The sequence below is a fragment of the Zingiber officinale genome, chromosome 2A (genome assembly GCF_018446385.1).
Source record: "Zingiber officinale cultivar Zhangliang chromosome 2A, Zo_v1.1, whole genome shotgun sequence".
Taxonomy (NCBI): domain Eukaryota; kingdom Viridiplantae; phylum Streptophyta; class Magnoliopsida; order Zingiberales; family Zingiberaceae; genus Zingiber; species Zingiber officinale.
In genome coordinates, this window is record NC_055988.1 from 20,467,083 (window position 1) to 20,539,171 (window position 72,089).

At 38.4% G+C, this 72,089-nt stretch overlaps 3 protein-coding genes across 3 annotated transcripts; all 3 read left to right on the plus strand.

The window, feature by feature from the left end:
- Window positions 1-28,684: 28,684 nt before the first annotated feature.
- On the plus strand, window positions 28,685-42,478 carry LOC122040912. The gene is made up of 4 exons (XM_042600403.1): window positions 28,685-28,891; window positions 30,978-31,239; window positions 41,589-41,646; window positions 41,739-42,478. The coding sequence occupies exons 1-4, from the start codon at window positions 28,764-28,766 to the stop codon at window positions 42,335-42,337; spliced, it is 1,047 nt and encodes a 348-aa protein (XP_042456337.1). The 5' UTR covers window positions 28,685-28,763; the 3' UTR covers window positions 42,338-42,478.
- A 6,303-nt stretch (window positions 42,479-48,781) lies between these two features.
- LOC122040913 (probable carboxylesterase 17) lies at window positions 48,782-50,307 on the plus strand. Its single transcript, XM_042600404.1, has one exon. It carries the CDS (start codon window positions 48,836-48,838, stop codon window positions 49,925-49,927), a length of 1,092 nt encoding a protein of 363 aa, XP_042456338.1. The 5' UTR covers window positions 48,782-48,835; the 3' UTR covers window positions 49,928-50,307.
- A 2,199-nt stretch (window positions 50,308-52,506) lies between these two features.
- Window positions 52,507-54,681, plus strand: LOC122043574 (zinc finger MYM-type protein 1-like). Its single transcript, XM_042604192.1, has 3 exons — window positions 52,507-53,240; window positions 53,376-53,683; window positions 53,750-54,681. The coding sequence occupies exons 1-3, from the start codon at window positions 52,507-52,509 to the stop codon at window positions 54,679-54,681; spliced, it is 1,974 nt and encodes a 657-aa protein (XP_042460126.1).
- Window positions 54,682-72,089: the final 17,408 nt, after the last annotated feature.

Sequence of the window (72,089 nt, forward strand, 5' to 3'; positions counted from 1 at the left end):
GGAGATCCAAGTCAAAACCTAAAAGAACAAATAGATTAAGTTTTGGATCAAACGTGTTAAGTTCCGCAGACGATCCAAAATTTAATTTAAAAGAACACATGGTAGCTAGGAAAAGGTTCAGACCTTTGTCCAAAATTTTTGTACAGTGGAACCTCTAGGTTTTCCGAGTAGCAACCAACAATTACTACCACAATACTGAAGAAGTAGCTTGTCTTTCTCAATCTATTACAGGAATAAGCAATTGGATTTTGTCTAGGATCTTTGTGAGCTTTGAACAGATTGAACAGTTGGCCTGAAATATAAACAAAAAATTACAGTCAATAGTTTGAACCAAAAAATTACTTCTACTAGGTATTTTCTATAAATGAACCAAAACTCATTACTCAGAAATGAAATGCTTGCAGAAAGAAAGAAAGAAAGCTTGCAGAAATGCAACATTTCTTCAAACTACAAAAAGGAAGCTTGCAGAAATGAAACGCTTTATTCTCTACAAACGCTTTCTTGCAAAAAGCACTGTTGTTGCAGAAATGCAACGTTTCTTCAAACTGCAGAAATAAAGCTTACAGAAAGAAAAACAACATTTCTTCAAACTATGCAGTTTCTAATATGTAGAGAAAGCTTGCAATTTCTCCATTCTAAAATGCATACAGTATTTGCAGAAAGAAAGCTAAAATGAAACGTTTAGAATATGAGCAATTTCTCATCAATTACTGAATCCAGACACTCCTTAGTGTACTGATCTCGACTGTCCTGTATCCACCTACAAAAGTAGCAATAATATATTTCAAGTCCATACATGAGCATTATTGATGGCTCTCAAAAGAAACAAAACAATCATTGGAGACGAATGAATGAATACTCACATTAACCAATATTATACAAGGTTAACAAATCAACATACCAATGACCTTACAGGAATTGTCATGTTCTAGAAACAGCTCAAAAGCCACATTCAAAACAGAAATGCCAAAAAGGTGAACAACCCATATAAGAAACTTCAGAACATAAATGGAGGTACTCAGAGAATTCCCACTGGTATTGATCAACATTAGAGTTGTGAAGGTTACAACATTGCTATGGCGACTTCATAGCAAACAATAAAAAGTTGCATAAAGAACCAAACACCAAATTTTACCATCAAACATTAGTAAAAGTTTTAGACATTTCAAATCAAAATAAACGAGTTCAAAATGTAAAACTTTGTTAAAGAATCAACTATAATATGATAAACTGTGGTTTGTAGTACTTAGTATAACATTCATTTCTCAGTTTTTATCTTATGTTGCATCTGTGTTTTTTTATTTCATATTTACATGAAGTATATATCTTGTAATACAAGCAAATATCCTGAAGTTCAATAATACAGATCTATAGTAAGCTTCTACGCCTACAACCAATGAAGTTCTATAAGAACTTCTTATGAGACATCAGTTGAGGTTTGTGTTGTTTACATTACTTTCTAATTTATTTGTATGGAGTCATTAGAAAAGACAAAATGAAGGGTAGAAACTCAATATAGCCCGAAATTCATATTTATGGTACGTATGCAAACAAACATATATAGAGCAGACTTTTTATTTCCCAAATTGTGTGCACAAATGATTTCATTTGTAACAATCAAACCATCAATTAGTCCACTTACTAGATTCTCCATAATTTAACAGAATGAAGTGTTTACATTTTTAATACTATCATGATAGAGTATAGACATATATATCGTAGCTAAGAACATATGCATTATATCCCTTCATGTATACCATATTATTATCGTTGACGTGACAATATGATTCATCTAAACTCTCCAGGTTATTGAAATAACAGAAGAATTGAGCAAGTGGACTATCATATGGCTACAACTGATATAAAAAATTTAGCAAACAATTGTCAAAATTAGAAGCTCAAGGAGCACATCTCAGTATTTCTCCATTCTAAAATGCATTCAATTTCTTGAAGCAATATCTAGTGTTCTAGTATAATTTAATATTTTATTTACTGGCAATTACATCTCATGGGAACACATCTCTTTTAAAAAAGCAATTGAACATTATACTAATACTAGAAATAAAGATATATACTAAATTAACACCTTTAGCAATTTTGAGCTGGAAGATGAATCTGAGGTATGTAACCCCTATGGTAAGATCTCTTCCTGCAACACATATCTCTCTTCTAGGTAAGATATGTGGGTGGCTTCCAGGATAGGCTCTCTGAGGTCAGAGATCTTATAGCAACAATACACTAGATTGATGTTGTTGCCCGGGGCAACAGCCATAACAAGGAGCACAATGCTCTGTTGATCGAATTTTTCAGCTCAATTTAAAATGACAACTGTTCTGGCAGCTTCAAAGCTTCATGAGACTAACCTCTTGTCCCCACCGCCAACACTGTGAGAGATCTGAAGAAAAAGGAACAAAATGGCAGTTTCATGAAACTACCGACATACTAGACTGGGAAAGAAACTGCCGACTTTTGTGAAAGGTAAAAAGGAAAAACTACAACTTCCTCAAGTATTTCTCCACAATCATCGTTTCGAAAAGCTCAAACTCAACTCAATGCTCAATGAATAGGGAATTAGGAATCGTAGAAAAATGTAATTTTGCAGATTTAAACACGCAAAACACACCTTTTCTTTCAGATGTCGGCATTATGAACCAAAAAACCTAACTAAGCATTGAAAGTTCCAAACCGCATAAATCTTGAAACCCTAGAAGATCAACACCTGCGCTGAAAAGCCAAATCGCCAAGGAAAACCTAAAGCAACTCGTCGAGGAAAGCATTGGCGCAGACTACAAACGAGAAGGAACACTCCGTCTCATATTCACATCACCAGAGCATGAAAATTCCAGACGCCATCAAATAAGCCGACAATAAAGGCGAGAGAAGTCGAGGGAAGGAGGAACAAAAAGAGGAGAATTTGTCACCTCACATGGAGGACAGGAAGAAGGCAAACAGGCGAGGCGATCGGGAAGAGCTCAAGCGAAGCTCCTCGCTATCGCCGCCAAGACAAGAGGAACGGAGGCAGGAGACGCCACTTCTTTTCCGGTGCAAAGCCTTTTGTACTAGGACAAGGAATCATTGGGGTTACAGTAGCATACCAGAAGGCAACGGAATCTGCTGTGGTTACACTGCCTCAACGTCAGGGGCGAAGGAGGTGAAGAGATGGGTTGATCTATCGTGGTCGATTGCCTCAGCACCAGGATCTGCCGCTTGACGAAGGTGTGGTCTTGACAGAGAGGAGTTCGGAGGAGTGGTTCGCGGAGAGGGATTCGCTGGAGAGGAGTTGGATGGAGAAGGCCGCGTGAGATGAGGAGTTGGGAGAAGGGTTCGGGATCAAAAACGATCGAAAGATAGGAGTTGGAAGAAGGGTTCGGGTTTTCTACTCCTTACTTAGATCCAACGGTTTGTATTAATCAAGATTTAGATTAGAACTTAACAATAGACAACACTTTTTAAAAAACGTTGTCGTAGACATTAAAAAAAGTCTAATAGACAATGATTTTTACGAAGCGTTGTCTTTGACCCATAAAAATCACTAATAGACAACGGTTTTTAGAAAAGTGTTGTCTATTAATAAGAAAATAATGAAATAGACAACACTTTTCACTAAAAACGTTGTTAAAAAAAATAGACAACGTTTTTTATAAAAAGTGTTGTCATTTAAGTGTTGTAGAATCCCAATTTTCTTGTAGTGTAGAAAAGGAAAATCCAGCTTTGAAGGCAAAGCTTGATAAGTTAGAAAAATTCCTTAAGAGATTCAATGTTGGATCTAAGGGATTATGTATGGTGTTGGGTAGTCAAAGACCCAACAATGATAGATCGGGTTTGAGATACCGATCTAGTTCCTCCAAGGCCAAGGAAAAATCATATGCTAGGGCGGCAAATAATAAGGGCAAGGGAGAGTTATCCAAGGTCAACAAGAAGAAATTTGCTAGGGTTGTTATAATTATGGCAAGGATGAAGTATCCAAGGTCAAGAAGATAAGGAAATCTTCTAAGGGACATCATTGTGGTTTAACCACAATAGATGAGTCACCTAGGGAGGTGACTAATGTTAAGAGCTCTAGCAGTAGCTCAAAGAGTCAATTTGGGATCCATGACCAATGGATCTCAAGTGGATATTACTTGGGATTCTAGATGGGTCATGGAATGTGCCAAAGGATTTTAGAGATGGACTTGAGTCTCAAACCTAGGGATTTGGCACAATTAGGTTGTGTTTCATGCTTAAAAATATGAATTAGCTTCATATTACATGATAATTGGTTTTGGATGTATAGATGTCATATAAACCAATGCAAGAGATGCATTGAGGTTTAATATGGCAAATACGTTAAGAGGAAGCCAAAACTAGGACTTTAGGTCAAGGTTCAATTGAACAATTTAGCTAGTTTTAGATTTTTGTGTCATTCTTGGGATTGGTGATAGATACATTTTTAAATGTATTTTTCCTAAGTAGACACTGGTGAAATAGACCTCTCCACAAAATTTGAAGATTTTTAGATGTATGTAGAATTTTTGGTGTATTTTTGAAGTTGAGTTCAAAATATTGAATTGAGCTGAAAAGGGTACCAGTCGACTGGTAACAGTATTTTTTGACCATAGTGTTGGGATGTATACCATAATTCTAGCTTTTGTATGAACATCTGTTTTGAAATATTTTGAAATGAGAATCACTTTGGTCAAATATTTACATGTTATATTTATATATATGTCAATGCAGTTGTCCATTTAATTTATATTGTAGATAACATGGTGTGTGGTGCCACACAGAAAATCATGTTATCGGTTCCTTCTAAATTATAAATAGTAGCTCAGGACCAAGATGAATTGGGGCAAACCATTGGAACGGTTGTAGTATAATTTGATATTAGTCTGTCTTAACTATAAAATTACACTAGTACACTATGTGTGTATTGAGCAGGACCGTCTGAGGTTATTTGATTTATACCGACTACATAAATGAACAGAACCTTTGTTATTATAGATGTGTGTCCTCTTAGTCTCTATATAATAATAAGCACGTATACTTAGTATTTATTTTTTAACTTATCAATGGGTGAGATTTATTCGTTAAATTAATAGGCCCGATGAGTTGGGAGATAATAATATTTATATGGTGTGTTGTTGATTATAGAAGAAATATGTGTCCTAATTATTTAGGCTAACGATGTCCCCTTGAGGAGCTCATAAGAATTATCATGCAAATTAAACCCTATAGGTGGACTTAGTCTGGCATGATAATAAAGTTGAGTGGTACTACTCTTGGAATCAGATGTTAATTAATTGAGTTGTCAGTAACTTATTTAATTAACGGGCATACGATATCATAAACACGGGGAGATTAACATGTTGGTGCAACATCCCTCAGGTCAAGGTTGACCTGGTTGACCAAGCTTGAGTCTTGGTTTGGGTTTCGATGTTTGACAATGCAAGGTTGATTGAAGAATAGTCAAGTAGGTCAAGGATGACCGGATACTTGACTGGGAAGTCCTAACGGGGATGTTAGGCAAAGTGAAAGACCTAGTGAGTGAAGCTAGGCAGGAGGAAAATCCTGGTGAGTGAAGCCAGGTGAAAATCCTGGTGAGTGAAGCCAGGTGAAAGACCTAGTGAGTGAAGTTAGGCAGGAGGAAAATCCTGGTGAGTGAAGCCAGGTGAAAGACCTAGTGAGTGAAGCTAGGCGATTGTGAAAGACCTAGTGAGTGAAACTAGGCAGGAAGAAAATCCTGGTGAGTGAAGCCAGGTGAAAGACCTAGTGAGTGAAGCTAGGCAATTGGGAAAGTCCTGGTGAGTGAAGCCAGGCAAGAGAAATCCAGATGGGTCAAGGATGACCAGACATTTGGTGAGAGTCCAAGTAGGTCAAAGGGATTGATCGGATACTTGGCACGAAGAGAAAAGTTCAAGTGGGTCAAAGGGATTGACCGGACACTTGGTGGGGAGTCCTGGCAGGTCAAGGGAGTGATCAGATGCTAGGCATGATATACCAATAGGTCAAGGTTGACCGAATGTTGGATTGAGAGGCTTGGGACTTGGTTTTGGGCAAAAACCAAGAGCTGGATCGATCAGTGGATCGATCCAAGAGCTGGATCGATCAGTGGATCAATCCAGGCCTTTCCCAGCGAACAGAGAGCCTCTGGATCGATCCGTGGATCGATCCAGAGGTCCCAATCGATCAGCCGATCGATTGGGACGCTGTTGGTTCGCACGATAAGCGCTGGATCGATCCAGGCGTTTTTTTTTCAGAGCACAGAGGCGCTCTGGATCGATCCGTGGATCGATCCAAAGCCTCCCCGATCGATTGGGAGTTTTCGAATCGATCGGGATCCGACCGTTGCGTCGTATTTGAGCTGCAGGCGTGCGATGGCTGCGGCATCTCTTTACCGATTCATTTTCAGATCTTCACCAGCTTCTCCACAGCTCTTCCCAAGCTCGAGATCGCCAGTTCTTGAAGGCTCTTGGAGGTTCTTCCAAGTCAAGAGGCGGATCAAAGCAAGAAGAAGAAACTAGGGTTAGGGTTTTTGCTCTCATTGTAAGCTTGTAAGCTTGTATTTCATTACCTTTCCCTTTTCTTCTTGTATTGAGTCTTGTAGGGCTTCTCCGCCCTTGGTAGTTACCATAAAGGAGAGTTTTATTAGTGGAGGGTGTGTGTGTAGGTGTGAATCCTTGAACTAGTCACCTCTTGTGAGGTGGATACCAAGTAAACCAACCTTGTTAGCATTGTGTAGTTTGTTTCTGTATTTTCCGCTGCGCATCTTTGAAGAAACAAGCAACGCCGAGCAACGAGCCAACGACGAGCTATTCACCCCCCCCTCTAGCTATTTTTCGGTCCTATCAAGTGGTATCAGAGCGAGGCCGCTCTTCACCGGAATCATCACCGGAAGGGTCAAGCATAACAAGAAGAGCTAGAGGGTGAAGAAGTTGAAGCAAATTCATCAAAAGTCAAAGATTTCAAGAAGCTCAACTTCAAGATGCAATTCCAAGATGGACTTGGATTTGACACAAGGGTGGCTCCTCCATACACTTCCACGAGCTTCGATTCTTGGAAATCAAGAATCGAAAATTTTCTTATGATGGAGATAGAGCAATGGTTTGCTCTTATGGAAGGCTTCAAGACTCCAACAAACTCAAAGGGCAAAGTTCTCAAGAGGAGCAAGTGGAGCCAAGAGCAAGTTCAAAGGTGCGAGGCCAATGACAAAGTGACCAAGCTTTTGGTCAATCTATTGCCAAGCACCATCCTTTGCAAAATTGGAAAATTTGAAGATGTAAAGGAATTGTGGAGTAAATTGGCCAAGCTTCGTGAAGAGATCCCCTCCACTGTACAAGAGCAAGAAGAATCCAGAGAGGGTGACTCTTTGGAGCAAGACAAAGAGGAGGACTCCGAGGTTGAGAGATGCTCAATCTCCGAAGAAGAAGTCCAAGAAAGAGCTTCATCTTCAAGGGAGTGCAATGAAGAGAACAAGGAGGGAGCATACTCCTTGTTCCATGTACAAGATGATGAAGCCTCCACCTCTAGGATTGAGGGGGAGTGTAGATCAATGAACCCGGAGCAAGAAGAGGCCTCCTCATCCGGGTCAAGTGAAGAAGAAGAAGAAGACGATGCCACCTCCACAAGTCAAGTCAAATCTATTGGAGGAGTATCATCTTCGGTTCAAGAGGAAGCTTCTACCTCCGGATCCAAAGGAGAAAGTGTCATCCCTACACAAAAAGGTATAAACATTTCAATTAATAATAAAAATCATATTATATGCTTTGAATGTAGGGAACATGGGCACTACAAGAGCAAGTGCCCCAAATTGACCAAGAAGAAGGGTCAAGTGACACAAAAGGGCAAGGACAAGCCCAAGGAGACCACCCCCGGGACAAAGAAGAGCAAGGAGCACATTGTGTGCTTCTTGTGTCAACAAAAAGGGCATTACCGAAGTCAATGCCCCAGGGGGAAGAAGATGATCAAGGCTCAAGGAGGCACTAGTCAAGGGGGAGCCTCCAAGGTAAAGAAGAAGGTAACATTTATTGAGCCTACCCTTTTACGTTATGGTAAAAAGCATGATAGTTCAAATTTTTATCATTTTAATGCAATTTACCATAAGAATAGAAAGCATGAGGGCATTAAGGAAAAGCATGTGTCCCTACATGCCAAGACTACCCAACCTAAGGTTAGGAAGGTAGATAGACATTTGGGCAAGAACACTAAGGAAAATAGATACAAGCCCAAGAATAAAAATGCTCATGGATCAAATGAAAAATCAAATACTAAGGACTTAGTGAGGGAAAATCAAGTCTTGAGGTCAAGACTTGATAAACTAGAAAAAAACCCTAAAAAGATTGGAAAATATCCTATTAGGGCAAAATGAGCATAACCTAGGTTTAGGGGTACAAAAGCCATCAAATGGCCATAGAGGTTTGAGATACAAACCCAAAGCAAAAAAGGATGTGCCTAGTTATCATAGGGTTCCATATAGTTATGGAACAAACCCTAAGTCTAGAGTCAAGTCAAGGATACAAGGGAAGATATCCCTAGAAGTATCTTTGCAACCAAAGTGACTAAGACTTCTAAGAAGTCTAAGAAAGTCACTAACAAGGTTACAAGGGAAGCAATCCCTAGAGTTGACCTAGAAAAAGTGACCAAGACTTCTAAGAAGTCAAACAAGGTCACTAGGAAGGTATCTAGGGAAGTTATCCCTAGTGAATACCTAGAGCATCCAAGGAGCACCAATAAGTTTTGGGTTCCTAGGAGCATTTTCTCTATCCCATAGATGGGTTAGAGAGTGTCAACTCTGAGAAGAAGGGTAGTTAACCCAACTTTGAAGAAATTGACACTCAAGGAGCATTTTCAAGGTTTTTGTTAACATTTGAAAATGAAATGGATTTATTGTTACTCTTGGAAAGAGTAAAATGTGCTATAAAGGAAGAAATTTGAGATGACTTTAAATGGCACAAGAAATCAAGTGTTAAGAAATACCAAATTGGGACTTTGGTATTGTCTTAGGAATTTAAGGCAAATCTAAGCCTTAATTTAAAGTGATTACTCTTATGGGAAAATGAAATATGCCAACATTTGAGGAATGTTTTAAATTTTTAATTGACATAATTAATTCAAGAGATTAAAGAAATGTCAAGTTGGGTTTTGGCATTTTCTTAAGGAAATTGGGCAATCTAGGGTTTATGCTTTAGGATTAGCTAAGGGTTAAGGATACTTAGATAGATAATCTAGGTATATTTTAATTATTCTAAATCTTGCCATGTTTGGTTGCCCATTATATGCCATGACATCATGTTTTATTTGTGCATTCATGACTTATTATGAAAAACTCAAAAATACCATGTCATGACATACATACATCATGTAGTTATAGGAAATTTTCTTCTGAAAATTATTTCTTTTTGATGTATGCCATAACATTATCATACATTATGTTATTTCCTTGTAATTAAGGACAAATGGCATTTAACAACACTTATTAACAAGTGACATCCTAGGTGGATGTCTAATATCTCTAAAATGCCTAGATAGATATGCATGATCCCTAAAATAGGGCAAAACCAAATTTTACATCTCACAAAGACCTATAAGATGACTTGTATGTGTTTTATGCAAAATAGATACAAGTGAGATGTTAGGAAGATGAACAAAACTCAACATGCTGAGTTGGTGCATTTCCTTAAGTTTTAAGTTCATCAAAACACATAGTTATGTGTTTTCCCATCATTGGGAAAGCTAATGTACAAGTCATGTGCATTAAGCCCAAGGAACATGGTGGGATATTGGTTTTGAAAATGTTGTTTTTAAAATGATTTTGGAAAACCTTGGTGAAGACTATCTTTTGATAGTAATCACCATTGAATAGTTAGACACAAACTTGAAGAAAACACTAAAATTTTTGCAAGTTCTCAAGTTTATGTCAATCTTTGAAAATATGATGTATTTTCATAGAAAACTATTTTTCCATGATAAAGTATGCCCTAAATAATGTCTACACGAAATTTCATGATTTTTGGATTTTTGTAGAATTTTCTAGGGATTTCTGAAGTTGGCTGAATTTGAAATTTAGCAACTATTAGAGCTCCAATCGATCCATGGATCGATTGGAGTGTCTGAATCGATCAGTGGATCGATTCTGTAAAATACCGAACTAGATAATAATTAAATAATAAGATTAATAGACAAATAATCTTATTGGAATTTTTAGGAATTTTTATGAATTTTCTAGGATTTAATCGGAACTCGTATGACGTATTTTGAGGGGATAAAAGTATAGGTTTTGGAAAAGGTCCGTTTGGAATACCCAATTATGACAGTTGATTGAGGAATAAACTTAGGTTTTAATTTATCTAAACCTAAGTTTATATTTTAAAAACCTAAATTTGTCGTGCCCTAGCAGCCTCACGCACGCGCCTCCTTCCTCTCTTCTCTCCCGAGCCACAGTCGAGTCTTCTTCCTTCGCTCTCCCTCGCGAGTTCCAGCACCAGCGGCCGGCAAGCTTCTCCTTCTCCTCGCGCAAGCGAGCCAAGTCCTTCGGCGATCTCCTCTCTTCCCGAGTCCTCAACCTCTCGCGGCCCCTCCTTCTCACGCGGCCGCCACAGCCGCGACCTTGCTTCCTCCAGCTAGCATCGAGACGTCGCACCAGCGCCGGTCACACCGAGCCCCAGCTGCCGACCTTTCCTCCTCACGCGATCCCTCCCCCTTGCACGAGCACCGCGGACCCCAGCCGCCAATCCTCATCTCTCCCGAGCCGTGCCCTAACGAATCTGATAGGTCGGTTTCCCCTAGTAGATATGAGATTTTGGTTTATCTTGTTTCTTGTAAATCGAAGCCGATGTTGACCTTGATTTGGGGCAGGAGGGTGTGCTTGATTTCCTCTTTTGATCTAGTTTTTTTTTCCTTTGCTGTGTTCTGGGTGTTGGAATGTATACTAAAAGGCTAGCTTTTGTATATATATTTATAAGAATCACATTGGTCAAGTGTCTACATTTGTATATACCAAATGTAGATGTTCAATTAATTTATATTGTAGATAACATGGTGTGTGGTGTCACACACAGAGAATCATGTTATCAGTACCTTATAAATTATAAACAGTAGCTCACGACCAAGATGGAAAGGAACAAACCATTGGAAGGTCGTAGTGTAATTAGATATTAGTTTATCTTAACTATATAATTACACTAGTACACTTATAGTGTATTGAGTAGGACCATTAGAGGTCGTTTCTTTTATACTGACTTTATAAAGAAACAAAGACCTCAGTTATTATGGAAGTGTGTGCTCTTAATCCTAATATAATAACAAGCACATATATTTGATATTTATTTCTTTAATTTATCAATGGGTGAGATTTAGTTCGATAAATCAATAAGCCCGATAAGTTGGGAAATGATATCACTTATAGTGTGTGTTGTTGATTATAGAAGGAAACTGTGTCCTAGTGATCTAGGTTGATAATGTCCCCAAGAGGAGCTCATAAAGATTGTCATGTTAAACACTGCAGGTGGACTTAGTCCGACATGACGATAAGGTTGAGTGGTACTACTCTTGGACTAAGATATTAATTAAATGAGTTGTCAGTAACTCACTTAATTAGTGGGCATTTGACATCTTAAACACAGGGAGACTAACACACTCATAATAAGAAGGAGCCCAAAATGTAATTTGGGATTGGTGCGGTAGTTCAATAATAGTTCTTTAGTGGAATGAATTATTATTGATGGAATTAAGTTGTGTGTTCAGGCGAACACGGGGCTTAATTTCATCGGAGACCAAAACCAATTCCTCCTCTGGTCCCTATCGTAGCCTCTTGTATATAGAGATTTATACCCACCACATACCCACCTTCTTACCCAACCAATAGGGGCTGCGCTAAGCTTGAAGCTCAAGCTTAGGGCCAAGCCTAAGGTTGGCCTTAAGGTGGCCAATAGCTTGGAGCCCAAGCTTAGGTGGTCAACCACATCATATTAAAAGGATTTTTATTAAAATTATTTCTTATGTGGATATCATAGTTTTAAAGAGAGTTTAAAAATTAAATCTTTCCTTTTAAAGCTTTCTAAAAGATTAAGAAAAGATTTGAAATCTTTCCTTATTTGTAGATTGAAAGGAGATTTTATTTTTAAGAAAAACTTTCCTTTTTAACCATGATAATAATTTAAAAGAGAAGTTTAAAAATTAAATATTCTCTTTTATTAGTTTCTACAAAAGATTAAGAAAAGATTTGATATCTTTCCTTATTTGTAGATTGAAAAGAGATTTTAATTTTTAGAGATAACTTTCCTTTTGAAAATTATCCACATGTTTAAAAGAAGAATTTTAATTTATAAAATTTCCTTTTTATTAACCAATCATGAAGAGATAAAAATTATTGGAGAAATTTTTATAAATTTCTAGAAACAAATTATGAAGTTTTAATTCTTGTGTGAATTAAATTTTCCTTGTTTTAGGGAATTAGAAGTGGCCGGCCATTATTATTAAAAGAAGAAAATTGTTTTTTAATTAAAATAATTTTTCTTTTTTATGACAAAAGAATTAAGGAATTTTTTATTAAAATTTCCTTATTTGTCAAGACCAAGGATTATAAAAGAGGGGGTAGAGGTGCCTTCACGGGTGAACAACTCTATTATTCTTCTCCTCTCTTTTCCTCCTTGGTGGCCGGCCCTAGCTTCTTCCTCTTCTCTTCTTCTTATGGCCGGCGGCAACCTCTCTTGGAGCTCTTGATGGTGGCCGGTTCTAGCTAGGAGAAGAAGGAGAGAAAGGTGGTTTTGTTTCTTGCATCCCTTGGAGCTTGGTGGTGGTGGCCGGACCTCTACTTCTCTTGGAGAATTGTGGTGGCCGAAACTTGCAAGGAAGAAGAAGGTGCTTGGTGGTTCTCATCTCGGAAGATCGTTGCCCACACAACGTCCGAGGTTAGAAGAGGAATACGGTAGAAGATCAAGAGGTTATTTTTGCTTACAAAGAAAGGTATAACTAGTAATTATTTTCCGCATCATACTAGTTTTTCTTTGTATAGTTATTTATGGAAATACCAAACACAAGAGGCATATGATTCTAGAGTTTTCGAAATAGTTTTCTTTTCGAGTTTGTGTTTTTCTTCTTTTTCGAATTTGTGATTCGATTGTTCTTTTTGGTTAACCTAGAGTTATTTAAGGAAATAAATATTAGCTTTCCTTAAAAGGCTTTGCCTAGGCGGTGGTGGTTGCTCCCATATCCAAGAAGGCCATGTGCCTCGCCATGCAGTCTTGGAAGCCAATTTTGGAAATTAATATTTATGGAATTAATAACTTAGGTAGATTTGAACCAATAGTGTTAAGTTCCGCTTGCGATTCAAATCTAAACCATTAAGAACAGATAAGTTAAATTTGGAATCAATGATGTTAAGTTCCGTCTGCGATTTCTAATTTAACTTTTAAAGAACACAATAGGTTATTTAAAGAAAGGTTCGACACTTGTACAAAAAAATTTTGTACAGTGGAACCGGTACGTTTTCCTAGGACTAACCAACACTGGGTATTTAGAGATGTAGGATATTTCTTCTAGATGATTTCTTCGTGTCTTGTATTGGATGTGTTCTTAGCTATTGCTACGGATCTTGTGTCTTCATGATGGATCAGATTGTATCTTCGACAAATTTGGAAGTTGAGGATGTGGATTCGATGTTGGGCTCAGTTTCTCTTACTAACAGAATTTCTAGAACAGAATTGGGGAAGTTTTGATTCTAATTTAGGAGTCGTGTATGCTTTCTTCATGTAGGATGAGTTTTTGGGCAGATTGAAAGGTTTTCTTATGTATGCTGGTAAGTGTTTCGGTGGGTGAGGTTTAGCAGGTGAACCATAAGTTTTGTTGTCTTTCTTTTCCAATAGTTTGTGTTTCAGTCGCTGGACTCTTTTGGATTTAATGAAAGACTTCGCTTGGTCTTATAGATGTCGGGTTGCGGTGTTCTTGTTTTCTTTTGGCACTAGATTTTCTGGGACAGATTCGGTAGGCAAAAGTTCGTTGATATTGATTTGTTTCTGAACGATGGTTTGATCCTATTTTATTTTTTTGCTAGATCTGGAGGTTGTGGTTAGGAATGTGATGTTAAGATCATTAATTTTTGACAGTGGGTGAATTGAGGTTCATAGATGGATTAGGGTTTTCCCCTAATTAAGTCAGGGTTGAGTTTAGCTAGATGTTATTTATGGAATTAGCTAAATTGTATATCACATTATTTGCAGGACTCTGATTTAGGGCAAGCAGCACAACGTGAATTTATTCTGATACGATCGACAAGCAAAGGCGGGTACTTCTTGCTTTGTTTTCTTTTAGTACTTTGACCTTAGTGCATGAATTATTTTGGGATAAGGACTGTTTACCTTGACTCCACTCTTACTTTTCTGCGCTTGATACTTCCATGCAATCTTTGAGAAATTCGTTCCATATCTATACAGTCTCTTGTTGTTGTCCATGATCAGTAGCAGATAATAGATACCATGTTTGTATGTTTTGACTGTTGCTTATTTATGTACGATATTGAGCATGCTGGCTTCATGTAGCATACCTGTTTCTGCTTATATATATATATATGATGACTGTTGCATTGTTCGCATCATGTCATTGCATGCATGCTGCATCCTCGGCCACTCGTGAGAGTGGTAGCTGGAGTTGATGCCGCTTGTCCTGTCGTGCCGCACTCGGCCACTCGTGTGAGTGGTAGCTGGAGTACGAGCAGTAGGGACCCCGTCGCAGATGTAGCTAGTTAGTTACTATGCAACTGTCCCCTCGGCCACTCGTGTGAGTGGTAGCTGGAGTGGTGTACAGTCTGTCACTGACCCGGCCTCTCGACCATACAGGGGTCATGGTGCAGAGAGGTGGGCGGGAGTGACCATCCGTGCATACGCTGTTGTTATTATATTTGTTTTGGCTGCTGCTGTTTATATATACTGTTATTGCTTACTTACTGCTGTCGTTTACATACGCTGTTATTGCTTGTATATACCTTGCTTGTTGTCTCTGTAGTTATGAGTAGTACTGTAGCAGATTAGTACCAGTTCTGTCTTACTATACCTAGCCTAGGATATGGTTTCAGGTATGAGTGCTTATTTTGGTCCTTTTGTAGTATCTGCTATTTCTTTTATGAGACTGTATACTCTTGGCTCGCTTTCTATCTGTATGTTATGTTCATGCACTATTCCTTTCCTTACCCGCTGAGTTCCAACACTCACCACCCCGTAAAATGGTTTTCTTTCGCCAGGTAACAGGTAGATGAGTCATAGATGCTTGGAGAGTCTCGGCTGCCGGTCCCACGTCACACTCGAGGATAGTTCTTTTTCTGGTTTTAGTTTCCAACGCTATTTATGTTTTGGTTTTGTGAACTTGGTATTGTATGCTTCGATATGGTTTATGGAGTCTAGTCTGGTGGTTGCAGACATTTTTGTTAGTGTCGTTGCTAGTTTTACGTTCGTATTATTTTGTGTCTTCCGCTGTGCATGTTTCCAGTCGTGTGGGTTGTTGTTAACTGTGTGGTTGTTTTTATTCATTTATGTCCAGCCAGGTTGGCTGTGTATATTAATTGCGTGGTTATATTATTTCTATTGTGTACATATTCCAGCCGAGTGTGGCTGATGTAATATTTTGTATGTAGTAATGCTTCAGATTGTCATTCGTACAGGGGAGATGTTGTCGAAATTTCTTCTGGCAGGGACTCCTTTGGGCGCGTGACAGATTCAGAAGGCAATTCTAGCGAGCAGAAGCTCGCTGGATCGATCAACCGATCGATCCAAGAAGACTGAATCGATCAGTGGATCGATTCAGAAGGGTTCAATCGATTGGAACCCAACTCCAATCGATCGAAGATGCTGATTTTGACTGGGAAAGCTTATTTTCAGCATATTGAACCTATTTTAGTCTAGGTAACCATTCCTAACCCCTCAAAATACATTTGTATACATAAAAAGGGTGTTTTCGTGTGGAAAACATGGATGGATTGGTTAAGGAAGGCTAAGTTGAAGTTTAGGTTGAGGTTTGTTTCAAATTTTGAATATTTGAACCTCAAAACTTCTAAAATTCGGTTTCCTAAAGCTTTAGGGATTCCAAGTCATTGTTGGTGCAATGACAGAAGTTACCACCATGTCTTTATGGGGAGGGACTCTTTAAAGACATAAAAATTATTTTTCATGAACCTTGGAAGGTGGTTAACCTTCCGTTAAGAACATGCTCAAGGTTGAGCCTTTGAACTTTAATGGGGAGTGGATATCCTCATTGTTCAAGTGGTTTCAAGTGGATAATGCTCAAGGATGGGCATTTGCCTACATTGGGGGAGAATATAGGGTTAAGGATAATGAAGGGTATGGGACCTTCATTATCGTGTTGATCACAACGAGTGAAGTTGTGAACAACGATGAGCAACTCTTCAAGGGGAGAGTTTTCAACAAGTGAATTTGTTGATGTGTGCCCAAAAATGGGGCATGGTTTGATGTGTGCCAATAGGGGGAGAATGAAAGGGAGTAAGTTAGGCTTTTATCACCTAGAGGGAGTTTGCCCTCTTAGGGGGAGAATGAAGGGCTTAACTTATGTATTCATTACCTAGTGGCATAAAGAAGGTTTAGGCTATGGGATTAGCCTAACTTACATGTGGTATTGTAAGTGATAGTGTTGGTATTGTCAAACATCAAAAAGGGGGAGATTGTTGGTGCAACATCCCTCAGGTCAAGGTTGACCTGGTTGACCAAGCTTGAGTCTTGGTTTGAGTTTCGATGTTTGACAATGCAAGGTTGATTGAAGAAGAGTCAAGTAGGTCAAGGATGACCGGATACTTGACTGAGAAGTCCTAACGGGGATGTTAGGCAAAGTGAAAGACCTAGTGAGTGAAGCTAGGCAGGAGGAAAATCCTGGTGAGTGAAGCCAGGTGAAAATCCTGGTGAGTGAAGCCATGTGAAAGACCTAGTGAGTGAAGCTAGGCGATTGTGAAAGACCTAGTGAGTGAAGCTAGGTAGAAAGAAAATCCTGGTGAGTGAAGCCAGGTGAAAGACCTAGTGAGTGAAGCTAGGCAATTGGGAAAGTCCTGGTGAGTGAAGCCAGGCAAGAGAAATCCAGATGGGTCAAGGTTGACCAGACATTTGGTGAGAGTCCAAGTAGGTCAAAGGGATTGACCGGATACTTGGCACGAAGAGAAAAGTCCAAGTGGGTCAAAGGGATTGACCGGACACTTGGTGGGGAGTCCTAGCAGGTCAAGGGAGTGATCAGATGCTAGGCATGATATACCAATAGGTCAAGGTTGACCGAATGTTGGATTGAGAGGCTTGGGACTTGGTTTTGGGCAAAAACCAAGAGCTGGATCGATCAGTGGATCAATCCAGGCCTTTCCCAGCGAACAGAGAGCCTCTGGATCGATCCGTGGATCGATCCAGAGGTCCCAATCGATCAGCCGATCGATTGGGACGCTGCTGGTTCGCACAATAAGCGCTGGATCGATCCGTGGATCGATCCAGGCGTTTTTTTTCAGAGCACAGAGGCGCTCTGGATCGATCCGTGGATCGATCCAAAGCCTCCCCGATCGATTGGGAGTTTTCGAATCGATCGGGATCCGACCGTTGCGTCGTATTTGAGCTGCAGGCGTGCGATGGCTGCGGCATCTCTTTACCGATTCATTTTCAGATCTTCACCAGCTTCTCCACAGCTCTTCTCAAGCTCGAGATCGCCAGTTCTTGAAGGCTCTTGGAGGTTCTTCCAAGTCAAGAGGCGGATCAAAGCAAGAAGAAGAAACTAGGGTTAGGGTTTTTGCTCTCATTGTAAGCTTGTAAGCTTGTATTTCATTACCTTTCCCTTTTCTTCTTGTATTGAGTCTTGTAGGGCTTCTCCGCCCTTGGTAGTTACCATAAAGGAGAGTTTTATTAGTGGAGGGTGTGTGTGTAGGTGTGGATCCTTGGACTAGTCACCTCTTGTAAGGTGGATACCAAGTAAATCAACCTTGTTAGCGTTGTGTGGTTTGTTTCTGTATTTTCTGCTGCGCATCTTTGAAGAAACAAGCAACGCCGAGCAACGAGCCAACGACGAGCTATTCACCCCCCTAGCTACTTTTCGGTCCTATCATAACACACTCATGATAAGAAGGAGCTCATATTGTAATATGAGATTGGTGCGGTAGTTCAATAATAACCCTTCAGTGATATGGGTTATTATTGATGGACTTGGGTTGGGTGTTCGGGCCGAGCACAGGAAGCCCCAACCCATCAGGATGCCTAAACCAATTCCTCGTCTAGGACCCTGTTGTAGCCTCTATATAAAGCCTCGCATCCATCTATCCATAACTTGGTTTGGTTTAACTTAACTTGGTTTGGTTTAACTTGGTTTGGTTAAACTTGGTTATAGAAAGGAAGATTTTTTCTAAACAGAATTCTGTTAATTTTCTTTCTTTGTAACCGACGGCAAAGGTTATAAAAGGAGTAGGTGGTGCCCCCTAAAACCTAATTTTCCATAATCCTCTTTCCTTCTTGTGGTCGGTGCCCCTCTTCCCTTGCTAGGGCTGACCACATCTCCACCTAGGGTCGGCCACATCTCTTCCTTGTGGCCGGTGCCCTTCCTCCTCCACAATAAGGGTTGGCGCCCCCTCCTCTTCCTTAGTGGGTGGCGGCTTGAAGAAGTTGGAGAAGAGGAAAGAAGAGGAATGAAGAGGAAGAAGATTAGAAGGTGCCCCATCATAGAGCCTCCTTTTGTAGCCGGTGGTTTGGAAATCGAGAAGAGAAGGAGGATGATGTTGTCTTGGTAGATCGTCACCCACACGACGTCCAAGAAGAGGAGAGGAATACGGAAGAAGATCAAGAGGCCTTTAGCTACATGCGGGTTGTTAGGAATAGTTTTGTACTTGTACAATTTTTATGCATGTAAATTTTAACAGAACGGAATTCCAGCGCCTTCACACAGAATGTTTCTGTGAGGTTATGTCGAAGGGAACAGTCGACTGGTGCTTAGGACAGTCGACTGATACCAGTCTCAAACTATTTTTCAACACTGATTTTGACCAAGTTAGCATGTATAGATGTATGAGATCCTTGAGGGATAAATACATAAGTTTAGGGTCAGTTTGGATGATCAAATTTCAACAACTGGGATATTGTTGAAAGCTTTTTAATGCTAGGCAAAGGGGGAGAAATAAGGTTTAGTTGGGAAAACCTTAGGTGTCTTTCCATAGGGGGAGCCTTGTGATAGGTTTTTAAATATCCCTGTAGTAAAATTCCTAGCTCAATGGGGAGCTTAGATGTAGGGGGAGCCTTTTGATAGGTTCCAATGAATGTTTGTATTTTTTTTATTTGGCGGTGTAAGTCTAAGTGTGTAGCCTAGGCAACGTAAGTTTATTCGATGGTGTAAGTCTAAGTGTGTAGCCTTGGCAACGAAAGTCCATTGGGCCGTATAAGTCCAAGTATTTAGCCTTGGCAACATAAGTCCATTCGACGGTGTAAGTCCAAGTGTGTAGCCTTGGCAACATAAGTCCATTTGTTATTAGTATTGTTATTTGCTATTATATTTTTCCTAACTTAAATGTATTGCCAAACATCAAAAAAGGGAAGATTGTTCAGGTAATCCCAATAGTCCGTGCGACCATGTGTTTTGGTGTTTAGACAAAGGGTTTAAGTTAGGTTTACCCTTGTATTTAATATGTGTATATGAGTGTGAAAGTTTGCAGGATACACATATGACTCAGCTTGATGACTTCGGGTCAGGTAAAGGATGGAGCATTCGAGGGACCATGGATAAGGCAGCAAGGACAAAGGCCGAAGGAACTGACTTCGAGGCATACGCGAAGGATGACATTGGGGATGAGCCGCGGGCTTGAATGCATCCGAGGGACAAGAGCTAAAGGAAGTAAGCTTGAAGGCAAGAGGTCAAAGCTATGAAGAAGAGTCAAGTGAGTCGTGAGGGTCCGAGTGCGAGAGAAATGTACTCGGGAAGGGAAACCTTAGGTTTAGGGTTGTACCAATTGACTGGTACTGGGATCAGTCAATTGGAACAAAGCATAGAGAGTTTATGTGCCCGAACGGCAGGGACCAATCGACTAGTGTTGACACCAATCGACTTTTAAAGAGTCGTTGGTCAGGCACTAGTCGACTAGTAATGGTAAAATAGTCTTCCTGTTTCTCCCCAAGCTCTATAAGATGGAGTTTGGGATGGCTGGCCAAGGTGACAAAATTAGACTTAGTTAAAACCTAATTAGTAGTCACTAAGTGTTCAAGGTTTCCTTTGTATCCAAGTTTCTTGGTTGGTGTTGTGGTGAGGTTTCTCCACCCATAAGGAGTTGCTTGAGTAGCTGGAGTTTGTCGGGGGCTAATCCACCGACATATAAGGCTAATCTCCATGAGGTCTAGTCTTTCTGCTACTCTATCCTTTATTTTTCCTGGAATGTCAAGTAACATATCAATGAGACTTTTACAAATATTTTTTTCAATGTGTGTCACTTCAAGAACATGTCAAACGTGTAGATGTTTCCAATACTCAAGTTCAAAGAATATAAATTTCTTTTTCCAGCATGATTTTTCATCAACATCCTTTAACTGAAGCTTTCCACTCATTTTTCCCAAACGATAATTAATATTTTCAACTCTTTCTAAAAACCTCATGCCAAGTTAATGGTTTTGGTGCGAGGTTAAACTCTTGGTTCCTGTTAAATGCTTTCTTTTGCCTTTGATAAGGATGACTTCTAGGAAGAAACCTTCTATGACCTGTATATAAAAATTTTCTATTATGCTTCAACCTTGTTGAACATGTTTCTTCACCATATATTGGACATGCATGATATTCTTTCACAACACAACCTACATATTCCCATGTGCAGGAAAATCATTGATTGCCCGTAGTAAAATAGCTCTAAGCATGAAATTTTCTTCTGGATATGCATCATATGTATCAACACCTATATCCTACAAGCATTTTAAATCATCAATTAGAGGTGATAAGTAGGCATCAATCATTTCCTGGTTGTTTAGGACCAGTAATCATTAAAGTGAGCATCATAAACTTTTTCTTCATACATAACTTTGGAGGAAGGTTGTAAGTGATCATTACAATTGACCAACAACTATATGTAGAACTCATTAAATTATGGGGATTGATCTCGTCTATTGATATGACCAATCTTAGATTTCTCAACTCAAAAGTAACATCTGGCTAATTGTGATCCACCACTTTCTAAGAGGGTGAATCAGCTGGATGACGCAAGTATCTATCACAAATCCTTTTATCAGTGTACCAAGTTAACTCCTTAGATATCACCTTGTTCTAAAATCATCTTTGAAATCTTGGAATATATAGGAAGTACCAAAGGACCTTTATAGGAACTCCTTCATTTATGATAAAATTTTTACCTAACTTTCACCTTGACATCTTGTAAATAGGGCAATTAGTAAAGTCCTCATACTCCTTTTGGTATAAGGTACAATCATGAGGGCAAGCATGAATTTTCACATAATCTATCCTTAATGCACATAAGCTTTTCTTTGCATCATACAAAGATAAAGGTAATTTATTGTCATCTAGAAGTATTTCCTTGAATAAACTATGTAAGTCAGTGAAACTTTTATCACTCCAACTATATTTTACCTTCAAGTTATATAATTTGACATCTAGAATATGAATGTTTCTTAGCATTTTCAAGTAGCTTGTGGAATTAGTTTAGATTCTCAGCATAACTATCTTATGTAGCATGTACCATATTTGTAGGTTCCTCGACAAAAGATTTGTGTTCATCTTGCCCTACTCGATCACTATCATTCATTGAGTTCCCAATCTTAGATCTTTCACTACGCCAAATCCAAATATGATATGTTAAATCTATACCATTACAACACAAATGTGCTTTTATAGTGTCAACATCTTCCTTCTTTAGATTACCACATCTTGCACATGGGCAAAGTATTACATTCAAATCTTTAGCGTTTCGTGTTGCAAAGTGCAAGAAAGACTCTATTCCAGCCTCAAATTCATGTGGTAACCTATTCTTTGGCATCCAATCTTTGTCTATTATTACTCATACAACTAAACATCCAATAATGAGTTAAATCCTTCAAAACAATTGTAAAAATATGACATATTAAATTAGCAGTGCTACCAACAACACAAAATTATTCTAGTGAATTATGTTAGAATATATCTATTAATTTTCATTAAATTGTTATGGTAAAGTAGCTAAATTAATATCAATTGTAACAACTACGAAGCAATAGTTTTAAACATTTAGCATAGACGTAGATATAAGAGTACACTTTGAAGAGAGACAAGCTAGAAGCATCTTAAAATAAAAGACCAGGATAACATTAATGAGGAAAAAAACTTCTAGTTGTAGAACATGCATGTATGGGTTGTCAAGTTAATAAAAAACACAATGACAAACAAACTTTTAGTAGAGTACATTTGTTGTTCATGCCTATATAAATATGCAAACATTTCTTAACACACAAAAACAAAAACTAATTAACTCTTGACAAGTAACTACAAAATATTATATAGCCCAATTTTTTGGTAGATTATGTTGTCACAATTAAACTATTGCTTCGTAATTCATTTATCTAAAGCCTATAAATCCTTCTAAGATGATGAAAAAAAAGAATGTATGTTGTCATTCAAATTTGAAATGAGATTTTGACATAAACATTACTACATTCATAAGCGTCAACCAAATCCAATATAAAGAGATTTTATAATTTTATAATGTTCACGTGGAACTAGATAGAAACACTTTTTCCAGCCATACCTGAGGTATAGCAGTGTAACTATGATTCGTCTGGAGAGGAGTTGTTGGAGATGGGTCATTCGAAGGAGATGTTCAGCGGGAGAGGATTAGACTGAGAGGAGTTTGGAGGAAAGGTTCGTGGAGAGGGGTTCGCTGAAGAGGGGTTGGATGAAGATGCTTAGAGTTTCGACAGCGGCATCATAAAGAGATCGTATGAGGAGAGGGGAAAAAAATAGCTTATGCTATGTTTACTTTAAGGTGTGGCCTGAGAAAAAACAGAAATCTATAGTGGAAAGAATTCCTTAGGGAAAAGGAAAATAATCCTTTATTTGGTATACTTATTTACTTCAATTGGGGAAGATGAATGAGATCAATCCATCAATAGAAAACACCCTTTTTATTTTTTTCATTTTTAGATAAAAAATTAAAATTATTTATTGTACTAAAAAATATAAAAAAGATTTATAATTATGTTCTCAATAACCAATGTTTTTATTTTATTTTAATTTTTTTATATATTGTCATATAATTATGGATTCAAATAATGCATTTTCAACCTGATGAAAGAGTTTCCATGAAAGAAATATAAAAACATTGTATACAAGTGGAAAAAAGTGTGGGGAAAATATGTAAGTGGAATAAAATATTGGTCAACATAAAGCTAAATGTCTTGAGAATGCTATCATATATTAAAATAAAAAAACTTACCATTATCATATATTAAAATAAAAAATTATCAACAATAAATATTACTTAGAAATAATCCATAACTATTACAAAGGTATTACCAACTAAAAAATTAAATTGGCTTTCATATGCTAATAATTACTAATAAGCCTATATAACCCTATACTCTGGATACCTATCCAAATCTTACAAATTGTAATTATTCAAAACCTCACAATTCAAAATTAGAAAGAAAACATATTCTTTAGAAGAGCAAGTCTCTTCTCCATTGGACATCCCATAACAAGCATCATCTTCTCCTTATTCTCTCCTAGGAATAGATAGACATCAAGTATATTTTCATCTAAAACACCAACAGAAACTAAATTTTTGAAGAGTTTCTCATTTAACTTTTGTTGATTAAATGACTTATTCTCGATAACTAAACTTGAACGGTCAATTGCAGAAACAACTTCCTTGATACTTAAGTCAAAGGCAAAACTTTTCTTATTGTCATTAGCATCAACCGATGCAATTTTTCTCTTCCTTATTCCTCAATAAATGGTGAACTATCAAGGTCTACTTCAGAATTCACATGTACATCATCCTTTTGTTCTTCCTCTTGAATAATTTCAACATTTCTTTCAGCAGTAGTGGAAGCTCCTTGACCATTCGCTCTATTATAAGCAAATAACTCAAACAACTTTTCATAATAAGGTGCAAGGGTATATCTCCACTTCTTAATTGATGGAGTAGCCTAAATAAAAATAAAAATAATCAAAAACATAATAGTTATATAAACTGACAAAATATAAAATGAATTATCTACCATTAATATTTATATCAATAAGTTGCTTCTAAACTTCTTCCTCAGCCTCAAATCTCCTACTTTCAGCATGCCATTGAACTCCACTTGCATTCTTAAACAAATCATAACACGAATTTGTTGGGATTGCAAGGTTGCAAGCATAGTCCCGCATTGAAAACACATAGAAAATATCATGGATTTATAAAAGAAAGGTATCTCCATTGGCATGAAGCCTTTTGGGTAGAGCCCAAGAGCAAAACCATGAGTGCTTAGGCCTAAAGTGGATAATATCATACCATTGTAGAGATATCTAAATTCTTTTCGATCCTACAATTGGTATTAGAGTCCAAGCTGCCAGAAGATTTAACCGCCGACTGTGCACAAGAGTTATGATCTAATTGAGTCATGTAGGTACAATATTAACCTTTAATAAAGAAAAGTGGGGGCTCCTATGTTCTGATCAAGAGGACTAGAGACCAGGCAAGAAGTCCTAGTTGAGGCTAGGCAAGAAAGTCCTAATAGGTCGGGTGGACCGAGGGGCAGGAAGACCTGGTGGGTTGAGGATCGGACGTGGGAAGCTTGTGGTCCTTTGTTTGAGGGGGGATTGTTGGGGTTGCAAGGTTGCAAATATAGTCCCACATTGAAAACACATGGGAAAGATCATGAGTTTATAAGAGAAAGATATCTCCATTGGCATGAGGTCTTTTGGGTAGAGCCCAAGAGCAAAACCATGAGGGTTTAGGCCCAAAGTGGACAATATCATACCATTGTGGAGATATCTAAATTTTTTTCGATCCTACAGAATTAAAGTTAGTCTTCAATGTTTTCATTCTATTCTTGACCCTTTGTCAATGGAATTTTAGTCTTCTCACGGCAAATAACAACCATTTCTTTGTATGTTGCAGACATGAAAGTGCTATCTACTCGGTTGCCATTAACTTGTTGATTTAACATAACATCAATAAAAATTATTATCCATTTCATCAGTCCACTTAATCATATCCTTTTTGACTTGTTCGACCATAGAACTAATTTTTACTCAATATCTGCATCAAATTCACATGGGACCATGAAAAAAAATCAAATCTTATTCAGAGTTATAAACTAGTAACATTCAACTGTATAATATTAGATTAACAAACATAATTAATTCATAAAAAATAATATTCAATCATAAAACATTCAGTATTAAGATTTATCAATAGCATATTCAAAACATCACATTGCTCAAATTAAGCATTATTAATTAGTATACATCAAACCGTTCTCATAATTTTCCTATTAAAACCAAATAAGTCTTCTTTAGTTATTATTGTAATCCAACCACATAACATTAGCTATGTCATCCTTGATCATATTCCCTTGAGTTCAGTCATCGTCCTGTCTCTCACTGCAACTCACTTCATTGCACTCAATTCATGATCCACTTCACTAATCTACCTCTCATCTGGATTCATCCCCATTAAGAAATTATGAAGAATACAACATGCTAAGACAATATCTGTGTGAATGTTAATTTCATAGTGAGGTTCTATTCCGCTAGCAATAATGGGAAACCTCTTCTTTAGAACCCCAAAAACTCTCTTGATTGTATTGCGAAGAGATGCATGTCTAAGATTGGATCACTCTTTTGCATTTGTAAGGCCACATTTCAAGTATTCCTTTAAGTGATAACGAATTCCTTGATAAGGGGTAATTAAACCCCTCCTCAGCATAAACCCAGAGTCAATTAAATAGTATTTACCTACAACAAGTAAACGATATAGGTTAATCATATTTACTTCCAAACATTGTCCACCAATGAACATTAATTGTAAACTGAATACTATGCGGAATTAATAATTTATCGCATCTAGATAAAGCATTTTTAATGATTCAAGAATTAGATGTAGCTCCTTCCCACCCAGATAAGATATATGTGAACTTTAGGTCGAAGGAGAATGCCGCCAACACATTTGTAGTTGGTCAATCCTTTCTTCCTTGATATCTAGGTGCGTTTATATCAGATACCTTAATACGTATATGTGTTCCATCTAGTGCACCAACACAATCCTACAATTAGGAGACAATGAGCATATTTAGCAACAAAGTACCTTGCAAACATTCTAAAATTCAAAATGATCAAAATGAGTATTACCTTGAAGTAAGGGTAGAATCTATTGCTACTCTGTATAAGCAGAGGGATTTCAGAACCATCTAGTTGCTTTATAAATTGAGCATGAAGTCTAATAATGGCTTTTAAATGTAGATCCGCTACATTAACGATCCCCTAGTGTCGACACCACATATATGGAGGGAGGTACATACAAGTACACAAGCGTCAGGCACATAGAATCCAATAATGGCTTTTAAGACTTCATGAAAATGATTATTAATAGTCCTTGTACTTCGACGAAAGAAAAAATTCAGCTCTCGATGCTTAACATCATGACCAAGCAGATATAAAAACTTAGCAACCTTCTCTTCAATACTTGAATTCTTATTGACTTTTACCCTTCTGTTGTGCTTTAATAGTTCACACAAGCGAACAAAGCCATCAACACTTACCCTAAGATTACTACGACATGCCTCATTAGATGTCATAAGATTGTGCAACAAAATGTGTCGTGCATCATCTTTTTGCTCATTATTCTTCATTAGACTTTTATCCATATACTTATTCATATCCTTCAACATGACCCCAAGAATAACTACACAATTTCTATTTATGATAACTTTATTCTCTGAACTCTCATTTGGACTATCATTATTCTCCTCGTAACAATCATTAACATTCGGATAATCTCCTTCACCATTATCCTACTCCATCTATTGAAAGATAAACAAAAACAAATAGACTACTATAATAAATTCAACAACGTCGCTATCAAAAACTAATATTCCATCTAATCAGAGTTATATTTCATCTAAAAGATAGAAATAAGTAAAGTGGAGATAGAAATCAATGAAAGCAAGAAATTAAAATGAAGACAAAAATCAGAATTATATTTCATCTAATGGAGTTATAGAAATAAGGAAAATTATATTTCATCTCATTAGTTATATTTCATCTAATCAGCGTTTCTCCACTGTTGAAAATTAAAATGAAGATATAAATCAGTAAGATTCAAACTTACTACAATCATAGAGATGGAAAACTTAACACAAAGCAGTTGTTAAGCAATCGCAGAAGAAGAGCAATAGCTTACAACAGTTGTGAATCAATCGTGAGAGCAACAATGTAGAGTAACTGTAGCAGTCTTGAAAGAGAAAAAGAGGAATCGACGGAGGAGTCGACAGGTGAGGAGGAAGAAGAAGAGTCTGCAGGTGAGAAGAAAGAAGAAATTGACAACTTAATAGAGTCATCGTTGGGTGTGGAGGTAGAAATCATCGATTTAGCAGAGGTGTTGTTGGGTGAGGATGAGAAGGTAGAAATTGCAGATTTGGCGGAAGAGAAAAGGAAGGGTTAGGGATATTTATGTGATTTCATTTTATTTAATTTTCCTTCCTTTGTTTTTCCATCCGATTTGGACGGGATAAATTTTCCTCGAAAATGTATCTGCCGAAGGAATACAATTTCCATCGGCTTAAAATTTTTAATCAAGTAAATAATATAAAATTTCTACAACAAAAACTTTTCTCGTAATTTAGTTTCCTTCCCTCTAAGTAAACGGAGACTTAGGGTTTGGGAAGTTAAGGGGGGGGGGGGGGGGAACACAACGCCAAAAATTTTTCTAAAAAAGGGAAAGCAAAACACAGTTGCAACAAAAATTGTGAAGAAAAAAAATAATGAAAGAATAAAGTCAAGACAACAGTTTATTAAAATCGTCTAAGTTTAATTGAAAAACATAGCTTAAGTTTTGTCAATGACTACTTAAGTCAACTAGTTTCTATTATCACAAACTACTTTATAGCATCTTTTGTGTTATTTGATTATCATAATATATTAATCGATCAACTTAAGGGAAGACGCGTCCGAATATATCTTTTCTTATATTTTGATCATTACACTATTAATGATTAGTAGTTATCTGTGATTTATTTTCTCCGTGTTAATCTAAGGATGAATTTGAAGAAATGCTGAAGACCAATGAATCATCTTTTTACTATATTGGTTAACTTAACTCTTCAATTGATTTGAGTCGACTCTAGTCGATTAGATTCACAACAAATATCATTTTGATGATTGAATCTCGACTACGTTGAAATTTATTTTATCCGAAAGAAATATTCTATTGGTGTAAAATTTTGCTCAAGTGTGATTTGTATATGATTTTTATGTTTGTACAAAGTTTATTTTTTTTGTAAATATTAATTAAAAGAAAATAATGAATGACTTAATTTGATTCAACTTAGATCGTTAAAGCGCTGGGTCCAACCCAGCCTGTTCCAGCTTGGCCCAATCCTTTTACATTTAGGCCGATTCAAATATTTGTAGACAAAAGAAAAGAGCAGCACGTGTGCGGGAACGAAAGACGCAAGGACGGATGACGGAGTTGGACCGATCGATTTGATTATTATGTTGTTTGAACCGGGTCGATTCCGGTCGATATGAGAAGCCCATCGCTCAGCCTCTGCCGTTCGCAGCCCTAATCCAAAGTGCTGCTATTTTGTACCATTTTGTTAGCGCAAGAAATGCCGGAGGAGCATAGGCGAAGGGAAGGCGGCGCCGGAGGCGACTCGCGGTCACGACGCGAGGAACGCGATCCCGACAGGAGGCGTCCCCATTCCCGATCTGAAAGAGAAAGGCAAAGGGAGCCCAGGTAACCTTCTCTGTTTTATCTCCCTCTCATTGTTCGACGCTGCAATTTTTTCCTCTTGCGCTATTTATTCCGCGTTTTGGTGGATTTCTTAGCAGATATCGGAGTTGCACACATTATCAGTTGCGCTATTTATTCCGCGTTTTTCCTCTTAATCATTGATAACCTGTTAGATGGTTACAAGAGTCTCTCTTTTGGATTAGCGATTGTAGTTATCCACAATGGTTTCTTTTTCAGTGATGGCTCTTTAGAGATGAGAATCCTTCAACCTTGATATTGTACTTAGCATTCCATGTTTTACGGTGAGAAGGTTTAGGAGCATTTCTTCTCAGTTTACAAGAAGCCTTTTTTGGGGGGTATTCTTTCAAGACCTTGGACTTTCTGAAACCTGAATTTTCTCTTGTTATTTCAACTCACCGCATTCTTTTTATTGATGGAAAGTTTTACATAAGGCAGTTAAAGAGTTAAGAACATAGAACTTACCTGGACGACTGATGATCAAATTTCTTTGGAGATTCCATTGCTGGTCTTCAGTTTTCTTCTCTTTATTGTTATTTGACCTGCTAAAGGAAGTAGTTGACTGCGAGAGCTGATTTATCAATCTATTCTATGTAGCTGTGACACCTGCCTATTATTTCAATTTTTTCTAGTGGAACTTATGCTTGTATCCTCAGGAGAACAAGCTTAATATATGAGTAATGTTTTATGTTTTCTCACATGTATTTTTTTTTTCCTTCTTGATGTTCCAAATCTTTCTTTGAAAAATATGTAAAACCAACTGTAATCTTGAGATTGTTGAAATCCTTCTGGATCTCTATGTGATGAATTATTACAGATGTTTGTTTTGTGTTCCAATGAAGCAATTCCAATTTCTATGTATCAGGAATCTTGAGCTTAGGAATCTGTCTCCTACTCTGCTGTTGTAGTATTTCATGATTTCATCCATATAAAAAACTAGTAAATTAGCCTTTTGACCTTATTATTATTAAGTCTTTTACATATGTTCTGTGTACTCATTTATTTGTGCTAAACTTGAATTCGAGTATAGGGATCATAATATTATCTTTGTTGGTGGATACCATTCTGTGGCTGGGTATCTTGAACATATGTTCTTTGGTTACTCTGAAACCATTAGTGGATATTAGCATTTTAAACTTTGGTATGTCTCTGCTTAAGGATGGCAATGGGGCGGGGTGGGGGCGGGTTTGCCATCCCCATCCCCGCCCTGCCCTCATTTTTTCTGATTCGGGGATTCCGCGAACCCAAATCCACAGGGATCAAATCCCCATCCCTGCCCCATCCCCAAATTTAATTTATATTATTATTATTATTTTATCATTATTATTAATGATAATATCAATATCAATATTATTAATAATATTATTATTAATATTTTCAAAAATTTTAATATTAATATTAACACTATTATTAATATTTTTAAAAATTATTATTATTATTTATTAATATTAATAATAATAATATTCGGTTCGGGGATGGGGATCGTATTTCCATACCCGCCCCGAACCCGCCCCATCCTTGAAAAAATCCGGGATCCCCATCCCTGTTTCGGATTTTCCCCGCAGAGCCCTGAACCCGCGGGGAAAATTGCCATCCCTATCTCTGCTATTAGAAGATTGATTGTATATAATACCACTCTTAAATTTCTGTTTTACTTGGTTGGAGATCATGATGAGATCACACATTTTTTCCTTCAGTTAGGTCATGTAAATTCTAAATTCATTGAGGCTTGCTATCCTTTAGTTCTCATAAATGTCCAGATATTATTTCATTACATTGCTGTAGGGGCATACTCCATTTTTCGATCCGGGTGAAAGTGAACCAATGTAATAGAATGGAGGGACTCGTTAACTTGTATTTGCATTTTACTTCTGACAGAGTCACTGCTTCTGATAATGTTCATAAGATAGTAGATGGTTACTCAGAAACCTTGATTTTTCTAGTTCAAATTACTTTAATTGTTGTTTTATATATTTTTAAGTGCCTTCATGGTTTGTTTATGTTTGTCATTGGTGTGTATGATCTTATTGCTCACATTTTCTAACTGAGTTTGCTTTTACTCTCTTGATAGTCCAAAAAGATCAAGAAGAGATGAAAAACCATCATCTGAGAGGAAATATTCTGGTAATAATGATTTGGACATTGATGACAATAGAGAGCGAAAGCATCGTAGGCGGTTTCAAGATTCTATGCCAGTAAGGATTTCTTCAGCAGCTGATACAAAGGTGAAGTTTGACTCTGCGAAAGATGGTTTTGACAGAAAGGCTATTCCTGATGACACTAAACGTCCTTCAGACACAGTAGAAACACCTCGGAGTCGATCTCACTTCCAGGTTTGACTTGTATTTACTGGAAGTTAATTTAATTACATAATTCAAATCCTCTGTCAAGCTTGTTTGGTCAACTAATAGTGAGCACTGTGGCAGAATTGAAATTGGAACATAACAATTGATCTGAACTGGTTTTCAAGGTAGGGATGCCCTGATAGGTCAAATTAGATCTTCAGCCATCACAAGTTTCTTTTGAAATATACTAGTTTTTCCTGGAATAACTGAATCAATCATTCATGACTGATGACAAGTAGGCAAAATCAAATGACAAAAGATAACATCCATGTAATTTTCTATATATGCAGGACTACTTGCGATAGATGACCTACTTTGCTTATGCTTTTTTTCTGAAGTATCATCTATTAAACAGAATTTTTGCAATACCAAATTCTTTTTCACCTACAAAGAAATCTTTTTGGTTCTCCTTGTAAAACTAGGACTTTAAAGAATTTAGTTCACATTTTCTAGGCTATTTGATCAATTCATTGTGTCGATAACCACCTAAAAGATATTATTTTTGGTGAAACATAGTTGTAGACCTAACATACTAAACTTTTATTCAAAGCTTAAATTTCAGATTTAATTATGAAAATGGTTTCACATATGTATTTTTGAGGTAGATGCTTGGATTAGCAGTAACGATGTGACAAACCACATTAATTTTTTTGAGCAAGAGCAGGTTATATACCCATTCATTCCAAATAGAAATGAAGGTACAACTCAAAATACAATTACAAACCATTTTAGTTCCAACTATTTATTCTCAACTACATGGATCTGGTCCTCTGGTCCATTCATTGGTCTATATGCAAAATTATCTCATTTATAATGTCTAGATTTTTTTTTTGATTACTCTTAATTACTTTAAAGAGTTTTTTTGATCTTCCTTCTCACATCTTCTATTTTAATCAATTCAATTTGTCTAACTATAGAACCTACTATGTTCATACTATATTAGTGTGTGTGTGTGTGTGTGTGTGTGTGTGTGTGTATTTCTATTTCCCCCTCTTTTTGTCTATGGAAGTTGCACATTATTGTTATTGGTAGTCATTTTTTATTTCATTCTTGTAACTATATATGGCTATCTTAGTATTCTCATCTTTGTGACACTTTTTTTTGTTTGTATTATTTGTTAATTGCTCAAAATTCTTGACCCATAAAGTACTATTGGTCTTGTAGTCTAAATACAAATTTAGCTTTAGAGCACTAGATAATCGCTAAAAAGTCTAGATGTTTTGACAGAAATTAAAAATTGTATTAACTCAAAACTTATCTAATACATGAGATTCTAACCCATATAAATTGATAACAAGACTTATTCTTCATAAAATAAGAGACTTTTCCTAAAAAAATTTAATCATCCCAAAAAAAGTAGCAAACCTTTCTAAAAAACCAAACCGCCTTTTATAGAAACTAGCTACACTATCATTTCTCATAATTTACATAATCATAATCTTATGATTTATTGAATATTTTTAGCTTAATTTTAAGAGAAATACATGGTTCCCATACTCTCCCTTAAGTTGGTGAATAAGTGTTTATCATTTCCATCTTGCATACAATACTTTGAAATACTGAACTACTTAACCCCTTAATAAGTATATATGCAATTTGTCAATGTGTAGATGGGTATAAATCAACCCACCATCTAATTTCTCCTTGAAGAAGTGTTTGACAATTCAATGTGTTTCATTCTATCACAATAAAGTCTCATTGGACCATCACATTTGATCTTCAATTTTTCTAAGATGATCTTTAACCAAAACAGTTTACACACCTTGAGTCACACTACATTGCGCCACTACATGCTGGTTTTTTGCTCCTTCACGTCACAAGTTGCCACTAAGAAAGGTGCAATTTATAGTGGTTGACCTTTTGTCAACCATTGACCTAGCACAATCAATATCTCTAATACCAAACCTCTATTTCTTTTAAATATAATACCCTTTACTTTCCCAAATACCCTTTTCTCTTATTCCTTTAAGATACTACTGTGTGAAATGCTTACAAATGAGTTTCTTTTGGGTTATGCATGAACATTGATACAGTTCCTTATCTACTATGACATCTTCCTCTACTATTCCAAGTTTGAGATTTGGTAGTTGGAGTATTTGTTGGCTTGTATTCTGTTTGTTTATTTCTTTAAAGAGATCTAAAAATGTCTCACTTATAGTGAGCCACCTCAATCCCAAAAAGTATTTCAACCTCTTCCTAATAATGTGATCTCAAACTCCTTCACCAAACACTAACTAACTTGTCTATAACATCAATTACTGGAGTGATATTTGGAATCCAAGTAGGTTGATGAGGATCAAATATTTGGCAAGCGAAAGATTAAATAGATCAACAGGAACTGAATATTTGGCACGAGGAAGTCTAGTAGTCAGGTTGAGGGTCAAATACTTGCACATGGAAGTCTTAGAAGTTTGGCAACTAAGGACTGGAATTTTGGCAGCATGAAGTCCCAATAGATTTGGGAAATTAAATGCTAGGCATTAAATGAAGTACCAGAGGCAATGAATCAAATCATATAGAAAATTTGGATAAAATTATCAAAGTAAAAATATCTCACATAGGAAGCAATCTTGCACAGAGATTGAAGCAGAATACTTTTCAATTGAAAATTTGATTAGTGCATAGTAAGGATCAAGAGTTGCCTTGCTTGACCCAATTGAAGCCTCTTCGTCCCACCCTATAATGTAAGTAGGGCAGGAATAAGACCTAAAAGAACCCATATATGCTTGGTGGCAGGTAAAAAAAGATTTTTTTTATACTGCCCCATTTGCTTTGTCTCAAATTTCTAGATTATTGTGTGATAATCCCCTCCCGAACCATATGAAAAGCGACATGAGGTAGGATGGGGAACTTTTCTTTCCTTGCCTCTCTTCCTATATTGGGCGGGAGTGAGAATTGAAAAATCATCCTTGCTCTACCCTGCCCATTGTCAACCCTATTATAGATCTTATATACTTTCTACCAACCAAACTAAAGGAATATCACTAATTAAGAAACAAAGTAATCCCATTATATGCTTACTAAACCAAAAGAATTACCAAACCAAAGGATAACAACACCGATAATTAAGACAATCACTAAAATCAATTGCAAACATAATTCAAATCAATTCATTTTTTCATTTAAAACTTTCTAAAGCGATAATTTCTTGTTTTCCTTATGGCTCATAATCAGTAGAACTCGACTTCAGGTGACTTCTTCACATTTTTGGGGGTCATCATTCCAAAGTGTAGGGAATAATCAGTTCACTAATTTTGTTCAACAATATTTCTTGGCTGTTTATATTCTCTGGACACTCCTTCCAATAAGTAGGAAATTAGTCCACCTTTGACTTTCTTCTAAATCATTTCCTTGCTTTCTCGTAGCTCTTTTTAAAGAATAGAAACTACTTTTGCTTATCATAGGATGAAGATGATACTTATGTCCTTGCATCAATCATGTGGTGTGAAGGTAATATTGCCGAGGATAAATTTGTATAAGCACAAACTGTCACAAAGTCAACATATGAATTAAGACTCGGATTTCTCTTGTCAAATAAGTATATCTTCAAATTTGAAAATTGAATTAGAGTGTAGATTGGTTGACAAGTTAAAAAAAATAAGCATTATAATCAATTGTCATTACAGTGTAACTAAATAAGTTGACCATGAATACTCCTAATGTAGATGATTTGAATTTAAATTGTATTGTGTCACTAGGAACTTTAAAATAATCATTAATCTTTATCTAATATAAGTTCCTCTTCTTGTATTAACATATATCTCTCATATCAGCTCATTAAAAATCTTAATAGGATCATAAGTTGTAGATAAGAAAAATAACTCATTAGGCCTGCAAGATTTCTAGTTTTGAACAACTATAAGAGGGCATACCAAAAGTTTTAATTATGCTTGGTTTCCTCAATTTTCATATATGACTTCTATGAATAATGGGGGTGAGTTATGACTTGTGACTCTAAATCATGATCAAATATCAAGCTGACTATTCTTGAAAGGGCCAAGGTAATAGGAGGCTTTTCTAAAATTGCATCATCAAGGAACTCATTGAAGGTGCTATCTGAAGGCTCTTTTAAAATGCCATCAAATGACTTTTTTAGGGTTGAGTTACATCTCAACTCTTTTATTTTAATTAAAAGTTCACTAATTGTGAGTAAAGCAAAGACTTTGTATTGTCTTTAAGTTTAGGGAAGTAACCGAGCCCAGCCAAGCTTTATGGTATTCAAGCTTGTTTGATAAGGTAACCGAGCCAAGCTAAGCTTAAAAGGAACCAAGCTATTGAAATGATTTTTCAAGCTTGGCTTGGTTTCTCTTTTATGAGTTTGAGCATTTAAGCTTGGCTTGAGGTAGGTCCGTTTAACTATTATCGAGTTCTCAATTCAAGCTTGTTTGATTGTTTGAAACTTTTACATTTTAAACTTGTTTGGTTGGTTAATGAGCTTAATAATATAAACTTATTTATTCATTTTGAAAGTTTCTTTATTTATTTAGCATGTTGATAAAAGTTATTTTTAGACATAGTTCATAAACATTGTTCACGAATATTATTTACGAATATTATTCACGAACATTAACAAGCTGAATATATATATGTTTAAGCTTGTTTGTTTAGTTTAACGAGTTGTTCAAACTTGTTCATTTAATTGATCTGTGTATTGAACGAATATAAATAAGTTCTTACCCAAGTCAAACATCAAGCGTGTTCACGGACGTTCGGTTCATTTACAATCCTATTTAAGGTTAGTTCATTTACGGATGATTATTTTGGTTTTGCAAATTTATGAGGTAATCATCTTTGAAGATGTAATCGAATAATTTTTTTTACCAATTTTCATTTCATTTTATGTCAATGTGTGATGAGTTCTACTTTTATTATGGAATGATGCTCTTGAATGCTTTGCCAAAATTCACTATCTGCTCCAATAAATTTATTGTTGAAAAATAGTGCTCATTCACTAGAGGACGTGTTATATCTATTAAAATAATCTTCAATGTTAGCTAAACAATCTAGAGATCTTTTAGATTCAGATTGTTTATCAAAAATAAGGGGTTATGCTTAGGCCTATATTGATCAATATTTCCAGGAGAATTATTTGAAACAAAGAATAATATGGATGTTCTATTTTAGTTTCCATTAATTTAAGCTTGTTTCCTAATGGGTAAACTTCATATATCTCTCTTCTAGAATCTATATCTATTATAAAATAACAGTGTAAAATTAAGTTACAATGATGCAAACATGACAGATGATAATAAAAAACAAATAAAGTTGCAATCAAGCAAAATTATACAGATTATATATTTATTATGGACAACGATCAAACTAAGTGAATCCTATATGATGCTTTGTTTTGTCTGGTAACGAAATAATGAATAATGGATGATGATATTCAAAAATTTAAACAAACCAACAAGTTAAGCAGATTTTTTTTTTCCTTTCAAATGTGTATATATCAAGATGATGCGAGCCTATCCAATATTGGTGTTCGCATGGGGTGGTCAGGGGTGGTCATGCCCAGCTGAGATGAGTCGCACTCAAACATAAGTCTTTTGGTCTTTTGTCTTATTAGATGTTATTTGCCTTGAGCAGTTTACAGGAGATCCTGATCATGGATCTGAAGTTGTACCCACAATTTTTTTTTTGTCTATTAAATTCGTTACATTAACTGAAGCTTTTTTTAAAAAAAATCTAAATCATATTGGATCCAGTGTGGGATCTGATATGCCCCATGTATTTTATTCTATGGTGGGAGAGGATTTAAGTTGCCAACATTGAATTGTTAGGAGAATAGTAACTCTTTGGGCTAATTATTCAATTTTTTTTGTGCCAGTATTTTTGGAAGGATTTTTATTGGGTCACACTTACCTTGAGGGTATAGCCTTTGGAATGCAGTGTGAACATCATATAGTTGACCTCAAACAATTGGGACAAATAATTTAATGATGATGTCATAAAAAGACATTCAAATTCATCTCTAACAAGTTTGTATTTTCATGATGTGAAAGTGGGATAAGAGGCCATGAGAAATTGAAAATTGATCTTCTACAATACTGATATGGTCCCGAGTATAGGATTGAGTCACAGGTCGAGATCCGGATCTGTACTTAGTTATGCAACACGTAAGGAGGGAAGGGAGGAGGAAAAATACTCGTCCTAGACAGAGTCCAAATCACTCAAGGGGAAGACTCATTCTAGACAGAGTCCTAATTGCTCAATTTTTCTCTCCTCCTTTATTAATAATGACACTCCTTATATAAGGAGTCAAACATGACTAGATTAGGAAAGACCAACCATAAAGGAAAACAAGGAATCAAAAATAGAAAAGCTAATTATGCCATTATTTGTTTTCTACTATAGCAGTAGTTAAATTAGGCCATTATTTATTTTCTACTAATTAGGCAATAGCTAATTTATTTCTAATAGCTAATTAGGTAGTGATTAATTTGCTTCCAACTATAGCGATGTTCACCTCGGCGTCCACATCATCACGCCGAGGTGGACGCCTTTGTTGAACATCGCTATAGTTGGAAGCAAATTAATTACTACCTAATTAGTTATTAGAAATAAATTAGCTATTGCCTAATTAGTAAAAATAAATAATGGCCTAATTTAATTACTGCTATAGTAGAAAATAAATAATGGCCTAATTAGCTTTTCTATTTTTGATTCCTTGTTTTCCTTTATGGTCGGTCTTTCCTAATTTTATCATGTTTGACTCCTTATATAAGGAGTGCCATTATTAATAAAGGAGGAGAGAAAAATTGAGCAATTAGGACTCTGTCTAGGATGAGTCTTTTTCCTCCTCCCTTCCCCCTTTACGTGTTGCATGACCAAGTACGGATCTCGACCTGTGACTCGATCCTATACTCGGGACCATATCAACTTGGTATTAGAGCCAGCCATGGGTGACACGGATCCTATCACATCCAAACTCGAGGCCTTCATGGGAAGATTGATGTCACAACAATAAGTTTTCATGGAGCAGATCACTTCTCGCCAGCAAGGACTAGAGGAGTAGATTGCCGAGATTTTCCGTACTGTTTAAGATGCTAGACGACGACCTTTGCACACTACAGACAACCCTACCAGCGCAGAGTATGACCCTTCTAAAAGCTAAAGGGTCAGAGGTTAGACCTGAATTGTCAACCAGCGGCACCATGGCTTCGTGATACTCAAAGATGGAGTTCCCCACCTATTCTGGAGAAGGGGATCCGCTAAGCTGGGTTAAAAGGTGCGAAAAATTCTTTACCAACCAAAGGACCACAGAGGCTGACAAGGTTAACCTTGCTACCTTCCACTTTGGTAGGGGAAGCCCAACTTTGGTTTGATCAGGTAGAGCAAAAAGAGACAGAGATGACTTGGAAGCAGTTCAGAGACCACTGTCATATCCGCTTTGGTCTGCCCCTAAACAACAACCCTTTGGGAGAGCTAACAAATTTGAAGCAGACAGACTCTGTAGAAGACTACCAGCGCCAATTTCAATCTCACCTCGCTCGGACCTCGGACCTCCGACCACAACAAGAAGTTAACTTATTCACTGCAGGGCTAGTCGAAGATCTCTGTATCGACATCGAACTGCAGAGCCTGAAAATCTAGGCATTGCAATGAATATGGCCAGGGCACTAGAACGGAAGCAGTGCTTCCATCAAGGTGGGGGGCTGCTGTGCACGAATTGGGGTGGGACCACAACCAAGCTCAACGCTAGCAGTGGTGGCCCTCCTTTGCGAAGACCAGGACCCCGGACATCAGCAAGGAGACTCCACCTGTTTCATTTTTCAAGTGTCTAACTCGCGCCGAGATGGCAGAACGGAGAGCCAAGGCCCTTTGTTTTAACTGTGATGAATCCTACTCCACGGGTCACAAGTGTAAACGTCTGTTTTGGATTGAAGTGCCTGATGACAAGGAAGGTGAGGAAGAGGGGGAAGTGAATTCAGAAATTTCCCTTCATGCTATTAGTGGTGTTATACCCCGCTTTCGATCTTGAGGACAAGCTCAGTATCGAGGAGGGGAGTGATGATGTGGACGCCGAGGTGGATGCCTTTGTTGAACATCGCTATAGTTGGAAGCAAATTAATTACTACCTAATTAGCTATTAGAAATAAAATAGCTATTGCCTAATTAGTAGAAAATAAATAATGGTCTAATTTAACTACTGCTATAGTAGAAAACAAATAATGACCTAATTAGCTTTTCTATTTTTGATTCCTTGTTTTCCTTTATGGTTGGTCTTTCCTAATCTTGTCATGTTTGATTCCTTATATAAGGAGTGTCATTATTAATAAAGGAGGAGAGAAAAATTGAGCAATTAGGACTCTGTCTAGGACGAGTCTTCCTCCTTGAGTGATTTGGACTCTGTCTAGGACGAGTCTTTTTCCTCCTCCCTTACGTGTTGCATGACTAAGTACGGATCCGGATCTCGACCTGTGACTCGATCCTATATTCGGGACCATATTAAATACATGAATGATGAATCAAGCTCATAACATCCAAGACATTTTGATCTAAGTGTCTGTCACAGTTGTTTCTTGTAGTTCAACATATGGAAACCTTTCTTATTCTTATCTATCTCTTTTCCTCCGTTGATCTAAATGTTTGACATAGTTGTTTCTAAGTCAAGTGTAATATCTAGAGTGTCATGGTTTGTAAAATCGCGATCCGGATCATAAGATCGCATGATCCTACGATCCTATGATCCAGAAGTACAAAATTGATCCTGGATCGATTGGGGTTGTTTTTTGCAGCAGGATCGGTGGGATCGTACATGATGGTAAATTTGGTACGATACTCTACAAACGATTCTACACGTTTTAAAATTTCTCGGCACCAGAACCACAAACAATGTATTCGTCGACGGCTAGTGACAGAGGAGGGAATGCACGAGCATGTGCAAGGAGGCTATGGAAGGGGGCGCGTGGACTTGCATGTCACTAATTTCTCATGACAGGGACTCAGGGAGGCAGTCAGAGCCAACGGAGGCTATTCTCCGACTACTTGTGATGGGGAAGAGAGGAAGGCGTTGCCCGACGACCGACATCGGCAGCGACAGGGATGCACGAGCAGGTGGATGAGGGGAGCAACGACGGTGAGGGTTTTAATACTACTTGTGATGGGGAAGAGAGGAAGGCGTTGGCCGACGATCGACATCGGCAACGACAGGGATGCACGAGCAGGTGGGTGAGGGGAGCAACGACGGTGAGGGTTTTAATACTACTTGTGATGGCGAAGAGAGGAAGGCGTTGGCCGGCGGCCTACATCGACAAGAGTGAGGGTTTTAATTGAAACCTTCTAACTTTAAGAAGATAGTTTAAATAGGTTTTCTCAAACCCTAATCGAATTATCCCATTAAAATATACATATAAATTTATTTTAAAATTTAAAATTTAAAATAAATTTTATTTATTTATTATATATATTATCAGCCTATTATTGCCATTAATAATATTATTATTATTAATTTAATTGAAATTTTAATCAAATATCAAATTGATTTAGTTCCCATTGATCAATTTGATCATTCTATCAAACACTAAATTAAATTTTAAGGGTTTTTGGTAGGATTGTACGATTCTACGATTCGATCACGACTAATCCGACATTGATCCCAAATTGATCCCGCATAGGATCACAATTCTACAAATTATGATTGATGTACTCGGTGATATTAATTGTAACCATGCGTATTTTCTGTTTACAAATTTTATCAATAATGTCTCTCTCATTTATAGTAGAATATACCATGGATATTTTTTTTTCCTTCTCTTTTTGCTTGTTTATAGGTGGATATATGCTAATTTTAGTAATTGGTAATTATTTGCTCTGCTACTGCAGGTAAAATATTGGAGGAGCAACTAATTCCTTTGCATTGGCATCCTCCATGATGCTGTGTTTGCTGTTAAGCCAATTACTTGCTCATCATAACTCATTCCTACTTCTGCACTTCCTATATGCCGGGCATTTTTGATAGACTATCTGCCTTATTTTCGGACATTCACTTCCTCCAGTCTGTAGAAATGCCTGAAAGATGCCAATTTAATTGTTCCAATGCGGCAAACTAAATTGCTTTCGTTTTGTTTACCAAATACATTTGCTTTCACTCTTCCACACAGCATAATCTTTTATCGGGAGGAGAAGATAATCTATTTCAAGGGGAGTTTACTTTTATTTTTGGACAAATATCTAACCTTCTTTATCTGACAAGTATATTTTTTCAAATGTTCAGTTAAGATGGTTATTTAATTTTGCTATTTGTTGCATACAAACATATTTTCATCCTCCTGATGTGCCATTTTTTTTGGATCCATTCCTGCAAATACATCATTTTATATAACAGTCTTATGCAGCACGATGAGCATGGCAGTGCTGGGAAGGATGGCCTAAGTTATGGTCACAGAGCAAATGGTAACTAATAATTTTTCAAGTCACTCATTTAAGTCGCATCTTATTGCTTGTCCTTTTTTTTTTTTGTTGTTGTTTTATGCACCATTATAAAGATACGGGAAGAGGTAATCTAAAGGAGCCAACTGGCGACACAGTGGATAAGAACATGGTATCTGATATGCCGAAAAGATCTGGAAGGGCTAAAGCTCAAGCAAAGGAATGGAAGCATGATGGGTTTTTTGAATTGGAGGGTCAGGCACTAGTCCCCAGTAAAAGACCCGCATTCAGTGAAAAGAAAATGCCAGCAGAGAAAGATCCTATTATTAGCCCTCGTTTGGATTCCAGAAATTGTCATGACCAACAATCAAATGAAGCCTCAAGAAGGGAAGAAAAGATAAACAACATGCGTGGATATAAGCCTGAGAGATCTTTTAGTCGAGCTGACGATAAGTATGATAAGAGGGATGAAAGATATCTCCAAAGAAATGAAATGCACAGGTCTAGTTTTCAGTCTATGGAAAGGCACAGTACCAGAGAGACTAGGGGCAGGGAAAGGTTTAGTGGACCATACGGTGAGCGGAGGCCATATCTGCAAACTGGTTTTCCGGTAGAGAAATGGAAGCATGACCTTTATGATGAAGGTAATAAAAGCCCAACTCCAGAGAATGAGGAAGAGCAGATAGCAAAGGTTGAAGCACTTCTGGAACTATAGCTATTGCAACTGTGGAGTAATTTCTTGCAAAAAATCTCTTTCGCCAAATACTTTTTCCTGCCTTTCGGATTCTAGAATTTGAACGGCAAAGAACTTATCAAGCTTTCTTAAATTTTGCAAATGTATTATGTTTATGTGAAATGTTGTCATTTTCGTGGGTGCTGTTATTTTGAATACAATGACAAAGGATGCGCGTTCCTCTCCTTGCGAACACTGTAGGAGCCATGCGTAGTAGCATATTTATTCTCTTGGTTCTCTTTCCACTATTATGGAGCCAAATGAAATGCTACTCACTTTAGCATGATATCATGAAATGAGGCTGAGACTGTTCAATGTGGAAGAAGAGCCAAAGCCCATCTAGATCCTTCACTGAAAGATGAATGGAAATTTGGTGGTCATGATAGGAGCATTCAGAAGTTGTGACTTTTGGTAAATTCATATATCCTAATGAGATTTCATTAAGTTGTGAGGCTTTTTCGTTTGAACATCAGTGCTCATTTAGCCTTTAAATAAGGTTCTTTTGGTTTATCCTTGAGATGTGTTTTTTTAGGTGTTTTGCCAAATCTGATTCTGACTGGTTGGAGACTTGGAGTCACATAAGTATGATATAATTTTTAAGGCAATTTAATCTTGCTTAAGATTTAAAACATTGAGAATGTTATTTTAATATTTTATATTTATATATCTAAATTTTAATTTTAAAGTTTATATATAACGAGAGAGTGTTTTAATATTTTGTAAATTTTATCCCGCACACTTTGTGCATACTTAAATTTTTTTATTTAATTTATTTTATGTTTAATAGTATAACTTAATTTTAAAACTTTAAAGGTAAAATTTTATTGGCACAATTGAAAACTTGAAAAAAAAAAAAAAAAAAAAAAATTGAGGCGCCTCAACTTGTGAGGGATGCCCATATGGGTGCCCACGATGGTTGTATAGGTTATATATATATATATATATATAAATATTTATTTATTTTAAATATTTCTATTTATTTAGGAAAGATCTCAGTTGCAATATGATCATTTAAGAAAAATTTGATGAAGAAATATGGGTGATAAATTATTGTTATATTGACAAATTAGATTTTGTATATAAAACCATGAAATATATATTCATGGTTGCATATGAATATATATTCATGATTGCACAGGTGATAAATTCATGTTGCCATAATAAGGTCTGGGGTTTAAATTTTGGCAAAGTCAAAGTAAATATCTCCCTTAGTCACTATTCCAAAGGCTAGTAGTCGCTCGTGATTTACCTCTTCCGTGTTGGTCTTGGGACTGGTTGACGGAGGTGCTGGGGATGAGCGTATTCACCTTTTGCCACAATGATTACATATGATCAAGGTCACATATATCGCTATGAAACATTAGGGAACGATTATAGTTACCATTAGACAATTGCAATTGAGTAGTAGTATAAATTTAAATCTTAATTAGTCCTACTAAACTTTAGTTTAAATTAATATAATTTTTCAAAAAAGAACACCTTTTTGTGGTATTCACCCTTTAAAATATACCTTTTTAACCCTAAACTATAAAAATTTAAGTAAGACAATTTCATCTAATAACTATTAAAGGTTTTTATCTCACATTGATCTTAAATTTTCTTACTAAAAAGTGTGTGAACATTTGAATCAGGTGACTTAATGACGGACGAAATTAAATCAATGATGACGGTTCTGAATGAGATGCTCCAATTACTTTCCAACAGGTGTGATGCCTAACAAGTTATAATCTATGTAGTCATACCAATGCTCTACTAATTTTCGCTGTTGACTTATCAATGAACTAAATGATTTGACTTGGATCTATATGATTGTCATAGACAATTCTTAGATTTGTTCACTAATGTTTGATCTACAAACTCACTAGTAGTTAAAAAAAAAAAAAAACTTCTAAATCAGTTCATTTTATTACATGTCGGAGAAGCGCAGAAATCTGTTTACTATGAAACAGTTGATGTAGAAGGAAAAAAAAAAATAGAAAGTACAGAGTTTTTTCTAATTTGTGCTTTCTGGTAGGGAGGGAAATTAGTAGACAAATCTTTTTTGCTTTAAGGTTAAAATCATGGGTTACAAATCTTTCTCCTCTGAAGAAACCAAAACAAAAAGGAAACTTGAATTTTCAAATTTAATTTGTTAAACAAGGTAAACAGAAAGTTAAAGCTTTGCTATCCAACTTAGTGCTTGTCCATCCAGGATTCTTTAGGAAGACAAATCAAAGGATTCCCCAACCTTTTCCCCTTCATTTTCACTGAAAAGAAACAAAAGAGAATAGGTGTCATAAGAAACTTTTTGGACAGAGCTAAGACAATAATTGGAGCCCCCATCGATTATCACATTGTATTTGTTTTTGACACATTGGCTCATGGAACAAATGAGTTGCCCCCAAACACAGTGTATGGATGTAGCTTAATTTAGATGCCAAGAGATGCCACAAAAGGTGTTTGGTAAGAATGCCTAACTAGTGCTGCATTACCTAACAAAGAAAAGTGGCCGCCTTTTGACTTTGTCTGCTCTGTTTGAGAAAATTTGTGGTCAACTTCGGATGACTTGCTTTAACAAAATGCTAAGAAAAATGTCAGGCATAACCCTACACAATTATGGCAGTAGCAAAGAGTCAATTTGGAGTGACTCTTTTCATGTAAATATCTTTTTGATACTGTCCTAATGTAATGCTTTTACATTAATCAATTGCCACTAAACATGGATAAAAGTCAAAAGTAGTGACCTTTATTTTCCTGCAATGGTAAAATCCCCCTCCTCCCACAACTGTCCCACACTATTAGGAGAGAGCAAATTAAGAAATCGAAACTAGTCATCACATGAGAGGATAATGTTAGTAATTAGTCCTAAGAGTCAATCATGAGATGATTAAGTCTTTTGGATACTAATTGAGTCAGACTCAAATGAACTCACTCATTAGATTAAGTCAAATCCGAATTAGACACATTGGATTAATGGGTTAGACTCAATGGGTTAGACTTATTGGGTTATTAGATTAATGGTTAATCTAATATAATAAATCCAACCCATTAAGAAAAATACAAAGAGACAAAAGACCCTTGGTATTCATGGGATGAATATAAATAGGTTCTTGTCATTTATTTTTGAGAAGATGAATGAGATGAGAAAAAGGTGTCTCTTGAGATTCCATCTTCTTCCTCCTTCTTCCATGGCCGATTCTTGATGTTTGGCCAAATCATACTTCTTGCTAGCACAAGAAGATGGTTCTTTTCCGAAGGCTTCGTTCGTGCGACGAACAAAGGATATGTTCGTGTGGATACCATAGAGGCGCGAACGCTTGAACACGCTGAGATCTGGATCCAGAGAAAAAGGTTGCTGTCGGGATTGCGAAGGGCACACAACAAAAGGTATAATCTATGTAGCTTAGTATAGTTTTCAAAAAATATTTCTTCTCTTCGTATGGATCTACTGGATAAGAGGATCTAGTAGTAATTTTTCTGCCGCGTTTCCGCATCTTTGACGCGCTAGATCTCAACAGATAATTTCTCAATCTTTGTCAGAATTTGACCCTTACTCGATTATATAAATTTGTCATATAATAACCAACTCAGTTATACACTGGAGGCTACCTCTTATTTTTAAAAGCTATACAAGTGACTCTATTTCCATTATTATCAAAGAGGAGCCCGCTACCACTTCTAATATGTCCATCATATCCCTTTATACTCTAATGACTTATTTAATAGAGGTTATGTCAAGACATGTTTAGAGGTTCGAGATTTGAATGAGTCTAGTGAAAGCTGAAGGACCATCCTAGAAACTTGAAGTCTAAGTGAACTAAATAAATTAAAGGTCGTCAAGACGTGTTTAGAAGTTTGAAACTTGAATGGGTTCAAACATAAATAGAGGCCGTCAAGATATTTTTAGAGGTTTAATATTTGAATGAGCTCTAGCGAAGGTCAAACGACCATCATAGAAACTTGAAGTTTAAGTGAATATAAAAAAGTATCATAAAGTTCTTGAGAAAGTCGAAAGAAAACATAAGATTTAAGTTAACATAGACATAGGCTATCAAGACATCTTTAAGAACTAAGAAGTATTTAAAAGCTTGACTTGAAGTTGTTGGGAGTTGACATGGAGGAAAGTTTAAAGATTTCCATTTGATTTGGAAAGACTTGAGTGCCACTGAATACTTAAGATTATGTTTGGATTTGCTATGAAGAACAGCTTCAAGAATTGGATTTACTTGCATTTAGAAAAACTGCAGGTGAAATAATGTAATGCTTATTAACGTGTGAGTGTGCAAATATATGTTACTTACCACAAGGGTACAATATCGGAATTTTTGATAGGTCATGAACAAATGTTTGACCAATAAAAGCCATGTAAGGAGTATTAGAAGCCTCTACATGTCCTAAAAGGTTAATAACTAAGTTGAGATGAGAGTCAAAGTTAAGATTGGTCAATAGGATCATCCTCACTCGGCTTGATCTTGACAAGCCATCTCACCAGTTTGCTCAGTCAGATCAGCTTCACTGATCTGATTGTCCTACTTAGTCGGATCAGCTCTAAAGATCTGATCGTCCTGCTCAATCGGATCGACTCTACCAATATAATCACCTTGCTCAGTCGAATCAACTCCTTCAACTCAAGGTTAGTCGGATTAACTTTGCCAACTGAACAATCAACTTCCTCTCTGCTCAACCCCACTGATCGAACACTCCGATCCTCTCCGATCACCTCGCTGATCAGATACTCAGTTCTACCCTGCTCAATTGGATCACCTTCATCGATCCTACATTTTTGTACTTAACGAGCCATGCCTTTTGGCCCAATTGTCCCCATTCTCTCGGCCGCTCTAATGTGTGGGTTGGCGCAGCGCGTGAGATAACACATGGACCGGTGTATCACGTGGAATAGTGTGTGAGTTGTCATAGCACGTAAAACAGTATGATTATACAAATACTTAATATAAGCGACGTGACTATATAATACGATGGAGATATGATGACATGACATTTCTCTTACTAAGATGGGACATCTTATTAATTAACACTTAGAGGGATGAAGTGTTCCTTCTCCCATAGTATTATAGGAGTCCGCTTTTTCAAGCAAATGTACGTAAATACATGCGCACCGCATCTCATTATTCCATTGTTTATCTTCTCCATTTCCTTCGCCAAAAACTTATTTGAATGTCGAAGTGACTGACTCGGGACAACTCTTAGCTTCCATTCTAATCCTCTCTTTTTCTCTCATTCTCACAAGCTTCGCGGACTTCACCAACACTCTTTTTTGCACTCGAAGACTTTGTCAATGTAGCAGACAACCATCCAATGGTTCATTTGTCCATGATTTTTTTTTTCATGCGTCAGTCACTATTCTAAAGGCTAGTAGCCACCTGTGTTTTGTCTCCTCCGTGTTGGGCCTGAGATGAGTTGGCGGGGGTGCTAGAGGTGAGCGTAGTAGTCTTTTACCACTTTGTGTCAATGATTTTAGGGAGAAAAAAGTATTGATAGGTTAAGAATGATTAGATGTTTGACAGAAGACTTAGAAGTGAGATGTCTTGAGAAGACTCCTAATTGTTGGAACACATAATAGAGACGGTCAAAAAGTATTCAACTAGGTAGCATCAAACCTCGGGCGATTGACCTGGTCATACGAAAATTTTTCACTGACCGCTAAAGTAAATCGGGGAGCACTCATGACAGACGACCCAAAACCTCATCATCTCATGATTGCGCGACGTCTCATTTGAAAAAAAAAAAATCCTTACAAATAAATTATAGTTGAAGATCGAAACCATGGATATCTCAATAACAACTTAACACCCTTTCATTATATCGCTATACCGTAACTTCAGATAGAGACAGTTTAGATGATAACTACACTTAACCTCGGGACTTGATAGAGAACCTATTTTCATATTTTGATTGATATAAAATTTCTAAATTATATATATATATATATATTTTGACAGGTTTTCTCAGTCCAATGGGAAGTTTGACTTAAGCAAATTAATGGAACATAAAATATATATATATATATATTTTGACAGGTTTTCTCAGTCCAATGGGAAGTTTGACTTAAGCAAATTAATGGAACATAAAAACGCGCATGCCATTGGGGCGGCGGACTGGCCAGTGGCCACTAGCAAATGGGAACGCGAGTTATTGAGCAGCGCGGAAAGAGGGTGGAGCGGAGGGGCCTGCCCTCGGAACGGGGGGAGGGGGCTCAAATGGAGACACAGTGCCATATTCATTGGGGGGCCGCAGCCATTCGAGGTCAGTCGCGCTGCCTCCACGAAGCTAGCTAAGCGTCGTGTACATGGCCCACGACCACCCACTTCCACTTAGCACTCCCTCGCAGTGGATTGGCGCTGACTCACCCTCCCACGACTTTTGGGAGGGGAGCGAAGCCATTGATTCAAGGCTCCACGACCTGCACTATATAAGAGGCCTGTCGAGCTAGCCAACATCACATGAGCAGATTGGAAATTAGATTTTTTTCCATTCCGTTGGATGGGAGCCGTTTCGCAGCAGCTGACCCAGCTAAGCATTAGTGGTGGTGGTGGTGGTGGTGGTGGTGGTGGTGTTAATAATAAGGACGACGCTGCTGGCCACGGCGCCGTGGTGGAGGAGATCAACGGCCTCATCAGGCTCTACAAGGATGGCCACGTGGAACGCCTCCCTGCCGTAGCTGATGTCCCATGCACGTGGACCCCCCAGCCCGGCGTGGTCAGCCAAGACGTCTCCCTCGCCCCCTCCGCCGCCCTCTGGGCTCGCCTCCACCTCCCCGCGCACCCCCTGCAGACCCGCGGCCGCCTCCTCCCCCTTCTCGTCTACTTCCACGGCGGCGGATTCTGCGTCGGCTCGCCCGCCTGGCGCTGCTACCACGAGTTCCTCGCGCGCCTCGCCGCGCACGCCGCCTGCGCCGTCCTCTCCGTCAGCTACCGCCTCGCGCCCGAGCATCGCCTCCCCGCCGCCTTCCAGGACGGCCTCTCCGCCCTGCGCTGGGTGCGGCAGCAAGCGGCGCCCTCCCTACGGGAGGACCCTGCTGGCTCGTGGCGCGCCCGCTGCGACTTCGGCCGCGTGTTCCTCGGCGGCGACAGCGCGGGCGCCGCCATCGCCTACCGCGTGGCGGCGGCCGGGGGGATGGATCCGGCGGCGCCCCGGTCGGCCTTCTGCCTCAGGGGCGTCATCCTCATCCAGCCCTTCTTCGGCGGGGTGGAGCGGACGTCGTCGGAGAAGAACCAGCCAGCGCCGAAGGCGTCGTCGGCACTGACCCCGTCCACCTCGGACTGCTACTGGCGGATGGCGCTGCCTGCGGGGGCGGACCGTGACCACCCCTGGTGCAATCCCCTGCCGAAGAAGGCACCGCCGGCGGAGGTCCAGCGGCTTCCACCTCTGCTCGTCTGCGTCTCCGATTTGGACATATTGAGGGACAGAAACCTGGATCTGTGCAAAGCCCTGCGTTATTCCGGCGAGAGCGTGGAGGAGAAGACGTACGCCGACGTCGGCCACGCCTTCCAAGTCCTGCACAACTACCCAATGTCGCAAAACCGGACGATCGACATGTTAGCCGACATCAAAGCCTTCATTAGCTCTAGATAATATTAACTAATTGTTTATTTTGATGAATTACATACACTACAAATAGCATCTTTAATTTCAACTAGTTGCTTCAGTAAAAAAATCTTCGAGTAAATTCATGAAAATTCAGAGATGTGTCCGAATTCGTAGAATTCACATCCATCGAAAAGGCGTTCGGTTCTCAAGAGCAAAAAAGCTAAGGCGGCTCGACGTTGACCTGATTTTCCTCTCCCGGTGTGAAACATGGCGATCGCTCAGGCATCTGAGCCTGAAGTCATGCAACAAAGTTAAGTTGCCGACGCAGTTGGTACGATATTAGTTGTAACAAATTTTAGATTAATTCTTATTGGGTCTGATCTCCCCCCAAAAGGATTTGTGTGCATGGATAAATGTTCCTTTAATATACCCCGTTCTAAAGTGACTGGCATGTTTTGGAGGGGGCCTGTTTTGGAGGGCCGTTAAAATGATGACTTTGTATTTTTACCATAAGTTACTTCTGCCCCGGACTACGTGACTCTCCAAACGATTAATTAAATAGTTAAGTTATTATAAGAATTTTCTTCTAGTGAGATGACAAATCTAAGAAAGCTAGTCTTTTGGATAGATCTTCGTGAGTATTTCTTGATTTATCTTACTCGTCGATGGAAAACTTTCGTATTACTGGACAGTCACCTTTAAGATTTGTCGGTTCGAACAACTAGATATATGGATTATCCAAAAAAAAGTTAAGTTATTCTCATGTAGTCTCTTAAACATTTACGGTTCAATTCCAAACTACGATACATTGTAAGGTATTTTCCTCAAGTGAGATGATAAACTTAAGATGTTGAACTACTAGATCGGCAGTTATGAGTACTTCTGAATTTATCCTGATGGTTAGTAGAAAACTTCCATGGTCGGCTTGGTCATCCCTAGAATTAGTCGTTTTGAAAGACTGAATACCTATATATATAAGTTATTCCTGCCCCCAAGAGCACGGTGTGAAAGTAAGAGATAGGACGAACTTCAATGCAACGAGGATTCGAAACTTACACATAGCACTTTGTACGTCTGGGTGTTAGAGCAACGTTCGTGATATCAATGTGCAAACACGTAATACAACAGCACATAAACATAGAAAAGAAAAAAAAAATAGAGAGATAAATAAAGAGAAGACAATTGCCCCTATGTATACCTATTATTAAAATAATATATAAAAATATAATGATAAATATGAGAATATATTATTATAAATATGATAATAATAAATATATAAATAAGGGCAAATTATCTTCGTGGCTCTTAAACTTTTTCAATCGCTTACTTTTGGCTTTTCATTTTTTTCTGAATAAATCAGCTATTCAACTTTTTTAATGGGTCACTTGTGGCTCCTCTGTCAAATTTTTCTTGAAAGATTGATGGAAACTACAAAGTGTGCCTCCTGCGTACCTTTTAGAGGGGTAAAGACATCCATCACCCGCACAGTGTTTGACCAAAATCCCATGACCATTTTAATAGTTTCCAAGGTGTTGCTCCGAGGGAGATCTTTGCGAGAGACATAGACGGATGTATTCAAGGACTATACTGGGCTATAGCCCAACCCTATCAACCCAAAAAAATAAAAATAAGTGAAATGTTTAATTCTCTATTTTGTCGTTTGCTCTCGACAGACTCCTCTTGATCTCTAACACTGCGCCGTTTGACAATACCGCGAACTCGAAGGAAGTGCTCGACATCCAATCGTGGAGACGTGGAGTGACTCCACTGCATCGGCACGACGACACCGTTGCACCAGGCTTGGCAGCGTATGTGTATCTCTGATCTCTCCGACTTCGAGGACGAAAGTTGGACAATTGGACAGGTAACCCTAACCCTAAATCCCTAATATTTTCTTTTCTCTTTCCTGCGATAACTTATTTGCAATTGCCTCCCGACTTCTGTTGTCGTGGCCGCCATTGAGCAGCCAACATTGTGGCTTCATTGCCAATTGCCAAAGCATTGCTTATTTGCTTTGCACGTTGCGTCATTGCCGCCTTAGTTTTTCTAAAGCGGTGATTTTGTCACTACTTGAGTTGTTAACTTGCTTGACGTACTTTGGTAAATGGTAATCAATAGAGTAAATATGTAAATATACTTTGGTAATCAAGTAAAGTAATATCATTATTTTACTGATTAGTACCCTATACCCTTAATTAGGCTTTAACTTTTTAAGATTTTATTTTTAGAATAAGATTATAATTTATATTTTATCTTAAACTAGTTCCTCACATAATTCTTTGAGTCATTAATTGTTTATTTATTTGATTATTTATTTAGGAGATATAATTGAACTATCTCAAATGGAACATCAATCTGCTACAAAGAAAGGAAAGACATTAATATCCTCTTTCTTTAAAAAGAGAGATCGCGAAACTAGTGAAAGCACTTCGATTCCTACTACAATGGAACATCAATCTAGTGAGAATCTTCTCATTCCTAGTGTTCAAATCCCTTCTATTTCTTCTCCTAACGAAGATCATCAGTCATCCTCTACTTGTATTGTACGAGATCCGGGGAAAAGAAAACAAATATGTGAATATCATGTTAATATACGAGATGAGATAAGACGTTCATATCTAAAGATGGGGCCTTATCAACTAGATATGTTGGAGTATCTGGCTACAAAATTTGGAAGTCAAAATCATCGATTTCAGAAAAAATGGTTCCAGAAATTTCATTGGTTGGAATATTCGCCTTCAACAAATAAGGCATATTGTTTTTATTGTTTTCTTTTTCTGAATGATATTAATTCATCTAATATCTCAGCACTGGTCAATGAAGGATTTGACAATTGGAAAAGAGTAAATCAAGGAAAAACATATGCATTTCTTGCTCATATTGGTTCTGTAGCTTCTTCGCCTCATACTATGTGTGAGAGAAGGGCTGAAAATTTGATGAGACCCTCTCAACATATCGATAATGTGATTCATGTTCAAGCTAAAGAGGAAAAGGAGAAAAATCGTTTGTGTTTGAGGACCTCAATTGTCACTGTTCGCTGGCTAGCACTTCAAGGTTGTGCCTTTAGAGGCAACGATGAATCTCTATCTTCATCTAATCGTGGAAATTTTCTTGAATTGGTGAAGGCTTTTGCAAAAATGAGTACAGAAATTATTGAAGTTGTACTAGAAAATGCTCCAAAAAATGCTCCAAAAAATGCTCAATATATTGCTCCAGAAATTCAGAAAGAGATTTTACATATTATGACCAATAGAGTACGACAGATGATTCGTAAAGAAATTGGAGATAAAGTCTTTTGTATTCTTGTTGATGAAGCACAAGATATATCTAAATGGGAGCAAATGACCATTATCTTGAGGTTTGTGAATAATCATGGGATTTGACAGAAAAATTTTTTACCATCAAAAGTGTTAGTGACACTACCTCATTGAATCTGAAAAAATGAAATATCAAATGTTCTTATACATTATGACTTACAAGTTAAGAAAATTAGAGGTCAAGGATATGATGGTGCTAGCAATATACGTGGTGCATGGAATGGGCTTCAGGCATTATTTCTCAGAGATTGTCTTTACGCATATTATATCCACTGCTTTGCTCATCGACTACAACTAACATTGGTTTCTACAACCAAGGATGTCAGTGTTATTTGGGAATTCTTTTCTCATTTGGACAATATTGTCAATATTGTCACTTCCTCTACTAAGCGTATTGCTGAGTTACGTACTGCACAAAGAAATGAAATTGAACATATGTTGGCAATTGGAGAACGTGATTCCGGAAGTGGGGCCAATCAGATTGGTAGTTTGCAACGGGCAGGAGCTACTCGTTAGAGTTCTCACTATGACTCAGTAAAAATCTTGATAGGTATGTACGCTGCAACTTGCAAAGTTTTTGAAGTTCTTAGTGACTATTCTCCAAATGCAAGAGCTAAGGCTAAAGTTCGGGGAATTTACAGAAACATGGCAAACTTTGAATTTGTGTTCATTTTGGATTTAATGCATAAAATTATGAGAACAACAGATACTCTTTGTCAAATTCTTCAAAGAAAATCTCAAGATATTTTGACTGCTATTACATTTATCTCTACTACCAAAATTATCCTTCAAAAACTTAGAGAATGCGGTTGGGAAGAATTTCTTCATGAAGTGAAAGTTTGTTGTTCGAGAAATGAAATTAATGTGCCTGACCTTGATTGCCAATATACGATAGGTCGTTCTCGTCAGCAAACTACAGTTGAGCATCATTACCACTTTAATGTTTTTAATGTAGCAATAGATTCCATCTTGATGGAGTTAAATACTCGGTTCAATGAGTCATCGATGGAACTACTTTCTCTTAGTACAACTTTAGATCCTAAAAATTCATTTGACTCAATCAACAATGATGATATTTGCAAACTTGCAAAGAAGTTTTATCTTGAAGATTTCACATGTCAAGACATCGTTGCTTTGGAATATGAATTAGTACATTATAAACTTGATGTAGTGCAAAATTTGAAGATTTCAACACTTGTTGAGTTGTGTCAGCAATTGACTGAGAGTGGACGGTCAAAGGTTTACATTATTTTGACTAGATTGATTCATCTTATTTTGGCGTTACCTGTTTCTACCGCTACTACTGAGCGAGCATTTTCAGCAATGAAGCATGTGAAGATGGCACTTCACAATAAAATGGGGGATGATTTTCTTGAAGATTATTTAACACTCTATATTGAACGAGATTTAGCTAAAGATATAAATGTAGATTCTATTATAGATGAATTTTATGTTTCAAAATCTCGTAGGGCACAATTTTGAGCAGTATAATGTAATGACTTTTTTTTGGTTATATATCTATAATTTATTATATTTTTTAATAATAATATATAATTTGTTATATTAAATTCAAGCTAACCCCAACTCTAATTCCTAGATCCGTCCCTGGCGAGAGAGATCGCTGTCGGTGCGTTGCAGTTGTATTCCGCCGCCGCACTTCCACTAGACCTGGTTAGACTACCACCACAGGGAGTGGATGTGGTCGATTCACCACCAGGGAGCCTATCATCATCACTGTGCGCCAAAGAAGAGGTAGCGACGATAGGGGCATGGCCTTCTGCGGTAGTTTCCATCAATCTTTCTAAAAAATTTGTTTGAGGGGCACAATTGATGAACTAAAAAAGTTGAATGACTGATTTATATAAAAAAGAAATTAGAGGGTCAAAAATAGAGGATTAAAAAAAATTAAAAGTCACAGAGATAGTTTATTCAATAAATAATAATAAATATGGATCCATCACGACCACCTGTATTATTTAATTGGGTAGTTAGCGAGAAGCTTCTTATATTACTAATTAAGGTTAAGTTATTCCCCGCATGCACTTGGTTGTGTTACATGAGAGCATTCACAATCACTTGTGTCAGATCATGTCCACGCCCTTCTTCTTCTTCCCCTGTTGTAGCTCCTCCCCTACTTTTCTACCATCGATATCTGCCCTGAAAACTCTATGCAAGTGAGTGTTTATCTACGTCATGGCCAACTAGGTCGTTTCCATTCCTACTCTGACATGTTACTCCAGTTAAAAGTTTATATCTTCTTTTTGATGAAAATACAAAAGTAAAGGTGAGAAAAGAGAAGATCAATTGCAAGTGGATGAGCCATGGGATCACTTTTCTAAAGTTAAAATGAACTCAAGATACAACAACTACATAAACTTCTCTCAGGAAAATGACAAAGAATTATCGATATTAATTAAATTAACTAATCCAATTAATACATTTTAATTTTTATGTTAAAAAAACCCAACTTAATTAAATACAACCGATAAATACATAAACTTTTATTGGATAGTTAGATTTCAAATATGGAATTATTCACTATAGTTTCATGATTACAAATCATCCGTCATCTCAGATGGGTTTAGAGTTTAGTGACTAGCACATGAGGTGTTGCCACCAATGAGGTCTGAGGTTCGAATCTCGACAAAGCTGAGATAAATGCCTCCCTTATATGCTAGTCACTATTCCAAAGACTAGTAGCCGCCCGTGATTTACCTCATCCGTGTTGATCCTGGGACGGGTTGACGGAGACACTGGAGACGAGCGTATTCACCTTTTACCACCAATGATTACAAACTATCCTAAGAATCCCTTATTTTGTGGCGTGACTGAAACTATTTTTAAGGTTAAGTTTTTTTTTCTAAGTTTAGTCACACCCTGCAATTCATTATATAGGTGCCCTCAATTCTTCCTCATAAGAATTACTTGTTTACCAAAAGATTCGGATTTCATTTGCCAAGAAGTTTGCTTCTAGCTAGGTCTTCCACGCTAATAGGTCTTACCTCTAGGATTTCATTGGCTTGCTAAGCATCTAATTGCCCTTGACTTGTTGGATTTCAATTAACTAAATATTCAATTTGTGACCACTTAGATTTCACTTGTCAAGTACCTAATCCTCACCTACTTAGGCTTCAACTATTCCTCCTACCATATAAATGTCAAGCAAATTGCATTTGTACACTTGACCTATATACCCTGAAATTTCTCCCATTTCCAAAGATGAGTCGCCCGAGAAACCGAATAATAAGAATAAAAAATTCAGCATTGAATTTTCACGAGAGTAAATGTATTTTGACAAGATGAAGTACCTCAATTACAATTGTGTCAATTGTTGAGACAACTTAATTGATACTAAATCTAAAACATAAACTCTCAAGTTTCTCTAAACAAAAAAAATCAATCTTGAATTTTACCTCTCCCTTAATATTCAAATCATATCTACCTGAGAATGTCGATGGTCAGCTCGTCGGTGATTGTATGCTGGGTTATTTATCTGGGTGATCACCTAACCACGTGGTTTTGTGAAGCTTTTTTGAGGAGCCTGGGATGAGAAACACGTCAAGAAGAGCATGTTAGAATGATAACTAGGGGTTCCTCAACGCAACCACTCCAATGCTCAAGTAAGTTTTCAAAGAAAGAGAAGTAGAAGATGCATAGGGGAATTAGCTAGGGTTTGATGTGTTCTATGTGTTAGATCGTTGCGGCCGGCTAAAAGGGGGGTTGAATAGCCTGAAAATAAAAAATAAACCCTTCTCGAATTCTTAAACTAACACTTGCATAAAATCAAAAAGTAATAACTTAAAGCAGAAAGATGAGGCTCACAAGATTTGACTTGGTTACAATCGGAGAGGTTGTTAATCCAAGGAAAATGATCACACTAAAAACTCCTTCAGGTGAAGAAGCCTCGTACAACGATGAAGCGCAGAAAACTGAAGCTATTCTAGAAATGGAGCATACAAGTGTTGGATTACACAATTTCTGAGTTGTTGAAAAGCTTCTGGACCAAGACTATTTATAGCCTTGGTCGAGGTGCCCTGAGGGTTCCGGGCGCCCTGGGGGGGGGATAAAACTTTATCCCCCAACGTTCAAATCGAGTCAAAACTCGATCTGGTCAAAAGTATGGTCCGGGCGCCCTGAAATGCTCCGGGCGCCTCGGACGAAAAAGTCAACCCCATTGACTTTTTTCAGCCCGGGTCTTCTGCTCCGGTTCCGTTCGCCTCAGATTGAGTCTTTCGCTCGCTTGGGTGATCTCTGCCATCCGGAATAGGGCTTACCCGAACTCAACTTTCGGTCTTCTCGAGTAGGCTTCCGCTCTGGCTTCTCATCCCTCGGAATCGCCGCGTGGTTCCTTCTCGTCCGCCAGTGTACTCATCCACAGTCTTCGTCCCTTAGTCGCACCCCGTGTCGACCTTCTCGCTAGTTGCGTCTCTTGCTCCTCGAGAAGTCTTCCGCTTCGACTTCTCGTCCCTCAGAACTACCGCATGCTTCCTTCTCGTCCACCGGTGTACTCTTCCGCAGCGCCTCGTCCCTCGAACGCACCGCGTGCCGTCCTTCTCGCTAGCTACGTCTTCTGCTCGACTACCTGTGCTCCTAAGCTCCTGCACACTTAGACACAAGGTTAGAAAAACACAGGACCTAACTTAACTTGTTGATTACACCAAAACAACCTTAGGATTCCAACACTATGCACATACATTTTCTCATGAGGGCATGCTACCTTTTATAGGATCATGTCCCTCCTTCACATTCTCCACCTCTCCCTAGTTTCTCGTGATCATCCCCACGCCCCTTAGTATATTTAAATGAAGTGCTCCTCCCTATTAAGAAATTTGTTTCTTTAAGTCAAGGTGAAATTCCAATTTCAAGAACTAAAAGGAACCAACAATGCCTCTCATACTTCATGAATCTAAATATTAACACTTATGTAGGATCGAAAGAGTGCGATAGAGGGGGGTGGGGTGAATATCATGCTTTTAAAAATTTTTCTTTTACTCATTTAAATCAAAGTCATGCAGTAAAAATTAAATAACACACTTCGGTTACTTGGTTCGAAACCTAGGTCGACTCCTACTCCAAGGCCCGCGATCCTTGATCGCACCGTTGGACAATCCACTAAAACTCTTTTCTCCAAAAACCTTAGAGAGAAGCAGATCCTATAATGAAATGAGTGAGATAGTAACAACCTACTATCTTACTTTAGATTAAGTATAAAACAAGCTAAATAAATATACCGATTACTTAGATAGAAGATGCAGCTCGATCGGTACTTCTTGGATGGTACAACAGCTTGTTTGATAGATGCGTAGAAGAGTAGTAGCACGAACAATAGCTTGCGCATAGATGAACTTCATACAGATCAGTTTTCGTTACACAACCTGAGACCTTGAGCTCACTTTTAAAAGAGTCGTCGACGTTCGGTCGACCAATCCCTCGGTTCAGTCGACTGAACCTGCTCCCTTCCATCTTCGTTGAGATCTGATGCTGATTCGATCTTCGGCATTTAATGACATTAAAGTGTTCGGTCGATCGATCCCCTTGTTGGGTCGACCGAACAGAGATCCTTCCCTACTCGTCGAGATCTGGAATTAATGTACCATTAAGTGATGATTGTTCGGTCGGCCGATCAGTCGCTCTTCCTTCTTTACTTCTGCTCGATCTGAATTATACTGAGTCATCAGGGTTCGGTCGACCGATCCTTTGGTTCGGTCGACCGATCAAGCTTTGATCAGACTCTACTCTATTTTGATCTGAACTGATATCTTCTCTGAGTTGGCCTTGTTCGGTTGGCCGATCATCGGGTTCGCCCGATCGATCAAGCTGAATCTGTAAAAATAGTGTTAGACAATAATCCTGCAAAATAGATATTAATACAGTAATAATATATCTAATGCATGAGTAATAATAATAGACAGTTCAACTGTCTTGATCTCAACTTAGAAACCTTCCAGGTTTCTTCAGTTGGATCAACGACCTTAGGTTGTTCCTTTTATTAGGAACACGACCTCACTGTCGCTCATTCAGTTGCTTACCTCAACCTACCTACCAAACGTTGATCCTCCAGATCTATTTGGACTTTGCCTACTCAGTGTCTGATTGCCTGATCCACTAAGACTTTTCCTGCAATACTACATCAGCCAACAACAATAATAGTGATACATAATACTATGGTAAACCTAAACTTAGATTTACCGAGATTCGCTGGTCCGGTCGACTGCGCGCGGTCGACTAGAAACCATCCGATCAACCTTGCTTGGAGTTCACTCCTCCAAGACTTCTCTCTACCTAAGGTTATCTCCTCCTAGGATTTTTATCAGCTGGCTTCACTCACCAGAACCTAAGATTACCACCCCCTAGGGTTTTCTCCACCTACCTTCACTCACCAAGACTCAGTATTCGACTACCTAGAGATCAAGTCCTCCAGACCTATCGAATCCACCTGACTTCCATGATTTACTGAGATTTCCCTTGCCTCAGTATTCGGCTACCCTGGGATCAGGTCCTCCAAACCTATCAAATCCACCTACCTTTCACGATCTACCGAGATCTCTCTTGCCTAGCCTGCAACCACAACTTCCCTTGCCTAACCGCTGTTAGGACTAGTCACTCGGTTGACTTCCCACCCTTGCCTAGCCACGACTAGGACTTTCCATGATCAAGCTCCATTAAACTTACTTAAATATATTTGTCGGACATTAAAACCTTGGAGGTCGATTGCACCAACAACTTATGCCTAAGCTTCTGTTTGGATGGGGTGAGGAAAGGTTCATTAATAGAAGGGGAAGGGAGAAGAGAGGGGAAGTAAAGTATTTATATTCTCCTTGTTTGGGAGGGAGGGAAGGTTCATTAATATAATATGTGTTACCTTGTTTGGGAGGAAAGGGAGGGTAATAAAGGTTAAATATATAAAGTTACAAAATTATCTTTACTTTTTAAAATACCATTTGAACTATAGAAGTTATTTATTCAGTATACTCATTTTATAAATTTTTTCTTTAATATATACAAACAAATGAAATGGTGATGTGAACAATAAGTAGATTCATACCAGGTTGACCTAGCAGAGGCTGAAGGTGATCTTATCAGCTATTCCATTTGTTAAAATGATGACCTAAATAGTTAGTAGAACCATGCTAGGCTGACCTAGCAAAGTTTGAAGCTGCTGGTTATCAATCATCATGATAGCATCAAAGAATTGCTACCATTTCATGACAATGCTTCATACTCATTTCCTATAAAACTCAACTAATCAATTGAGCCATGCTTCAACAACATTCTTGTAATTTCTACCGAACTTGACCTGAGAAATCGAGCAACCCTTTGGCGACAATCTTCTTCATCTCTAAAGTAAAAGTACAGTCATATTATTTATTAACTTGTTAGATTTTGATAGATGCCCTAAGATAATTACCTTATAGTTTTACTATTTATTTGATAAATGTAGATTCACTATTTTAGTGTATATTATATGTTTGAATAGACTTAAACTCATTTACAGAAAGTCCGTAATACAATTGATAATATGAGAGAATTTATTATAGGATCACAACTTGTAATTATCTCTACATGTGTAATTATGAACGTATTGGAATTTCCCTAATCATTGAATTGATGCATTCAGACATTATTAATTCTGTAAGACTAGCATGAGTTATACTTCTTGGTTCGACCGAGTGACTGTTTCTCACTAGCTGGAGACATTGGAATATCGAGAGTTAAACGTGGATGCTAGTTATGGTAACTAGTTCATTGAAGTGACTTATTGTAAGACTTCATATGATTCTCTACACATATGGATATGTCTATATGAAGTTCTTACTGTAGCTCGAATGCAAGTTTCCTTCGACTTGAGGTATACAAGTTTTCTTAGTCATGAAGACTTATACTTTGACATCTTAAGCAAACATCTCTTGGAGGTATAAACCTGAGATAATTGGGTATAAGTCGAAGCACCCAAAGATATTTGGATAACCCATAGAGGATTTATTGCTCCTTGCAAGAAGACGTATATCCAATGGTCACTCGTTAGAATTATTACTCAAAGTCTTTGGTCAAAGCATCACATGTTAAGAGTACGAGACTCTTGTACACATGTACGAGTAATTTAAGCCCATAAAACAAGAAATTATTACTTAGGCTAGGTGTGACATAATCAACCTAATGGGGGCAGATACATAAACCATGTCTTGAATCAAGTGGGTATAAGACGAGTGAAAAGAATGAGATATGACTCACTGTAGTTGCTGAAGGGTTTATAATTAGTTCTGATATTAACTATAATTTTTTGGTTAATTAAGGATTATAATGTACTACTAGGTGTCACTCATGATCGTTCTATAATTAAATAGTTAATTATAGACTACCAAGATAATCTGGGAACCCATTTAGTTGTAAACCAAATCAAGGGGTTAATGGACTAATTTTTAGTTAAGATATAGTGGGTTGAATTTGAGTTTTCTAATCAAATTCATTAAAGAGGACTATATATTGATATGGTTAAGAGAAATTAATAGATAATTCATTATTGACTTGATAGGTTTTGGAAACCTAAATCCAATACCTCTCTCTCCTTCTCCCTCTCTCTAACCACCGGCCACAACAAGAGGTTCTCCTCTTGTTGCCGTAAGCCTCCCAAAGGAAAAAGATCTTCCTTTTACTTTTTATTCCTTTCTTGATCCTTCTTCTTCACTCGTGGCTAGTACCTTTCAAAGGTGAAGCTTGTTCTCTTAGAGTTATCTTGAAGAGCTCGGTGTGGATATGAATAGAAGTGAGATTCGATGTAACGACCCAACTCCTGGGTACTAAGCTGTGAGCCGGATCGCTACATTAACTACTGAAACTGCTGTGCCGTACTGTGCGGAAAACTGGGTAAAATAAAATTTCTCTAACTGACTCTATTAAACTGACAACTGGTACACCCATGCTGTTATAAGGAAGGGTTCAAGACCTTTCCGGTAGGGGTATATGTGCTAAGGAGGATACTTGACCTCCCATCTGAGCTAGAACTCAAAGCTAACTTCCCAGCTAGCTGCTGTTCGATCCACGGACCGATCAAACTTGTCGTGATTCTGTGCCCTGCTGGATCGGTCTACGGACCGATCCAGCAGAGGCTGGATCGGCAAGACCGATCCAGGTGTGTCGGATCGGTCTGCCGATCCGAGCACCGGAGGCGCCGAGATGCCTACCTTCGATCTTTGGATCGGTCGGTGGCCGATCCGAGCACCTAAAATCTTCTCCGAGGCTCTTGTATCAGGGCGGATCGGTCGGTGACCGATCCGGAGGATCTGATAGCACGATCAGAGAACTTGGCCGAGATCTCTGTGAAGAGCCGATCGGTCTGGGGACCGATCAGTGTCTGATTTCACTCGAGAGTTCTGATTTCAGCACTTGGGCGTGCCAAAACATCACACAACAGTTCTAAAACAATGGAGATACATTCTAGCATGTAAGTACTAATGTTCTAAACATGATAAACTAAACAAGACATAGTTACTAAGCTAGAACAATTAGTAACAAGACTAAGTATGAAACTAGACATGTTAAGTGCTAAAACTGAAATAAAAGCGTATAGATCCCAAGGATCTTTATTCCAGACCCCTTGCATACACACATCATCGTAGCATCGTCCTCCAGCCTCCGCTAGTCCACTTTTCTTTTACCGGTATCTGCAGTATAAAAAAAATAATATCTGTAAGCCAATAAGCTTAGTAAGAAACCATCTACCTCACAAAAACATGCAACGATGCAATTATGTTTTTAAAACATGCTGTTTGAAACCTAAACTGAGCATGCAAGCATGGCATGGCATGGTATCACACAAAGCATGGCATAACATATAAACTGAACCTGAAATCGAACTAGTCATGCATATATCTAAATTTGTACACGAACTCAAATCATGTAAACTGAACCTGAACTGAACTGAATGCTAAATTAGTGTTCTCATCACTGGTTTCAAATTTGAAAACTGTACATATAATAGATGAAAATACTAAACATGCTGTTGGGCCCTGACAACTGTACTTACTGTGCGCGCATCCCTACGAGACCCGGGATTGCAAGTTCCGAATCCAGCAGGGTTACTAGGTTATCCGAACCTAGGGACGACTGTGGGAGTCCAGCCCATGGATATCTGATCCAAGTACAGTGCCAACTGAATAAAAGTAAAATACTGAATACTGTTTTATTTTACTTTGCTGTTCTAGGTTATCTGAACCTAGAGCTAGGTTATCTGAACCTAGAGGCTACTGTGGGAGCCCACCCAATGGATATCTGATCCATTAGCTGTAATATCTGATAATAAACTGAGTAAAATGTTTCTAATTCATTTTACATGCTGTTAGGATGCCTATTGGTGCATCCTTCGGAACTGAGCATTCTACCGAACGCTTGGTGTGCACTAAAAGCACACCCTAAAACTGAAAACTGTAAAATTACTGAACTAATGCCAAAACTAACAAGCGAGAGCAATTATACTGCAGGTGAGGGGTTTCTTACCTCAATCGCAAGGTTTTCTTACGATTTATCCGCTAGGTTTTTTTTTTTCCGGAAAACTGCTCCGTTCGACGAACCGCTTACGTCCTCGCGTTCCTCTCGCGGAGAAGAACCGACTTCGTACGGGTGTTGTCGCCGGAAAGTGAACACACGATCCTAGGGAAGGAACCCTAGGTTTACCTTGCTTTGTTTTGCTGCGCCGAGAGAAAGAAACGGGAGAGGGAGAGGGTCTCGGTGAGGGTTTGGAGAAGGTCACGAACCAATTAGAAATAAACCAACCCACTTAAACCTCCTATTTATATCATGTGGTAATTCCGGTCCAACTCTAATATAAATATAAATGTTTCTCCTTTCTCTCAGCACGGCCCTGCTGGGTTCACTGGTTACTAACATTATCCCTTAAACCATAGGTCTCGGGTTCGATTCCCGCTTAGGCCGTTTTCGTTTCCAATTCTTTTTGCTACTTCCGATACTCGTAAAATTCCGGAAAAATATCTAAAAATTCTACAAAAATCATAGAATAATTCTAAAATAAATTCGGGAATTTTTCGGGCTTTACAATCCCCCATACCTTATAAAAAGTTCGTCCCCAAACTTAAAACAATTCTGGGTACTTCTGTCTCATGCTGGCCTCTGTCTCCCATGTCGCCTCTGCTGCTGTGTGATTTTGCCAACTGACTTTGACTAATGGTACCTCCTTGTTCCGTAACTTCTTTACTGCTCGGTCTATTATCTGAATAGGCCGACTGTCATAGCTGAGATCATCACGGACCTGTACCAACTGGGGCTCAATCACCTGGGTGGCGTCTGGAATATGCTTCTTCAGCATGGAGACATGAAATACATTGTAGATAGCTGACATCTCCTGAGGTAACTCTAGCTCATATGCTACCTTGCCCACTCTCTTCGTGATAAGGTATGGTCCCACATATCTGGGAGCTAGCTTGCCCTTCTTCCCAAAACGCATGACTCCCTTCATGGGAGCTACTCTGAGGAAAACTGTATCCCCAACTGAAAACTCTAGGGGTCTGCGTCGTGTATCGGCATAGCTCTTCTGACGGCTCTGTGCTGTCTCTATCCTCTAGCGAATCTGCTGTATGGCTGCTGTGGTATCTGCTACTAGATCTGTCTGAAGCTCTAGTTCCTTCTGTTCACCACTCTCATACCAGCAGATTGGTGATCTGCACCTCCGCCCATAGAGTGCCTCATAAGGTGCCATGCCGATAGTGGCCTGATAACTGTTGTTGTATGCAAATTCTGCTAGACTCAGATATTTGCACCAACTTCCCTTGAAATCTAGGGCACAAGCTCGGAGCATATCTTCGAGTACCTGATTTACTCGCTCCGTCTGACCATCTGTCTGAGGATGGAAGGCTGTGCTAAATTTTAACTGGGTGCCCATAGCTGACTGCACACACTTCCAGAAGTGTGATGTAAATCTGCTGTCTCTGTCTGATATAATGGTTCGTGGGACTCCATGCAGCCTGACAATCTCCTTGAGATATAACTGAGCTAGCTGCTCCATGGAATAGGATATTCTGATAGCTAAGAAGTGGGCTGATTTAGTCAACCTGTTGACTATTACCCAGATGGCATCAAAACCATTCGTGGTTCTGGGTAATCCCACTATAAAGTCCATAGAGATATCCTCCCACTTCCATTCTGGAATCTGGATCGGCTGCAAAACTCCTCCTGGTCGCTGATGTTCTGCCTTAACCCTCTGACAGGTTAGACAGATGCTGACGTATCTGGCGATATCTCGCTTCATCCCAGGCCACCAAAATCATTTCCTTAGATCCTATACATTTTGGTGGAACCGGGATGCATCGCATAGGGTCCTGTGAGCCTCGTCTAGAATCTGTCTTCCTCCTGATCTGGAACACAGAGTCTATCACCAAAATACACTACCCCACTGGCGGACACTCAACTCTCCACTTTCTGATTCCGCTAACCCTTGCTTGATTTTCTGATTTCCTGCTCCTGAGCTGTCTGGATATCATCAAGCAAGGTAGATGCTAAGGACATAGTGGAAAGCTGCCGACCATAAGCTCGAGACTAAAATTTGTAATCTCCTTCCTTAGGGGTGGTGACATAGGCTAAAGATAATAAGGTGGCTTGGACTTCCTGAAAAGTCGCTACCTTATTAGCTTTCCAGATGGTAGAGGATATCTATGTCATAATCCTTGACCAGCTCTAACCATCTGTGCTGTCTGATCCTTCGAGTAAAGAAATACTTCATACTTTGATGATCTGTATACTCTGCACCGAGCTCCGTACAAATAATGTCTCCAAATCTTGAGGGCGAACACTTCTGCAAGCTCAAGGTCGTGAGTAGGATAGTTCCTCTCATAATCCTTGAGTTGTCGGAGGCATAGGCGATCACCTTGCCTTGCATCAGTATTGCTCCTAATCCCAATTTAGAGGCGCCACCGTAGATGTCAAGCTGTGTTTGGTATAGCTAAAATAGAGCACCGTCAATCTCGTTTTAGTTCACTGCTCATGCATCCTCACCGAAATTTCTTGTTCTTCCTGGTGTCAGTGGGGAGGCTATCTGGAGAAGTCCTCACGAATTTCCTGTAGTGCTGCTAATCCCGAAAGCTTGATTTCACTTGGCGTTCTGGGTCTCTTCGATTACTACGCTTCTATTTTCTTGGGATCTACCATAACACCATCCTTGGAGATGATGTGACCTAGGAAGGCTACGTCCAACCAAAATTCACATTTCGTGAATTTGGCGTGAAGGATCTGCAAAATTGTCTTCAGATGCTCTGCATCCTCCTGAGTGCTGAATAGATAAGAATGTCATCGATGAACACGATGACAAACTTGTCTAAGTATTCTCTGAATACTATGTTCATGAGGTCCATGAAAGTAGTTGGAGCATTTGTCACGCCGAAAGGCATGACTACGAACTCATAATGTCCGTATCTGGTCCCGAAAGCCGTTTTAGGTATATCACCTTCCTTGACTCTAACCTGGTGATATCCCGATCCGAGGTCAATTTTAGAGAACACCGTGGCTCCCTTTAGCTGGTCAAACAGGTCATCTATCACGGGAGAGGGTACTGTTTTAATTGTGACCTGGTTCAAGGCACGGTAGTCTATGCATAGTCGCATGCTTCCATCCTTCTTCTTCACGAACAACACGGTGCTCCCCATGGTGAGTGACTAGGCGATGAAACCCTTGTCAAGAAGCTCCTGCAATTGCTCTGAAGTTCCTTCAATTCAGCCGAGCCATGCGATACGGTGCCTTGGAAATTGGATTGGTGTTGGGAATGAGCTCTATCTCAAATTCAATCTCACACTGGTGCTAAGCATGGTAACTCTTCAGGGAACTACTGGGTAGTCACAAACGACTCGAACCTCGATAGCTGTTGGTTCTTATCCTGGCCGGTGATGACTACATTTGCTAAAAATCCCATGCATCCTGAATCCATTAGCTGCTGTGCTTTCAGTCTGAGAGAAACTTTGGCTTTTCTCTTTGGTTTTCCCATGTACTCAAACTGTACTCCTGCTTCAGGTTGGAATATGACCTTCTGTTTACGGCACTCTATAGAAGCGCCGTATCTGATCAGAAAATCCATTCCAAAGATGACATCGTAGTCCGTCATTTCTAGCACTATCAGATCACCAAAAAGTTCTCTGTCTACTATAATGACTGGCACTGCTCTGAGCCAGTGTGTAGATGTCATAATGTCTCTTGAGGGTAGTGTTGTCAGAAACTGACTATTGAGTACCTCTGGAGGTGTTGCTAATTTCTCGGCAAATGCCCTGGATACATAAGAGTGGGTTGCCCCAGTATCGAATAAGACAGTTGCATTATGCTGTAAAATACTGATCTGACCTGTGACAACTGTCGAGGCATTTGCTACGTCCTCTCTGGTCAGTGAGAAAATCCTGGCATTCGTGATAGCTGTGGGGGCTTCTAATCTGCCCTGACTGATCTGTGGACCATCTAAGGCAGCATACATCTGGTGTAGCTGCGCTGGCTGAGCTCCATACTGTATTGGCTGAGGCTGAGGAAGACTGTTCTTGTTCGGGCACTGCTTAGCCATGTGCCCTTCCTGTCCACATTCAAAACAACCCCGCGTACCCTTGCGGCAAACTCCTGGATGATGTTTCCCACAAGTAGTACACTTGGGATGTCTGGAATGTTTTCCAGCTGGTCCTCCTTTTGGGTCACTGCTTGCCTTACGTTTCCCCTTCCAGTTGGAGCTATGTCCTTGTTGTTTCTGCTGAGTACCTGAGCCCGCTTGCCCCTTGGGCTCTGTGAAAACCTGCTTCTGCTGGATGATGCTGTGCTGATAGTGCTCGGTGATCAGAGCACTACTCACTAGCTCCTCTGTGGTTTGTGGCCTATGAACGCCACCAGCCACATTCATTGCGATCTCTGGTCTGAGCATCTTCAACATCAACCGTACCCGTTCCTTCTCTGAGCTGACTAGTTCTGGACACAGACGGGCCAACCTGTTGAATTTCTTCACGGCCTCCTGAACTGATAGGTTGCCCTGACGAAACTCTGTAAACTCGTCATAGTGTCGGTTCGTGACTTGCATGTGAAAGAATTCCTCGAAGAACTCTTTCTCGAAGTTGGCCCATGTCATCTGGTTTACTGGCCACTTCGATTTAATCCGCTCCCACCACATGCGTGCATCTCCTGTTAAACAGAAGGAGGCACACTTCACCTTTTCGTGCTCTGGCCAGTCTAGAAGCTCCATCGTGCTTTCCAGTGTTTTAAACCATGCCTGAGCATCCCATGGTTCGCTGGTGCCTGAGAAATTCTCGGGCTTAATTCTTTGCCACTGGATAAGGTAAGCTTCTTTCTTAGTCCCTGCTACTGGGGCTACTGGGGCTACTGGGACTGGTACTGCAGGCTGAGCTGGTACTACCTCTGTGATTACTGGAGTTGTGAGGTTTGGTACTGGAGTGACTGGGGGAGTAGTCTGCTGGTTAGCCTTTAAGGAGGCTATCTCCTGCTGCTGTTCAGCTAACTGCTGCTGTAGCTGAGCCACTAGTGCTGTAAGGTCCGGGGCTGGGGCTCAGCCGCTGATGCTTTCTTAGCTGGACGTCCCCGTACCATTTTCTAAATAGCAGAGAACACATAAATATAACTAGGCTATCATGTCATAGTTAACTACTGGTAAAATGTCAAATACTATTACTGTAAACATGAATTAATTAACTACCAACATGAGAGCAAACATGAAAGCACATATCTGATATGAAAGCTGAAAACAAAACTGAGTGAGAGATACTCTTACTTGGAAGCTGTAGGCACAATGCTGATGTGTGTGTAGGAAGTAAGGAACACTGCTCTGATACCACTCTGTAACGACCCAACTCCTGGGTACTAAGCTGTGAGCCGGATCGCTACATTAACTACTGAAACTGCTGTGCCGTACTGTGCGAAAAACTGGGTAAAATAAAATTTCTCTAACTGACTCTATTAAACTGACAACTGGTACACCCATGCTGTTATAAGGAAGGGTTCAAGACCTTTCCGGTAGGGGTATATGTGCTAAGGAGGATACTTGACCTCCCATCTGAGCTAGAACTCAAAGCTAACTTCCCAGCTAGCTGCTGTTCGATCCACGGATCGATCAAACTTGCCGTGATTCCGTTCCCTGCTGGATCGGTCTACGGACCGATCCAGAGGGTGGATGGTCGGAAGACCGATCCGTGTGTCTGGATCGGTCAGACCGATCCGAGCACTGGAGGCGCCGAGATGCCTACCTTTCGATCTTTGGATCGGTCGGTGGCCGATCCGAGCACTAAATCTTCTCCGAGGCTATCTTCGGATCGGTCGGCTGGCCGATCCAGAGGATCTGATAAGATCTCAGATCGGTCGGTGACGATCTGGTGAAGACCTGATCGGTCTGGGGACCGATCAGTGTCTGATTTCACTCGAGAGTTCTGATTTCAGCACTTGGGCGTGCCAAAACATCACACAACAGTTCTAAAACAATGGAGATACATTCTAGCATGTAAGTACTAATGTTCTAAACATGATAAACTAAACAAGACATAGTTACTAAGCTAGAACAATTAGTAACAAGACTAAGTATGAAACTAGACATGTTAAGTGCTAAAACTGAAATAAAAGCGTATAGATCCCAAGGATCTTTATTCCAGACCCCTTGCATACACACATCATCGTAGCATCGTCCTCCAGCCTCCGCTAGTCCACTTTTCTTTTACCGGTATCTGCAGTATAAGAAAAATAGTATCTGTAAGCCAATAAGCTTAGTAAGAAACCATCTACCTCACAAAAACATGCAACGATGCAATTATGTTTTTAAAACATGCTGTTTGAAACCTAAACTGAGCATGCAAGCATGGCATGGCATGGTATCACACAAAGCATGGCATAACATATAAACTGAACCTGAAATCGAACTAGTCATGCATATATCTAAATTTGTACACGAACTCAAATCATGTAAACTGAACCTGAACTAAACTGAATGCTAAATTAGTGTTCTCATCACTGGTTTCAAATTTGAAAACTGTACATATAATAGATGAAAATACTAAACATACTGTTGGGCCCTGACAACTGTACTTACTGTGCGCGCATCCCTACGAGACCCGGGATTGCAAGTTCCGAATCCAGCAGGGTTACTAGGTTATCTGAACCTAGGGACGACTGTGGGAGTCCAGCCCATGGATATCTGATCCAAGTACAGTGCCAACTGAATAAAAGTAAAATACTGAATACTGTTTTATTTTACTTTGCTGTTCTAGGTTATCTGAACCTAGAGCTAGGTTATCTGAACCTAGAGGCTACTGTGGGAGCCCACCCAATGGATATCTGATCCATTAATTGTAATATCTGATAATAAACTGAGTAAAATGTTTCTAATTCATTTTACATGCTGTTAGGACGCCTATTGGTGCATCCTTCGGAACTGAGCATTCTACTGAACGCTTGGTGTGCACTAAAAGCACACCCTAAAACTGAAAACTGTAAAATTACTGAACTAATGCCAAAACTAACAAGCGAGAGCAATTATACTGCAGGTGAGGGGTTTCTTACCTCAATCGCAAGGTTTTCTTACGATTTATCCGCTAGGTTTTTCTGGAAAACTGCTCCGTTCGACGAACCGCTTACGTCCTCGCGTTCCTCTCGCGGAGAAGAACCGACTTCGTACGGGTGTTGTCGCCGGAAAGTGAACACACGATCCTAGGGAAGGAACCCTAGGTTTCCCTTGCTTTGTTTTGCTGCGCCGAGACAAAGAAACGGGAGAGGGAGAGGGTCTCGGTGAGGGTTTGGAGAAGGTCACGAACCAATTAGAAATAAACCAACCCACTTAAACCTCCTATTTATATCATGTGGTAATTCCGGTCCAACTCTAATATAAATATAAATGTTTCTCCTTTCTCTCAGCACGGCCCTGCTGGGTTCACTGGTTACTAACATTATCCCTTAAACCATAGGTCTCGGGTTCGATTCCCGCTTAGGCCGTTTTCGTTTCCAATTCTTTTTGCTACTTCCGATACTCGTAAAATTCCAGAAAAATATCTAAAAATTCCACAAAAATCATAGAATAATTCTAAAATAAATTCAGGAATTTTTCGGGCTTTACATTCGATAACGTTGTAAAAAGTTGATCCTCTTCTTGTTACAGGTCATCCATAAGGTATACCTAAAATAATTGTTATTCAATTTCATTTTATTTTATGATCTTGTCTACGTGCTTACATCTTACATGCGTGTGGTGTGTATGATGTAATAAATTAGTTTATTTATCGTTAAGTCTTCTGTTGTGCATGTTTACGAAATGTGTTTTTAGCACACATCGTATCAGGCATATCCTAACAGTGGTATCAGAGTCTTACTTTGACATGATTATAAAATTATTTTATAGTTCATAATTAGTATTGTAATTAATTTTTGAGATTTTTCTGGAATTATTAAGAATTTTCTATTTTTGGAAGTTTCCTAAACTATTAGAAAATTTCACTTTTAGAAAGTTTCTGAAATAATTTTAGAAAATTAAATTTAAACATATTTTGTTAATTTATAAATTATCATTTCTGTAATTTTTTATAATTTTTAAAAAATATTCTATTTTAGAAAAATTTCCTAATTTGTTAGGTAATATTAAATTTGGAATGATACTGAAATTCTTTAAAAATCCTGATTTGAGATATTCTGAATTAAATTATAGAAATTATCCTTTCTAAAATTTTTAGATTTATTTAAATATTCTATTTTTGAAAAGTTTTTTAAATTGTTAGGAAATACAAAATTTGGAAAGATTTAGAAAATCATAAAAAGTTTAAATTATTATGTAATAAATTAAGAAATATTAATTATTTATTTTCTAACTTGTTAGAAAATTAATTTAGAAATTTATTTCTAAAATAATTAAAGATTCGTGATTGATAAAAAGATTC

Bases quoted from the DNA above. Each gene is read 5' to 3' on its own strand.
- LOC122040913 (XM_042600404.1), top strand. From the start codon at position 48,836: ATGGGAGCCGTTTCGCAGCAGCTGACCCAGCTAAGCATTAGTGGTGGT.
- LOC122040912 (XM_042600403.1), top strand. From the start codon at position 28,764: ATGCCGGAGGAGCATAGGCGAAGGGAAGGCGGCGCCGGAGGCGACTCG. The intron at 28,892-30,977 runs GTAACCTTCTCT...CTCTCTTGATAG, and splicing joins GAAAGGCAAAGGGAGCCCAG to TCCAAAAAGATCAAGAAGAG. The intron at 41,647-41,738 runs GTAACTAATAAT...ACCATTATAAAG, and splicing joins TTATGGTCACAGAGCAAATG to ATACGGGAAGAGGTAATCTA.
- LOC122043574 (XM_042604192.1), top strand. From the start codon at position 52,507: ATGGGGCCTTATCAACTAGATATGTTGGAGTATCTGGCTACAAAATTT. The intron at 53,241-53,375 runs GTTTGTGAATAA...TAAGAAAATTAG, and splicing joins CAAATGACCATTATCTTGAG to AGGTCAAGGATATGATGGTG. The intron at 53,684-53,749 runs GTAGTTTGCAAC...AAATCTTGATAG, and splicing joins AAGTGGGGCCAATCAGATTG to GTATGTACGCTGCAACTTGC.